Source organism: Coregonus clupeaformis, chromosome 8 (genome assembly GCF_020615455.1).
Source record: "Coregonus clupeaformis isolate EN_2021a chromosome 8, ASM2061545v1, whole genome shotgun sequence".
Classification (NCBI taxonomy): Eukaryota; Metazoa; Chordata; class Actinopteri; order Salmoniformes; family Salmonidae; genus Coregonus; species Coregonus clupeaformis.
The window spans coordinates 29,973,217-30,031,679 of NC_059199.1; the positions used below are offsets into that span (position 1 = coordinate 29,973,217).

At 46.5% G+C, this 58,463-nt stretch overlaps 1 protein-coding gene across 1 annotated transcript; it reads left to right on the forward strand.

Moving 5' to 3' along the window:
• Positions 1-17,778: 17,778 nt before the first annotated feature.
• LOC121572496 (protein capicua homolog) lies at positions 17,779-56,935 on the forward strand. The gene is made up of 20 exons (XM_045221912.1): positions 17,779-17,937; positions 21,149-25,062; positions 34,565-34,696; positions 35,261-35,429; positions 36,030-36,132; positions 36,534-36,716; positions 38,993-39,125; positions 39,906-40,081; positions 40,356-40,494; positions 41,587-41,669; positions 41,975-42,866; positions 43,199-43,338; positions 43,607-43,767; positions 45,087-45,649; positions 47,221-47,444; positions 47,607-47,752; positions 51,979-52,130; positions 53,414-53,557; positions 54,016-54,141; positions 54,329-56,935. Exons 2-20 carry the CDS (start codon positions 21,306-21,308, stop codon positions 54,607-54,609), a joined length of 7,704 nt encoding a protein of 2,567 aa, XP_045077847.1. The 5' UTR covers positions 17,779-17,937; positions 21,149-21,305; the 3' UTR covers positions 54,610-56,935.
• Positions 56,936-58,463: the final 1,528 nt, after the last annotated feature.

Consider the following 58,463-nt stretch of genomic DNA (forward strand, 5'->3'; position numbering starts at 1 on the left):
CCCCCGAACCCCAACTTTACGACCAGGATCACCCCCTCTCAGCAACCCAAACTCCTGGAAACACAAGGACAAGGAGCCTTTGAGGTCTATTGAACCCACCTTTTGGTTGTACTTAGCCTTTGTCTTGGACCATGAACTATACTAGGAGAATGCATCAGCAACACTCCACCACCTGTATATGTACATGTGTGAGGTAGACTTGGTCTGCTGAGAGGGCTGTAATGTGGGCTAACCTAGAGTAAAAGGAAGGTGACATCACTAGTGAAATGATCCCCCACCCCCGTATTAGTCTCTCTGGCTTGGAAGACTCTTAACCAGAGAAACCACCCTCGCCCATGCAGGATATGACATCACACAACCTCGTAGAGGGGCTTCCCGTAATCTGAGAAGACTCTCTGCATTTGCCGTCTAGATCCCTCCAGCCTTGTAACTCAACAAGATCCTGGCCAAAAAAAATGACTTGCACAGAGTTTGTTCATAGCGCTAGTATGGTGTGAGTGGGTGTCTGTAAGCAGGTGTTGGTGTTGCCTTAGCCACCCAGCTAGTCTTTTGTCCTGCCTTGCATTGTAACTGACAGCTGCCTTGTTGCTTAAAAAAAAGAAAGAAAATCAAAAAATGTTCCTACTTTTCCCTCAATATCATCATTGCTGTTTTATAATTTTTCTAAAATTATTATTACTGTCATTATTATTATTAACATTATTTACTATTTGATTGTTGTACCCCTCCTCTGGGCCTACCTCTTTTCCATGGCTATTTGAATCTCTCACGTTTTGTATTTTATATTTTCAGTATGTATTTTCCAGACAATGACAACTCCTCCATCTTACTATAAGCTGAACTAAATTAGTAGTTGTAACTTCAACTGAGCTAGTTGTATTTGTAATTATGGACACATGGAAAAGAGGAGCTCACATAATCCTATCACATTACCTTTTGTTTTGAAATATTATCTTTTTGGGTCTTCGTGTGTATATATTTTTTTATGTTTTTTTTTATTTTGAGGGGACTCTGTAAGAAAAATACATTCTATTGTTTTGACATTGTATTATTTGAATGGTGTCGATCTCCCTCTATCCTCCCCCTCTCTCTTCTTTCACTCCTTTCAGTGGTTACTTAACACTCAAACGAAGAGATGAGACTCCATACTATGAGGAAACATTTATACCTTCTGTTTCTCTTGTATTTTTCCCCCTTATTTGTAATTAAATTGTAATCAGGGTTAATTAAAACAGGTAAAAATGGACAAGTGTCTGTTTCTTTTATATAAGCGTTACACATGAGTTTATTACATTCATTACAGTCGCTTCAGGGCAATGCCTTTCGACCTCATCCTCCTTAGCTGTACTATATGTGTGAGCAAGTTTCCTGTCACCTTGACACGTTTACTGCCGCACTGTTGTGAATGTGTTAGTCATAGAGATACACTACCAGTCAAAAGTTTGGACACACCTACTCATTCAAGGGTTTTTCTTTATTTTTACTATTTTTTACATTGTAGAATAATAGTGAAGACATCAAAACTATGACATAACACATGGAATCATGTAGTAACCAAAAAAAGTGTTAAACAAACCCAAATATATTTTATATTTGAGATTCTTCAAATAGCCACCCTTTGTCTTGATGACAGCTTTGCACACTCTTGGCATTCTCTCAACCAGCTTCATGCGGTAGTCACCTGGAATGCATTTCAATTAACAGGTGTGGCATCTTAAAAGTTCATTTGTGGAATTTCTTTCCTTCTTAATGCGTTTGAGCCAATAAGTTGTGTTGTGACAAGGTAGGGGTGGTATACAGAAGATAGCCCTATTTGGTAAAAGACCAAGTCCATATTATGGCAAGAACAGCTCAAATAAGCAAAGAGAAACGACAGTCCATCATTACTTTAAGACATGAAGGTCAGTCAATACGGAAAATGTCAAGAACTTTGAACGTTTCTTCAAGTGCATTCGCAAAAACCATCAAGTGCTATGATGAAACTGGCTTTCATGAGGACCGCCACAGAAATGGAAGACCCAGAGTTATGTCTGCTGCAGAGGATACGTTTGTTTTACCAAAAAGGAGAGTGATGGAGTGCTGCATCAGATGACCTGGCCTCCACAATCCCCCGACCTCAACCCAGTTGAGATGGTTTGGGATGAGTCGGACGGCAGAGTGAAGGAAAAGCAGCCAACAAGTGCTCAGCATATGTGGGAACTCCAAGACATTTGGAAAAGCATTCCAGGTGAAGCTGGTTGAGAGAATGCCAAGATTGTGCAAAGGGTGGCTATTTGAAGAATCTCAAATATATAAAATATATTTTGATTTGTTTAACACTTTTTTGGTTACTACATGATTCCGTATGTGTTATTTCATAGTTCTGATGTTTTCACTATTATTCTACAATGTAAAAATAAAAACCCCTGAATGAGTAGGTGTGTCTACACATTTGACTGGTACTCAATATAAACCTTTCATTCAAAATTGTATTCTAAGGTGTTTGCTAGTTACACAGCTTGGATAACAACAACTCTGTGTCCTCTTGTTGAGGTCTGTGCAGATGTAACTTTTATGAATGTGTTGTCTAGGAACCTGTAGTGTAGGAGACATTCTCCAAGTTCAACAATGACAATGTTTACACTTTTCTCCTGAACAGCTCACAAAATGCCATCTAGCAAATGACTCTTGACCGCCAATGCCAAGTGTCCTTGAACACGGAATTTAGCTATTGTAATAGAAATGCTCATGCAGTAGGAATTGTGTGTTTCTAACGGGTTTGTTTAAATCCCTTAGAATAACACCATACAATCTGTCTTGGGTGTCATTGAACATCCTCCTCCATTCAGATTCCACCCCCTAGATTGTGACATTGTCAAACCCATCCATAACTAAAATAGGTCTCATACTTGAAAGCTAGTAAATATCACGGCCAACTAGCTCTTGTTGTTGAAGGCTGTGAACATCACGACCAACCAAACGTTCATAACGGAGAAGTAAGCTGCACTAATAGATGCAGTAACTGACCTAGCATTTTCCCATGGCCTTAAATTGGAGACTGCCCCCCTCTGCTGGTCAATTAAGGTTCTGCTTTGAGATTAGTTAAATTCGTGTATTATGGTTGTGTTTAACCAGTAATGTCCACGGGAGACCGATACGATAGGAAATACACCACAAGACCAAAAGTATGTGGACACCTGCTCGTCGAACATCTCATTCCAAGATCATGGGCATTAATATGGAGTTGGTCCCCCCTTTGCTGCTATAACAGCCTCTACTCTTCTGGGAAGGCTTTCCACTAGATGTTGGAACATAGCTGCTGGGACTTGCTTCCATTCAGCCACGAGTATTAGTGAGGTCGGGCACTGATGTTGGGTAATTAGGCCTGGCCCGCAGTCGGCGTTCCAATTCATCCCAAAGGTGTTTGATGGGGTTGAGGTCAGGGCTCAGTGCAGGCCAGTTAAGTTCTTCAACACCGATCTCGACAAACAATTTCTATATGGACCTTGCTTTGTGCCCCGGGGCATTGTAATGCTGAAACTGGAAAGGGCCTTCCCCAAACTGTTGCCACAAAGTTGGAAGCGCAGAATCATCTGTAGAATGTCATTCTATGCTGTAGCGTTAAGATTTCCCTTCACTCGAACTAAGGGGCCTAGCCTGAACCATGAAAACAGAGCATTATTCCTCCTCCACCAAACTTTACAGTTGGCACTATGCATTTGGGCAGGTAGCGTTCTCCTGGCACCCGCCATACCCAGATTCGTCCTGTCGGACTGCCAGATGGTTAAGCAACACTCCAGAGAACGAGTTTCCACAAGCCGACACTTGGCATTGCGTATGGTGATCTTAAGCTTGTGTGTGGCTGCTCGGCCTTGGAAACCCATTTCATGACGCTCCCGACGAACAGTTATTGTGCTGACGTTGCTTCCAGAGGCAGTTTGGAACTCGGTAGTGAGTGTTGCAACCAAGGACAGACGATTTCTACGCGCTACGCGCTTCAGCCCTCGGCGGTCCTGTTCTGTGAGCTTGTGTGGCCTACCACTTTGCGGCTGAGCCGTTGTTGCTTCTAGATGTTTCCACATCACAATAACCGCACTAACAGTCGACCGGGGCAGCTCTAGCAGGGCAGACATTTGAGAAACTGACTTGGGAAGGTGGCATCCTATGACGGTGCCACGTTGAAAGTCACTGAGCTCTTCAGTAAGGCCATTCTACTGCCAATGTTTGTCTATGGAGATTGCATGGCCGTGTGACCGATTTTATACACCTGTCAGAACGGGTGTGGCTGAAATAGCTGAATCCACTAATTTGAAGGGCTGTCCACATACTTTCGTATATACAGTACAAGTCAAAAGTTTGGACACACCTACTCATTCAAGAGTTTTTCTTTATTTTTGGTATTTTCTACATTGTAGAATTATAGTGAAGACATCAAAACTATGAAATAACACATATGGAATCATGTAGTAACCCAAAAAGTGTTAAACAAATCGAAACATTTTTTTATTTTAGATTCTTCAAAGTAGCCACCGTTTGCATTGATGACAGCTTTGCACACTCTTGGCATTCTCTCATCCAGCTTCAACTGGAATGCTTTTCCAACAGTCTTGAAGGAGTTCCTACATGCTGATCCCTTGTTGGCTGCTTTTCCTTCACTCAACTGTTCAACTCATCCCAAACCATCTCAATTGGGTTGAGGTCGGGTGATTGTGGAGGCCAGGTCATCTGATGCAGCACTCCATCACTTTCCTTCTTGGTCAAATAGCCCTTACACAGCCTGGAGGTGTGTTTTGGGTCATTGTCCTGTTGAAAAACAAATGATAGTCCCACTAAGCGCAAACCAGATGGGATGGCATATCGCTGCAGAATGCTGTGGTAGCCATGCTGGTTAAGTGTGCCTTGAATTCTAAATAAATCACAGACAGTGTCACCAGCAAAGCACCATCACACCACCTCCTCCATGCTTCACGGTGGGAACCACACATGCGGAGAACATCCGCTCACCTACGTCTCACAAAGAAAGGGCTGTTGGAACCAAAAATGTCAAATTTGGACCAAAGGACAGATTTCCACCGGTCTAATGTCCATTGCTCGTGGTTTTTGTTTTTGTTTTCCTTTTAAGGGGGTAGATCAGCTTAATATTGCAGATAGATGTAACTTCCATCAATGTAATTGTCTGCATCACTTCCAATCCCCCGTGTTTATATATATATATACAGTGAGGGAAAAAAGTATTTGATCCCCTGCTGATTTTGAACGTTGCCCACTGACAAAGAAATGATCAGTCTATAATTTTAATGGTAGGTTTATTTGAACAGTGAGAGACAGAATAACAACAAAAAAATCCAGAAAAAAGCATGTCAAAAATGTTATAAATTGATTTGCATTATAATGAGGGAAATAAGTATTTGACCCCCTCTCAATCAGAAAGATTTCTGACTCCCATGTGTCTTTTATACAGGTAACGAGCTGAGATTAGGAGCACACTCTTAAAGGGAGTGCTCCTAATCTCAGCTTGTTACCTGTATAAAAGACACCGGTCCACAGAAGCAATCAATCAATCAGATTCCAAACTCTGCACCATGGCCAAGACCAAAGAGCTCTCCAAGGATGTCAGGGACAAGATTGTAGACCTACACAAGGCTGGAATGGGCTACAATACCATCGGCAAGCAGCTTGGTGAGAAGGTGACAACAGTTGGTGCGATTATTCGCAAATGGAAGAAACACAAAAGAACTGTCAATCTTACTTGGCCTGGGGCTCCATGCAAGATCTCACCTCGTGGAGTTGCAATGATCATGAGAACGGTGAGGAATCAGCCCAGAACTACACGGGAGGATCTTGTCAATGATCTCAAGGCAGCTGGGACCATAGTCACCAAGAAAACAATTGGTAACACACTACGCTGTGAAGGACTGAAATCCTGCAGCGCCCGCAAGGTCCCCCTGCTCAAGAAAGCACATATACAGGCCCGTCTGAAGTTTGCCAATGAACATCTGAATGATTCAGAGGAGAACTGGGTGAAAGTGTTGTGGTCAGATGAGACCAAAATCGAGATCTTTGGAATCAACTCAACTCACCGTGTTTGGAGGAGGAGGAATGCTGCCTATGACCCCAAGAACACCATCCCCACCGTCAAACATGGAGGTGAAAACATTATGCTTTGGGGGTGTTTTTCTACTAAGGGGACAGGACAACTTCACCACATCAAAGGCACGATGGACGGGGCCATGTACCGTCAAATCTTGGGTGAGAACCTCTTTCCCTCAGCCAGGGCATTGAAAATGGGTCATGGATGGGTATTCCAGCATGACAATGACCCAAAACACACAGCCAAGGCAACAAAGGAGTGGCTCAAGAAGAAGCACATTAAGGTCCTGGAGTGGCCTAGCCAGTCTCCAGACCTTAATCCCATAGAAAATCTGTGGAGGGAGCTGAAGGTTTGAGTTGCCAAACGTCAGGCTCGAAATGTTAATGACTTGGAGAAGATCTGCAAAGAGGAGTGGGACAAAATCCCTCCTGAGATGTTTGCAAACCTGGTGGCCAACTACAAGAAACGTCTGACCTCTGTGATTGCCAACAAGTACAGTGGGGAAAAAAAGTATTTAGTCAGCCACCAATTGTGCAAGTTCTCCCACTTAAAAAGATGAGAGAGGCCTGTAATTTTCATCATAGGTACACGTCAACTATGACAGACAAAATGAGGAAAAAAAATCCAGAAAATCACATTGTAGGATTTCTAATGAATTTATTTGCAAATTATGGTGGAAAATAAGTATTTGGTCAATAACAAAAGTTTCTCAATACTTTGTTATATACCCTTTGTTGGCAATGACACAGGTCAAACGTTTTCTGTAAGTCTTCACAAGGTTTTCACACACTGTTGCTGGTATTTTGGCCCATTCCTCCATGCAGATCTCCTCTAGAGCAGTGATGTTTTGGCCACTCCAGGACTTTGAAATGCTTCTTACGAAGCCACTCCTTCGTTGCCCGGGCGGTGTGTTTGGGATCTTTGTCATGCTGAAAGACCCAGCCACGTTTCATCTTCAATGCCCTTGCTGATGGAAGGAGGTTTTCACTCAAAATCTCACGATACATGGCCCCATTCATTCTTTCCTTTACACGGATCAGTCGTCCTGGTCCATTTGCAGAAAAACAGCCCCAAAGCATGATGTTTCCACCCCCATGCTTCACAGTAGGTATGGTGTTCTATGGATGCAACTCAGCATTCTTTGTCCTCCAAACACGACGAGTTGATTTTTACCCAAAAAGTTCTATTTTGGTTTCATCTGACCATATGACATTCTCCCAATCCTCTTCTGGATCATCCAAATGCACTCTAGCAAACTTCAGACGGGCCTGGACATGTACTGGCTTAAGCAGGGGGACACGTCTGGCACTGCAGGATTTGAGTCCCTGGCGGCGTAGTGTGTTACTGATGGTAGGCTTTGTTACTTTGGTCCCAGCTCTCTGCAGGTCATTCACTAGGTCCCCCCGTGTGGTTCTGGGATTTTTGCTCACCGTTCTTGTGATCATTTTGACCCCACGGGGTGAGCTCTTGCGTGGAGCCCCAGATCGAGGGAGATTATCAGTGGTCTTGTATGTCTTCCATTTCCTAATAATTGCTCCCACAGTTGATTTCTTCAAACCAAGCTGCTTACCTATTGCAGATTCAGTCTTCCCAGCCTGGTGCAGGTCTACAATTTTGTTTCTGGTGTCCTTTGACAGCTCTTTGGTCTTGGCCATAGTGGAGTTTGGAGTTTGAGGTTGTGGACAGGTGTCTTTTATACTGATAAGTTCAAACAGGTGCCATTAATACAGGTAACGAGTGGAGGACAGAGGAGCCTCTTAAAGAAGAAGTTACAGGTCTGTGAGAGCCAGAAATCTTGCTTGTTTGTAGGTGACCAAATACTTATTTTCCACCATAATTTGCAAATAAATTCATAAAAAATCCTACAATGTGATTTTCTGGATTTTTTTCTCTCAATTTGTCTGTCATAGTTGACATGTACCTATGATGAAAATTACAGGCCTCTCTCAATTGGTGGCTGACTAAATACTTTTTTTCCCCACTACTAAGTCATGTTTTGCAGAGGGGTCAAATACTTATTTCCCTCATTAAAATGCAAGTCAATTTATAACATTTTTGACATGTGTTTTTCTGGATTTTTTTGTTGTTATTCTGTCTCTCACTGTTCAAATAAACCTACCATTAAAATTATAGACTGATCATGTCTTTGTCAGTGGGAAAACGTACAAAATCAGCAGGGGATCAAATACTTTTTTCCCTCACTGTATATATATATATATATACAGTGGGGAGAACAAGTATTTGATACACTGCCGATTTTGCAGGTTTTCCTACTTACAAAGCATGTAGAGGTCTGTAATTTTTTATCATAGGTACACTTCAACTGTGAGAGACGGAATCTAAAACAAAAATCCAGAAAATCACATTGTATGATTTTTAAGTAATTAATTTGCATTTTATTGCATGACATAAGTATTTGATACATCAGAAAAGCAGAACCTAATATTTGGTACAGAAACCTTTGTTTGCAATTACAGAGATCATACATTTCCTGTAGGTCTTGACCAGGTTTGCACACACTGCAGCAGGGATTTTGGCCCACTCCTCCATACAGACCTTCTCCAGATCCTTCAGGTTTCGGGGCTGTCGCTGGGCAATACAGACTTTCAGCTCCCTCCAAAGATGTTCTATTGGGTTCAGGTCTGGAGACTGGCTAGGCCACTCCAGGACCTTGAGATGCTTCTTACGGAGCCACTCCTTAGTTGCCCTGGCTGTGTGTTTCGGGTCGTTGTCATGCTGGAAGACCCAGCCACAACCCATCTTCAATGCTCTTACTGAGGGAAGGAGGTTGTTGGCCAAGATCTCTCTCGCGATACATGGCCCCATCCATCCTCCCCTCAATACGGTGCAGTCGTCCTGTCCCCTTTGCAGAAAAATGTGGACTCATCACACCAAAGGACAGATTTCCACCGGTCTAATGTCCATTGCTCGTGTTTCTTGGCCCAAGCAAGTCTCTTCTTATTATTGGTGTCCTTTAGTAGTGGTTTCTTTGCAGCAATTTGACCATGAATGCCTGATTCACGCAGTCTCCACTGAACAGTTGATGTTGAGATGTGTCAGTGACTTGAACTCTGTGAAGCATTTATTTGGGCTGCAATTTCTGAGGCTGGTAACTCTAATTAACTTATCCTCTGCAGCAGAGGTAACTCTAGGTTTTCCTTTCCTGTGACGGTCCACATGAGAACCAGTTTCATCATAGCGCTAGATGGTTTTTGCGACTGCACTTGAAGAAACTTTAAAAGTTCTTGAAATTTTCCGGATTGACTGACCTTCATGTCTTAAAGTAATGATGGACTGTTGTTTCTCTTTGTTTATTTGAGCTGTTCTTGCCATAATATGGACTTGGTATTTTACCAAATAGGGCTATCTTTTGTATACCCCCCCTACCTTGTCACAACACAACTGATTGGCTCAAACACATTAAGAAGGAAAGAAATTCAACAAATTAACTTTTAACAAGGCACACCTGTTAAATGAAATCCATTCCAGGTCACTACCTCATGAAGCTGGTTGAGAGAATTCCATGAGTGTGCAAAGCTGTCATCAAGGCATTATAAAATATATTTAGATTTGTTTAACACTTTTTTGGTTACTACATGATTCCATATGTGTTATTTCATAATTTTGATGTCTTCACTATTATTCTACTATGTAGAAAATTGACAAAATAAAGAAAACCCTGGAATGAGTAGGTGTGTCATCTTTTGACGTGCTGTATATATTTGTAAAGAATATATTTTCCTTCATTATTTTCGCCTAACCGTACCATCCCTCCCCTAATTGGAGTAGACTAATGGACAACAACACTTAGGCTTCTACTTCCAGTTTATACATCCTATATACATTCTATTTGCCAAATATTTTTCAACTGTGCTGTGATGTTTCACAAAAGTTATGAACCTTTCTATTCTCATAGATTCTACATATTGTAAATGCAACATTTTTTGTTGTTGTTGCTAAGAGTATTATTATATCATTGATTGATTGACTATGACATTTTAAATCACCCAGCAGTGCTATTTGCAGAGGGGGACATAACTTGGCAGGGGGTCTGGAGATCCTCCCATTTTGGGGGGCATCTAAAGCTCATTTCCTGCATTTCTACACAATCTAAAATGGCCCTTCTAGCCGTCTCTATTTAGAACAACAGAAAGTCAGCAAAAATACACACAGTCATCAAGCTAGGTAAGAGATGATTAAATATGTTTAAGTGATTTAACTAGATCCATGATAATTCAATAATCAATATTGTGTTGCACCTTTAACCAATAGCCTAAGAAATTAACAACTCTTACAAAGACCGCCCAGCCAACCCGAGCGGCCTACACACCCGACCTCCACCAGTCTAGTCAATAACTGACCTCTCTCACCAACACAACTTCCTTCCCATCTTTTTTTTTATGTCTCAAGGGAAAGGTTTGGAAAACAAATTGAATGAAAACACACATAAACCTACACATTAACGCACAAAAACAGTACACCCTCCATATAATTCATGTCATAGGCCTAATAGTACTGTAGAGCGTATTTTTACTTGCACACAATATAGCTGGATCACCCCGTCCTGTCCCTAGGGATCCACAGCCCTGCAGCGCCCCAACCCAACACATTCCACTCAGCTTTAGGATCTTAGTGAAACATTATTGGTTTCAGGTGTGTTAGGCCAAGGCCAGAGTGACAAACAACTGTACGGCAGACCCCAGGGCCAGGACTGACCAGTCCAGCAGCTAGGGATTGCCTAAATAGGTATCTCCCCTGAAGTGGGCAGGTTTTCAATACAGACTCCTTTTGTCGTACAGTATTCCATATAAGGCATCCAGACCTTATGAAAGTTGCACAGTATACCCTTAATCTTTTTTTTATTTAATATAGTGATACTATACATAACTTGACATTTCTTCCATACACTGTGGGAGGATAACCATCTTTCCAATTAATGGCAATGCATTTATTAGCCACTATAAATTCTAGGTTACACAGTTTCTTCTGATAACAGTCTCCATATCAACATTTACAAGCAAACAAAAACAGGGAAAAGGGAGAATCTGTAGACATGCTGAGATAAAAGAACATACTCTTTGCCAGCGTTCAGCCAGACTTCACAAGACCATAACATATGCAAATGTGTCCCCTTTTGTGTTTTACACCTCTAGCAGAATAATACAATTTCTGAGTGCATGATATTCAGTTTCACTGGCATATAGTACGTTCTATGGATGGTCTTAAACTGCAGTAATTTATGTCTGAGATTATATGAACATGACTGGGCATTCTAACATATCTGTATCCATTCATCATCATCAATAGCGTCTCCCAGGTCTTCCTCACATTTTTGTTTGACATGTTTTGTGTCATCGGGAAAAGCCACTATCAACCCTTGATACAGTTTGGAATCAACTTTGGAGGTTTGTCAGACTGCCTTAAAATAGCATCTGGTTTGTCCAGTGTTTGCTGGACAGAGAAAATAAAGTGTTGTATATTCAGAAATTCACTTCACCTCTGTTACAGACTGGTCTTCCCTGTCTGCCTGACCCTTCTGAGACGCCTGTCACCATCTGATCCTCCTAAAATGAGGCATGACGAATTACCTTGGTATACATTATATTATCCAAGAATATAATGGTTCAATAATTGAAAATATTATTATTATTCCTAGATCCCAGACTGTAGCTTTAAGCTTAAGTGCTGTCATGTAGCTACTGTAGGTCTACCCATCAATTCAAGATGGGACTTTGTATCATTCACTGAATTTAATGCAAAATTCACCTGAGCTCCGTAGACTGGTCTTCCCTGGCTTCCCTGGAATCTTCCCACTCCTAAAAAGTAGGCTATAAAAATAGCTCAAGAGAAAGTGCAAGTCTCTCCAACTCTGCTCTCTTCAAACTACATCTAGCATATTGGCTGATATAGCCCAGTAATACAATGTAAGGGCCATGTGAGAATCTCTGGTAATTTAACCTATTTCTTAAGTTATTTGACATTGCCTATAGGGCGCATAATTGCTGGGACCATGGCTGGCAAGTGAGCTGCGTCGCATACGCCTAAAATAACAGTGCGGGACTACGGTTGGGTTTGGGACCAGTTCTTGCGGTAGCGGGTGGAAGTCGGACAGAAAGCCTGCGGGCGGGAGCGGGATGAAGAAATCGATCCCGCGCAGACCTCTACTGTGCACCATGACAGTGAAGCCTGTAATGTTACAGCTGTTTATTACTGACTGTGTTAGTGTGAAAAGTAGGGAATTAGCTAGGGAAACTGACAGATCAATAAAGTTCCATTGCCATACTGACTAATACAACTCACGTTGCACTGAAAAAACATCAGAATATCAATCTTCAATCGTTTGGCCAATGGTTTCATCGTTTGATTCAGGTCTAGTTTGATTGAGGCAAAAGGAATAGCTAATGTAAGACAACTTTTGACCAGCTCTCTCTCTAACGGTACATCACCTAGCGAAAGCTTGCCAAATTCATTTACTTATGAAACGGGACAAAACAAAGGCTACAAAACAATTCCATACAAACAACTGCTGTCCCCCCCCGTCCCCCCCGTCCCCAGTGAAAGTTGCGCCCCTGCATAAACATATCTCTTCTTTCCTCTCACTGTCACCTCTCATTGGAGCGAATATCATCAGGTGATCTCTCCCTGCTCTACATTTGCCAATCTGCCTTTCAGCCAATCGTATACAGAGCAGCTCACCGGGGGGATTGCTTCCCACAAAGGTTGATTGACAGGGCGCTTTAAGCCACCCGCTGGGAGGGTTTGTTGCCTGGCCCTGGGGCGAGGGCTGAGGTCAACGTCTTGAGAAGAGATGGAGGCCAGGCCCCGAAGAACAAGATCACAAAGATGGCTAATTATCCTTCATTGTGTGTGTCGCCGTAGTACCGACTCTTTTATACTCTCACTAACTCAACACAGACAGAGAATGTTGTGTGTCAGCTAGTTGGGATAGCAAATACATTTAATGTTGCTTTTGTGCAAACAAATATTTGAATTGTGAAAATGTTTGATTTATTTGACAGAACTTCTCTGTGATTGAGGAAATTACACTGAACAAAAATATAAACGCAACATGTAAAGTGTTGGTCCCATGTCTCATGAGTTGAAATTAAAGATCCCAGAAATGTTCCACGCACAAAAAGCTTTTTTCTTTCAAATGTTTTGCACAAATTTGTTTACATCCCTGTTTAGTGAGTATTTCTCCTTTGCCAAGATAATCCATCCACCTGACAAATGTGGCATATCAAGAAGCTGATTAAACAGCATGATCATTACACAGGTGCACCTTGTGCTGGGGACAATAAAAGGCCATTCTAAAATGTGCAGTTTTGTCACACAACACAATGCCACAGATGTCTCAAGTTTTGAGGGTGCATGCAATTGACATGCTGACTGCAGGAATGTCCACCAGAGCTGTTGCCAGAGAATTTAATGTTTGTTTCTCATCCATAAGCCGCCTCCAATGTTGTTTTAGAGAATTTGGCAGTACGTCCAACCTGCCTCACAACCGCAGACCACGTGTAACCACGCCAGCCCAGGACCTTCACATCCGGGTTTTTCACCTGCGGGGTCGTCTGAGACCAGCCACCCGGACAGCTGATGAAACTGGGTTTGCACAACCAAAGAATTTCTCCACAAACTGTCAGAAACCGTCTCAGGGAAAGCTCAACTGCGTGTTCATCATCCTCACCAGGGTCCTGACCTGACTGCAGTTCGGCGTCGTAACCGACTTCAGTGAGCAAATGCTCACCTTCATTGGCCACTGGTACGCTGGGGAAGTGTGCTCTTCACGGATTAATCCCAGTTTCAACTGTACTGGGCAGCGGTTTGCTGATGTCAATGTTGTGAACAGAGTGCCCCATGGTGGCGGTGGGGTTATGGTATGGGCAGGCATAAGCTACGGACAACGAACGCAATTTCATGCACAGAGATACCGTGACTAGATCCTAAGGCCCATTGTCGTGGCATTCATCCGCCGCCATCCCCTCATGTTTCAGCATTATAATGCACTGCCCCATGTTACAAGGATCTGTACACAATTCCTGGAAGCTGAAAATGTCCCAGTTCTTCCATGTCCTGCATACTCACCAGACATGTCACCCATTGAGCATGTTTGGGATGCTCTGGATCGACGTGTACGACAGCGTGTTCCAGTTCCCGCCAATAACCAGCAACTTTGCACAGCCATTGAAGAGGAGTGGGACAACATTCCAAAGGCAACAATCCACATCCTGATCAACTCTATGCGAAGGAGATGTGTCTCGCTGCATGAGGCAAATGATGGTCACACCAGATACTGACTGGTTTTCTGATCAATGCCCCTAGCTTTTTTTAAAGGTAACTGTGACCAACAGATGCATATCTGCATTCCCAGTCATGTGAAATCCATAGATTAGGGCCTAATGAATTGATTTCAATTTTTACTGTAACTCAGTAAAATCTTTGAAAGTGTTGCAAGTTGCATTAATATTTTTGTTCAGTGTAGTTTTATTTCAAAACATTTATAAAACAAGTTTTATTTCAAAAACTTCTACACAATTAGTAACTACATAATGTAAACTACATAATGTATTGATTGATAAGTAGTAAAACAAGCAAGTTATTCATAGGTTATTACAGTGTAATTAACATTTTGTAGTACATCTGCAACTTTATGTGCTGTAAAATAAAGTGCTATCAATAGAACTTTGGGCATTGTCTGCTTCATGTAGGTCTATAGGCTTCAGATGGTATTGCATTATGTGTTACATAGTTTACATGGGTTTAAATCACATATGGTTCTCTGCTATTTTCGAAGCTACTTTTTGAACATAAGGGGCTCATTACATGGACCAAAGGTAAACCTACTCTTGGAGTACAAAGCATGTTCAATGTACAGTTTCCAGTGAAAGTAATTTTAATCCAGGGTCCTTGCAACCAATTGAAGACAGACTGCATCAGGCCCCTTTTGTAAACAGGAACTCAGCAGAAACTCAAAGCCCAAGAGCTACTTTATGTGTGTGTGTTTGTGTGTATGTATGTTTGTGTGTGTTTGTGCGAGAATATGCTTGTGTGTGTGTGTGTGTTTGTGTGTGTGTGTGTGTATTTAGTAGCAGTAGCAGCATGTTAGTGCATGATTACTGTATGCTATCTCTCTTCCGTGTCCGTGCAGATATCCTCAGTGTGTCAGGGTCACCGAGGGATTAAGCTTTCCCACAAAGCAATGCGTCTATGTAATGTGGATATAGGATTTCTGCTATCCTACATGTAGTATTTGTCATGCTCCTAAAAGGGCTCTGAGATTAGAACAGGATTGCAGGATAAGGTGTAATGGGGTATGATGCATTATAATGCATTGTAAGACTTGTCATGAGCATGTATAGCCGCCTTGTAATGTCTTATAATCATACCATAATGATTTTGACTAAATACTTATCATTTTGAATTAGTTTAAATGTTGACAGACATATGAAATAATATAAGCCTTATTGTAAGACATTATAAAGTCTTTATACCGAGTTATAAACCATTATGTCACCATTATGTCACAGGAAGGCCATAAAAGATCATCAAGGACATCAACCACCCAAGCCACGACCTGTTCACCCCGCTATCATCCAGAAGGCGAGGTCAGTACAGGTGCATCAAAGCTGGGACCGAAAGACTGAAAAACAGCTTCTATCGCAAGGCTTCAGACTGTTAAATAGCCATCACTAGCCGGCTACCACCCCTGCACCTTAGAGGCTGTTGCCCTATGTACATAGACATGGAATCACTGGTCACTTTTATAATGTTTACATACTGCTTTACTCATTTCATATGTATATACTGTATTCTACTGTATTTTAGACAATGCCACTCCGACATTGCTCGTCCTAGTATTTATATATTTCTTAATTCCATTCTTTTACTTTTAGATTTGTGTGTATTGTTGTGAATTGTTAGATACTACTGCACTGTTGGAGCTAGGAACACAAGCATTTCGCTACACCCGCTATAACATCTGCTAAATATGTGTATGTGACCAATAAAATTGTATTTCATTATACCTGCAGGCTTTAAGTAAAATGTTACCGGATTACTCAACAAGCCCATTCAAAAACAAGAGATTCTGTATGGTGTTTGCATCCCTCAAACGTTCTATGTCTATATCATTGGTTTACGAAATCATTTCTCGAAGTTACTTCTCTCATATTCTGTTGTCCTACATTTCTGATGATGCGTCGACGCGGTGAATGAACGCAGACTGCTGAGAGACTGCAGTGCTCTACCCATCAGGGTGTGGAACATTTACATTTTAGCCGTTTAGCAGACGCTCTTATCCAGAGCGACTTACAGTTAGTGAGTGCATACATTTTTCATACTGGCCCCCCGTGGGAATCGAACCCACAACCCTGGCATTGCAAAAGCCATGCTCTACCAAATGAGCTACACGGGGCTACAGGCTTGCATATCCCTGTATGTGTATGTGTGTGTGTCTGCATACATGTGTGTATATGTCTGTGTATGCATGTGTGCATACATGTGTGTATATGTCTGTGTATGCATGTGTGTGTGTTTGTGTGTTTACGTGTGTGTTTACTTCCAAGCGCAAAGGTTCCGTAACGCCCAAGCATGTTATAACTACATGGTACATGCGTGACAAACACACCGCAGAAAGCAGAACTATAGTGTTGACCAAGACCAGTCCGCTCACCATCTGTACATCCAGGCTAACAATGCAGTGTGTTGCACTGCTACAAAACAATCCATACCAACAGTATACATCTCAACATTATGAAATGTTTAACTGAGGACTGCCTATAGAGGAATATATATGGGTAATTCCTTTAGGAACAGTAATCCTAGATTTAGACATTTACTCTGGACCCTTCCTTTTTGGCTCAGCTGATGGCAACAAGCATGATGACCTCATCACAGCACTTGGTCATTGGCCTAGAGACCCTCTATCATTTGGCCAATCGTAGATTGATTTGGTGACGTTAGCTTTAAAGTCTATCAGGTTTGATGGGAAGGCGGGACAAAGCACGCGCTGACGTCAACGATAGTCTATAGAGCACAGTGGTTGGCTAGACTGGCTAAAGTAAATATCAAAAGGATACAATAGAAAAAAACAATAGATTGAAGAACTTAGATTCGAAATAAATAACAGAAATGCACATTCATAATGTCTAGGTTTTCTATGTCACTTGCTTGAGCGCACTTATCAGCGCAAATAAACAGCTCTAAACTTTTTATATCCCATTCCCTCCCCATTTACTTGCTGGTTGAACTTCATTTGCCTCCTTTTTTATACTCGCCATGTAAACTACAGGTTAACTGTAGTTTTTGCAGACAATGTCCTTACATTACCACAACTGCAAAACCGAGCGTTAAAGAACATCAAGTCCCAAATTACCATTTTTATAGGACAATTATAACCGCTGTCAGTGCCGCTGTATGCGTCTGCAGATTGGTGAGGATAGTTATTTTTCTTCCATTCACCCGCCTACTCCCTGTCAGCAGACCTCCCCTAAAGCGCTATTGGATGCCGCAGCCCTGTCCTAAACAGCTGTTTGGTGTTTTCCAACAGCACGATTCGACTAAACACGGTGTCAATCAAATTTAGACACTGCCATGTAGCTCCTTGGATTCATGAAATCTACTGGCTACTGTACTCAATTGTGTCCTCTGATTGGCTACATGGACTAGTTGTCAAGGCTTTGGTCTTCATTCACCATTTTGCGACTGTAGTGTAGAATGTACAGAGCAGTAGTTTTTCCTCTAAGTTGCTTTACAGACGAAAGATAATATGACACTCCGTTAATTGTCAACCCTGGATTTCCGACTTTAGGCCTACTATCAATTGTGTTACTGACTCGATACATTTCTGCATTGAAAATAATTTGGTGGTGAGTAAAACCTACAAATCTTTCTTCTGCAGCACTGCAGTAGCCTGTTTTGCTTTGTCGAGATGCTACGTTGTAGACGTTGTCTATAATAAGCACCCTTTGTAACTACTAATTAAATAATATTTTCCTAGTTTATAATACTCTGCGGAGAGAAGTAAAGAGAGGATTGGATGCCACACTTCATTGAAAAGGGAGCGGTGCGGGGGGATTGTCAGCCTAAAACTTTTCTCCAAGAAAATATTCAACGCCATAACTACCATTATAAGAGTGAGACTTCCTAGAAGTGTTTTTCTTCCGTTGCGATTGAAGGCGAAACCTTGAAACCATCTGAATCATCCACATAGAGTTTTTAGCATTATTATCTCTCCATGGGCTACTTACTAGTCGTTATACAAAATGTCTATTTGCATCTGTCCTTCGCCTGGGCTTGTGGGCCTCGTTTCTACGTAGTGTCCACAATTGTTACTTTTTAATGTAACTTAATTTACAATGTTGCAGTTTGCACTCGCCGGGAAATGTGTTTCTAAGTTGCATCCAGTAATGTCAACATTTTACAACAATTGTCACACGAATGAATTTGCAACATAATTACTTTGGCTGCTGTCGCGCGATGTAATTACATATTGTTAGATTTAAGTAAGCATACTTACTCTCTGTTTTTAATACCCTTTTATGAGTTGTTCCACAGCACCATATATCGTAATAATAGGCCTTTAAAATGTTGCACGAAGAAGATTTTTCTAAGCGGCCTTGTGTTGTTTGGCCTGCGTCACTGGACTTCACCGCCCTGTTGTGTAGTAAACTGATAGTAATCGCAAAGCCCTATGACCAATAAGAGTGCTTCACACATATACAGTACGGTACTATTCAGCAAAACTAACAGTGACCACATTCTTGCAATCGTTTGCATTTTACAGTACGTCAGTTTAGGGTTGAAGTTTGTTTTATAGTCTACTTTAAGTACGTGACATTTGTGCATTAGCCAGTAGTTGCACAATAGGACCATATTCTCCACCAGTTATCATAGTTTTATAGTTATATATTGATGCATCGAAACTGTCGATGTATCATTTCTTCACACTGGGCACACACTTGTTAAATTAACGTTGCTTTCTCGTAATTTCAATGAAATGATGTTGAACCAACGTGGAATAGACGTTGAATTGACGTCTGTGCCCAGTGGGACGTTATGCTAATATTGATTTTCATTATGCTCTAATAGGACATTACAACAAGTTCTCCAATGGTGACAAATGGCAATGCTAGGTTTATACAGCGTTGATATGGCAACATTTATTGAACATTGAATCAACACAAGATTGAACATTGATGCAATATTGACAAATGGATAAGGCTCATACAGATGAATGGAAATGCGTTGTGCCTTCTTCTCTCGAAATTGTTATCATTATGACACTCATCCATATACTTGCTGGTGTGCACTATTGAGTAAACAATGTGCACACATCCAACTTGAAAAAAGTGAGGCAACAAATTATTTTATGATGACAGTTCTTTGAATGCAATCTCAAGTCTCCTGAATATAATTTGCATAATACTGGGTTGTAACTGTGTGTGTTTTCGAACAGCAGTTTACATGTAGTGTGGTCACAACAATACAGGTCTGTAGTTTCTCATTACAAGTAGATACCTTGGAGTTCTGTAGAGCTAAATGTATTAAATTAGTGGACGTACATGACATTGTAACAACCTAATATCATAATTTGGCCCAGACATGTTGTAATGTCTCAAACATGCTTAGGATAGGCTTTTTGTTGAATCACGGTGTGGTGTTGTCTGAAACACTGAGGCCGATGGGAAGTGTGTACTGGAAAAAACAACCCATAATGTAAGCAAGATAGGCCTACAACACTTGACACTGCCTGTTTCAATGGAAAACCCAAACCAAACCTGTTGGTTTTCAGTTAGTTTCTTTCATCCACATAGGTCAGCATTCAACAACATGGATGTTTTCCCTGGCAGTGAAAAAGGCCTCTAAATGAGTGGTTGGTATGAAATCTAAGGCGAAAGAGAGGGCTAAAGAGAGAGGGTAATAAAGTAGCAGGAAGTTAGGTAATGGTCCATGACAGGAAGTGTGGATTGTAGGGGCGGATTGGTTCAGCTACGAATAGATAAAGGTCACCACCGAGTGAGAGAGAGGGGAAAAGAACCCCTGAGTAAGAGAGAGAGAGAATGAGAAAAATGCGAGTGAACAAGAAGGAATTCCCCCACCTCCACTGCCCTAGCCAAGAAACCAGCGTGTGTGTGTGTGGGTGCAGACTTGTCTGGACAAGCACTTCCAAATGTGCCTGCCACTATTCTGCTATGCTATATTGTTATATTACTTTACATGCTATACAAGATTGCTTCATTATGGTTAAATTTTTTATTCACACAGTGTTAGGTGTATAATTATATGTAATATAGGTTACATTATGTAATGTATGTATTATATACTGAGTGTACAAAATATTAAGAACACCCCTTTTGCCCTCAGAACAGCCTCAATTCGTTGGGGCATGGACTCTACAAGGTGTCGAAAGCGTTCCACAGGGATGCTGGCGCATGTTGACTCCATGTTGACTCCAACGCTTCCCACAGTGGTATCAAGTTGACTGTTGAGTGTGAAAAACCCAGCAGCGTTGCAGTTCTTGACACACTCAAATCGGTGCGCCTGGCACCTACTACCATACCACGTTCAAAGGCACTTATATATTTTGTATTGCCTATTCACCCTCTGAATGGCACACATACACATCATTGTCTCAATTGTCTCAAGGTTTTAAAATCCTTCTTTAACCTGTCTCCTCACCGTCATCTACACTGATTGAAGTTTATTTAACAAGTGACATCCATAAGGGATCATAGGTTTCACCTGGATTCACCTGGTCAGTCTATGTCATGGAAAGAGCAGGTTTTCCTAATGTTTTGTACACTCATGTGAACTGAATTTGTAATACAATAGTAATACCCATTATTTATTGTGTTGGGTGATATATCATTCAATAATGAATGTATTACCAAGGACACAAAATACATGGTTTATAGAATAGGCCTATATTTGAGATTATTTTGAAAAAATGTGCCCAGTTTTGGTCTGACAACCACTCCACCCCACCGCTACCTTGTCCGGTGAATGTGCTTTTTATAATGTCACAATGCATTTACCACATGAATAATCCAGTCCTTGTTATGTTCTGCTCTGTTTCAGGGTCTGGAATAAGGTGGAAAGAGCTGGAGAAACAGAAAGAGGGAAGGGCGTGATGAGAAAGAGAGGGGCTGGAAGAGCAGGGAAGTAGCGGGAGAGAGGAACAGAGAATCTGAACTCTGCAAAAATAAGCCACTGTAAAGAAAAAGCCAATGCAGAGATGAAGACGATTAAAAAGCAAGGAAGGCGCTCGCCCCCGTCGACCCGGGCCAAAGGGGGGAAGAGACGGGGGGCGGGGGACAGTGGGGAGAAAAGAGACTCAGACGAGAACAGAGACAGATCCCCCAAAAGTCAGACCTCACCCCAAACCTCATCTCACGCAGAGTCTTCTCAGGAAGAGTCTGTGACACTCACGGCGAGGGTTACGCCAGAGAGGGAGGGCCACAGAGAGGGGCCCCGGCTCCCAGAGACAGCGGCCGCAGCAGCAGGGACCCTCCCTGGGAAGTCAGAGGACTCCCGCCCGGGGAGCGTCAAGTCGCTGAATGCCCACAGCACAGACAGCAGCAGCAGCGCCGCCAGTGCTGCCAACAGCCCCAACCCCTCGTCCAACCGCAAGACGGCCACATTCAAGGCCCGCGTCCCCAAGAAGAAGTACACTTCTGAGCACTGTGCTGCCGCCGCTGCTGCCGCCAGCAACCACGGAAACCATGGCAACCCCAGCACGCCCCCACTGAACAGCAGTAGTGCTCACTGTGGCAGTAACGCCGGTAGTCAGTCGTCAGGCTTATCTTCGGGGCCCGGGTCGACAGCGAGTGAAGGCGGTTCGCTTACTGACATCAACAGTCAGACCAGGAGACCAGCGGAGGACTACACTACCACTATAGCTCCATCACAGGACAGGGACAGCACACCTGGACCCCCTCCCACAGGGGACAGAGACAGGAGAGGCCCAGAGGGAGGCAGAGACATCTCCCCCAGCCCTGTCCGCTGCTCCTCTACAGACACAGCCAGCGAACACGACCTGGACGTGAGCGAGCCACGCCGCCCCAACCTTCACCACACCAACCCCACCACCGAAGCACACACCCTGACCCTGGTGCAACGTAGCACCCAACACACTCCGACCCCACAGAGCCTGTCTGACGCGCTAGCCGACGCCCTGGCCAAAGGTCTAAAGAACCAGCGGGTGCTAGCCAGGCAGGCTAGGAGGAGGAGCGGAAAGGGGGAAGAGGAGAACGGAAGAGGAGGGGGGAGGGAGAGCATGGACTCAGTGTTCAGAGCGGGCGTGGTGCGGCAGGTGAGCGGCGAGCACGGCAGCCTGGAGGTGCAGCTGAATGGCGAGAAGGAGCTGTACTGCTACCCATTCCGTGAGGGCGCCCAGGGGCCCGTGGACATCATCATGGACGCCCCGCCGCCCGGCTCCCAGGCCGTGCCCATCGGCACCCCTGTGTGCGTGCCCTTCGGAGGCAACGAGGACGGCGGCACCACAGAGGCCCAGCGCCAGTGGTACCGAGAGGGCCTGGTCACCCAGGTGGACTCCCACCCAGCTGTGTCCTACCCCTATAGAGTGTTGTTAGAGGACAGAGCGCCCCCAGGGGATGAGGAGGGGGATGGCAGGGTGGGCACTCCGACGGCTGTGTGGGTGTCCCGTCAGAGCCTCCGCCTACTGGTGCCCCCCTGGGACCTGGACCTGGGACCCTCCGGAGGGGGGCGAGAGGAGGGCAATGCTGCCGCTGAGAGAGGGAGAGAGAGGGAGAGAGAGAGAGAGGACAGGGACAGGGACGAAATAGAGGTGGAGCAGGAGCTGTGTCGCCTCAGCCAGGGGATGGGGCTCAGCGCAGCTGTGCCTGGGTCCGTGTTGGGGAGGCTTTCATACCCTGGAACGGCCCCCGCCTCCTCGTCTTCCTCCACTGTCAGCTCCCCCGTCACTCCCGCCACGGTGCTGAGTCTGGTGCCCGGAAGAGAATGGGAGCGAGAGAAGGACCTGGTGGAGAGAGAGAGGGAGCTCCAGAGGAAACAAGAGAGAGATAACCGAGAGAGGGCCAAGCAGCACCACCATTTCATGCCCCTGACCCCCGAGGAGGACATAGAGGTGTCCCACTTCAGCATGGTGCCCATGGGGGCAACGGGGGGGGCAGCCAAGGCCCTGGCGGTGTCCCAGCACAGGCACATACTCTCTAAGCCGGGCTACCTCAGCCCCCACCTGTCCGTGGGTCGGGGCCTCGGAGGCACCCCGCTGGTGGGCCCCCACCTGGCCCTCAACCCCCACCCCCCTCCCTCCCCCACAGTGCTACTGGGCCTGGAGTCGGGAGCTCTGGGGGGAGCCGTCATCGCCACCCCTCTGCGCCCCCCTCTGCCCTCCTCGTCCTCCCGCGGCTCCCTGGATAAGCCACCCTCGTCAAACGCCAACTCCCACGGTGCATCTGGAGGGGGTGGAGGTTCGGGTTCGGCGTTCTCGTCGCGCTCCCGCACCCCGCTCACGGCAGCCCAGCAGAAGTACAAGAAGGGCGACGTGGTGTGTACCCCCACGGGCATCCGCAAGAAGTTCAACGGCAAGCAGTGGAGGAGGCTGTGCTCCAGAGAGGGCTGCTCTAAGGAGTCCCAGAGAAGAGGCTACTGCTCACGTCATCTTTCCATGAGAACTAAAGAGATGGAGGCCAGCGGAGGGGGCAGAGACCGTGGCGGTGCCAGCAGTACGGGCACCCTAACCCCGTCAGACCTGAGGATGGGCGGCGGCCGGACCAGTTCGGAGTTCGACTGGGACAACACGTCGCGAGACAGCAGCGAAGCGAGCAGTAGGGGAGGGGATTCACGCCCCCGCCTGGTCCTGCCCTCGCTCCTGCCCCAGGACCTATCACGCTTCGACTTTGATGAGTGCGAGGCGGCCACCATGCTGGTGTCTCTGAGCAGCTCCCGCTCGGGCACTCCCTCTTTCTCTCCCATCTCCAACCAGTCGCCCTTCTCGCCCACGCCGTCGCCCTCGCCATCCCCGCTCCTCAGCTTCCGCCCGGCCACCTTCAGCCCCATCACGGCCCCGTCTTCTCTCACCCCTCGCCGCCACCGCCACCTGAGCGGCACTAAGATGGGCACGCCGGGCTCGGACCGCGAGCGCCACCTGTCGGGCATCCTGCCCACCTTCCAGACCAACCTCACCTTCACCGTGCCCATGAGCCCCAGCAAGCGGAAACTGGATGCCCATCCTCCGCCCCTGCCCCTCTCTGCCCAGGATTACGCCAAGCCCGGCCAGCAGTTAGGGGAGACTATAGGCCTTAGGCCAGCCGCCTTCAGGGTGCTCTCCCCTCAGAGCCAGCCCACCACCCCCTCCTCCCTCTCCTTCCCCCGGCCCCGGAGCGCTACCAGCCGCCCCCCGTCCTCCGCCGCCTCCACCCCCCCGCCCATGCTGGTGTCCGCCACCCCTCCCTCCCCACTGCCCCAGGACCCCAGCCCCCGCCGCATCGTGCCCCTGCGAGACTCCCCCGTCATCGTGCGGAACCCTGACGTCCCCCTGGCCAAGTTTACCGAGGGACCCCTAGGGAGGAGGGGAGGAGGGGGCCACTCCTCCAGAGAGCACAGCCAGCCCCTGCACCTTGCCACCGGCCTCCAAGCACCCGTGCCCATCAACGGCGCCGCCACCAATGGAGCGGTCCTCCTGCGAAACCACGCCTCCACCCTGGTCCTTGTAACCTCCTCCCAGTCCCTGACCCCAGCCGTCGCCGGACGCCCTGTCCACTGCAGCCCAGCCCCCAGTGGTGGCTCCGCCTCCATCTCCTCTACTGGCTCCGCCCTCTCCAGCTCTGGATCAGGCGGTAGGGAGTGGGAGAGGAAGCCCGGTGGGCATCAGGACACCATTGAAGGGACACTGCCCCAGCCGGTAGCCTGCCACCCTTCGCCCACTGCCCTGCTGCCCCTCATCCTACCAGCTGAGTCCCCTCAACCTGCACCCCGCAAGGACATCATCATGGGACGGCCTGGGACAGGTAAGACATCAATCATTATAGGGGTATATAGGGGTTAGTATAAAGGGGTGTATAGGGCTTAGTATATAGGGGTTAGTATAGAGGGGTGTATAAGGGTTAGTATATAGGGGTTAGTATAAAGGGGTGTATAAGGGTTAGTATATAGGGGTTAGTATAAAGGGGTGTATAGGGGTTAGTATATAGGGGTTAGTATAGAGGGGTGTATAAGGGTTAGTATATAGGGGTTAGTATAAAGGGGTGTATAGGGCTTAGTATATAGGGGTTAGTATAAAGGGGTGTATAGGGCTTAGTATATAGGGGTTAGTATATGGGGTTAGTATATACTGTAGGGGTTAGTATATATGGGTTAATAGGGGTTAGTATATAGGGGTGTATAGGGGATAGTATATAGGGGTTAGTATAAAGGGGTGTATAGGGGTTAGTATATAGGGGTTAGTATATGGGGTTAGTATATACTGTAGGGGTTAGTATATATGGGTTTATAGGGGTTAGTATATAGGGGTGTATAGGGGTTAGTATAAAAGTGTTAGTATATAGGAGTTAGTATATAGGGGTGTATAGCGGTTAGGGGTATATAGTCATCATGGTAACATACGTCAGTGATAAGGGAAATGGGGAGAGTGTCACGAACAGAAGAGGACCCAAGAGCGCAAGTTCAAATTCAGAGTTCTTTATTCAAGGTTACAGGCGGGAAGAGGAGTCCCAGGGGTGTCAGGGGTCTTTCAGGGTCCTCCTGTGGGTACCTGTGCTCCGGGGGTCACCAAATGTCCGGGGGTGTCCAGTCCAAGTGCTTAGTGTGTGTGTTCCCCAGTGATGGAGCGGCGTATCGGGCTGAGGGTGGTGAAACGTCTGGGCACGCTCATCTGGTGGTCGGAGACCTGGGGGAACACACACACAACAGCAATATGAATGGCAGGCAGAAGTACAGATCAGGGCTGGGCAAATATCGTGGTGAGAGACAGAAGGCAGAAACGAGTTACCGGAGGGGCTGAAGATCGGAGAGTAGTCGAGGTCCAGAAGGCAGGTTGGGATAGACGGGGCAGTAGAACAAGGAGGCAGTCAAGAAAGGATCGGTATCACAAACAGGAGTCAGAGCGCAGACAGGCAGGATACTGGTCCGGGTTTGAAGACGATCTGACAGGGCTTGGCTGAAAAACAGGGCTTGATATACTGGGAGAGGTAGTGGGGAAATGCAGTTCAGCTGGCAGAGTAATTAGAACAGAGTGAGGCAAGGTGAGGATGGTGAGTGGGAAATGCAGTGCAGCTGGCCAGGTAACAAGAGCAGAGCAGGGCAGGTGGAGCTAGTTAGGCTGAGTAGAGAGAGGAAGGTGAGCAGAGTGGAAGATAATTGAATGCAATTAATGTTGCTACCAGGGAGAGAGAGTGCTCATGACAGGACCCCCCTCCAAGGGACGGCCCCAGAAGTCCCAAGAACAACATCATGCCGGGAGGGTGGAGGGGAGCAGGCGGCGGGTCAGAACTCCTCCGAGCGGTCCGAGTGAATCTCCTCATCCTCAGAAGGAGCTGGAGGGTCACGGTCGGGGAGACAGGACAGGCACTGAGACAGGAGCAGGGCGGGCCGGACGGCTAGGAACCCTCTTGGACGGCCCCTACGGATTGCAGGCTGATCAGGATGTAGTCGGTGGAAGTCAGTGATAAGGGGTCCGGTCCACTATCCTCCTGGCCGGGATCCAGGTCCTCTCCTCTGGACCATATCCCTCCCAATCAACGAGGTACTGAGACCCCTACCCCTTCGCCTAGAGCGGAGCAGCCGCCGGACGGTGAAGACAGGACCGCCATCTACGAGGCGCGGAGGAGGTGGCGCCGGAGCTGCAGGGACCAGGGGACTTTCATGGACCGGCTTGACCTTGGAGACGTGGAAGGTGGGGTGGACCCGCATGGAAGCGGGCAACTGAAGTCGGACCGCCGTTGGACTGATGACTTTCTGCACAGGAAAAGGACCAATGAAGCGAGGGGCCAGCTTTCGTGATACAACCCGCAGCGGCAGATCCCGGGCAGACAGCCAGACCTTCTGACCAACCCGGTAAGTAGGTGCTGGGGTCCTCCGTCGGTTGGCACCGACGGCGTAGCTGGTTCCAGACTTCAGGAGCACAGTGCGAGCCTGGGCCCAAGTGCGGCGGCAGCGGCGGGCATACGCAAGAGCAGACGGACAGGTGGCATCCGCCTCCTGGCTGGCAAACAGTGGAGGTTGATACCCGTAGACACACTGAAAGGGGGAGAGCCCGGTGGAGGAACTGGTGAGTGAATTATGGGCATATTCCACCCAGAGCAGGTGTTGAGCCCAGGCCCGGGGATTTTGGGAAGCCACACACCTCAGTGCCTTCTCCAGCTCCTGGTTCATGCGTTCAGTCTGGCCGTTTGACTGCGGGTGGAATCCAGACGATAGGCTGGCGGTGGCCCCAAGGAGATGACAGAACTCCTTCCAAAAGGTTGCTGAGAATTGCGGGCCCCGGTCTGACACTATATCCTGGGGTAGGCCATGGATACGAAACACATGTTCCAGGACCACCTGGGAGGTCTCTTTAGCAGAGGGTAGTTTGGGAAGGGGGCACGAAGTGGGTCATCTTACTAAAGCGGTCAACAATGGTAAGGATGACTGTGTGTCCGTCAGAGGGCGGAAGGCCCGTAACAAAGTCCAGTGAAACGTGGGACCAGGGCCTCTTGGGTATGAGTAGGGGTTGCAGCAACCCAGCAGGAGGCTGGTTGGGAGTCTTGTTTCGGTTACAAGTGGGACAAGCTCGGATGAATTCTCGGACATCCCGTCTCATCCCCCGCCACCAGAACCGCTGGCGGACCAGATGAAGGGTGCGAGTGATGCCGGGATGACAGGCCAGACGGGATTCGTGCCCCCCACTGAATCACAGGTGACCTGAGATTTGCTGGAACAAACAGACGGTTGGGGGCGCTGGTGCTTGGACCTGGCTGGTCCCGAAGAGCCTCCATGACCTGCTTCTCGATCTCCCAGGTGAGGGCCGCTACGACCAAGTGGCTGGGAAGAATGGGAGCTGTCATGGCGGTGGTCTCGTCCTTCTGAAACATCCGGGAAAGAGCATCAGGTTTGATGTTGCGAGATCCCGGGCGGTAGGAGAGCGTGAAATTGAAGCGCGTAAAGAACAGAGACCACCGCTGTTGACGGGAGTTCAGCCTCCTGGCTGTTTGGATATACTCCAGGTTCTTGTGGTCTGTCCACACTACGAATGGTTCCTTTGACCCCTCTAACCAGTGCCGCCATTCTTCAAGGGCGAGCTTGACAGCCAACAGCTCGCGGTTCCCAATGTCGTAGTTGCATTCGGCAGGGGTTAGCCGACGGGAGTAGAAGGCACAGGGGTGCATCTTGCCATCCTCAGCTGCTCTTTGAGAAAGCACTGCACCCACTCCCACGTCCGAAGCATCTACCTCCACCACAAACTGCCTTGCTGCATCTGGCATCTGGAGGATGGGAGCAGAAGTGAAACATGTCTTGAGGATATTGAAGGCCTTATCAGCAGCTGATGTCCATTGGTACGGTTGTTTAGTGCTGGTTAGCGCCGTGAGGGGTGCAGCCACTGTGCTATAGTTTCTGATGAATCTCCTATAAAAGTTGGCAAAGCCCAGGAACTGTTGCAACTTCTTCCGAGACTCAGGAACTGGCCAGGAAGTGACAGCCGACACCTTCGTGAGATCCATCTGAATGCTGCCCTCGGTCACCACATACCCCAGGAATGAAACGGTCTTGGCATGGAACTCGCACTTCTCTGCCTTCACGAAAAGAGAGTTCTCCAGCAGGCGGCGCAGGACCAACCGGACGTGGTGCGTGTGTTCTGACAGAGTCTTTGAGAATATTAAAATATCGTCAAGGTACACAAATACGAACGTATTTAGCATGTCCCTGAGGATATCATTCACTAGGGCTTGAAAAACTGCTGGGGCATTGGTGAGGCCGAAGGGCATGACGAGATATTCATAGTGGCCGGTTGGTGTGTTGAACGCTGTCTTCCATTCGTCTCCCTCCCTCATCCGCACCAGATGGTAGGCATTGCGAAGGTCCAGCTTAGTGAATACAGTGGCTCCCTGCAGCAGTTCGAAGGCAGACGAAAGTAAGGGCAGTGGGTAGCGATTCTTAACCGTGATGTCGTTCAGACCCCGGTAATCTATGCATGGACGAAGAGAACCGTCCTTCTTGCCGACAAAGAAGAATCCCGCTCCTGCGAGGGAAGACGACGGTCTAATTATCCCGGAGGCAAGAGAGTCATTAATGTAGTCCTCCATGGCCTTTCTTTCCGGGGCTGACAGTGAATACAGACGACCCTTGGGAGGTGCTGTGCCAGGCAGGAGATCAATCGCGCAGTCATAGGGTCTGTGTGGGGGTAGAGATGTCGCCTTGGATTTGTTGAACACCTCTTTCAGGCTGTGGTAACAGGCCGGAACATTGGATATGTCGGAGGTAGCGCTAGATCCTTCCCGGTGAACGGGCAGGGTGGCCCCCCTTAAACAGGTCTGGTGACAACTCCTTCCCCACTCACGGACTGTTCCTGTCTCCCAGTCGATGTGGGGGTTGTGCTGACGGAGCCACGGGTATCCAAGAATGAGTGGTTGGCCAGGTGAGTGTAGGAGGTGAAACTGGATGGACTCCTGGTGGTTTCCTGACAGCAGGATTGTCACAGGGGCGGAGATATGAGTGACAGTGCCAAGATGATGCCCATCCAGGGCTCGTGCAGGAATGGGTTGTGTCAGTTGATGATGGTTCACGCCCAGTTGCTGTGCAAGCTCAGGGTCCATGATGTTTGCTTCGGCTCCGGAATCCACAAGGGCGGCCAATGTATGAGTCTTGTCAGAAAGCTGAAGGCGGAGATGAAGCAGGGTCTTTCGGATGGAGGGAGACTGAAGGCTTGTTGAGCTCACCCGGATCTCCCCTACACCTGGTGAGCTGCGGCTTTTGCCGGACAAGTAGCGACACGGTGATTCTCGCCACCACAGTAGAGGCAAAGGTTGGAGCTTAGACGGCGCCCGACGCTCCTCGGGAGTCAGAGAGGCACGGCCAATCTCCATGGCCTCAGGCTGATTGAGTTGGCTATGGGACTTGACAGGCAGGGGCTGGACAGAAGCGGTATCGACCCGAGTACGGATGGCAGGTTGACTGAGACGGCCCTTCTCCCTCCTCCGGGTCTGTATACGGCGGTCAATGCGAACGGCAAGGTCAATGGCGGCATCAAGCGTTGAGGGCGGGTCATGGGAAACAAGCTCGTCCCTTGATATAGTCCGCCAGGCTATGGAGGAAGGCTTGCACCAGTGCCTCTGGGTTAAACGAGCTTTGACTGGCCAGGGTACGAAAGTCAATGGAGAAGTCTGCCACTGTCCGATTGCCCTGACGGATGGTGAGCAGAGCTTGTGATGCTTCGGCTGTTGGCGAGCCTAGGTCAAAGACCTTTAACATCTCCTCCTCAAAGGCACTGAAGGAGGCACAGGCTGGGGTTTGCCGGTCGAATTCCGCCGTTCCCCACAACCGAGCTCGACCGGTGAGATGTGTGATGACATACCCCACCTTGGCTCCCTCTGTTGAGAAAGTCCTGGGCTGTAGTGCAAACTGGATTCGGCAGCTGCTCAAGAATGGTCTTACTTGCTTCTGGTTGCCATCAAAACGTTCCGGGTTCCCAATCCTTGGTTCAGGAGCGTGGGGATCTGGTGGCAGCACTGCCGGGCCTGCAGCATTGGGACCTCCAGCGGAGGGATGAAGGAGTATCGGTGGTACAGGAACAAAAGGACCAGGGGGGGGTGCAGGTGGAGTAGCCGGGCTTGAGAGTAATTGCAGGGCTTGGGCTAGCTGTTGTTGCTGCAGTTGGAACTGTTGTTGCTGCTGGTTGAATAGCTGGAGAAGGGAAGCGATGTCGCCAGCCATCCGATTTATGTCTCCCTCAGAGCGTTCCAGTCGCTGTAGGGCAGTCCTCTCTGGCTCTTCCTCCATCGTGGTCAGGGAGTGCGCTGGGTCCATGATGGTCAGATCGTTCTGTCACGAACAGAAGAGGACCCAAGAGCGCAAGTTCAAATTCAGAGTTCTTTATTCAAGGTTACAGGCGGGAAGAGGAGTCCCAGGGGTGTCAGGGGTCTTTCAGGGTCCTCCTGTGGGTACCTGTGCTCCGGGGGGTCACCAAATGTCCGGGGGTGTCCAGTCCAAGTGCTTAGTGTGTGTGTTCCCCAGTGATGGAGCGGCGTATCGGGCTGAGGGTGGTGAAACGTCTGGGCACGCTCATCTGGTGGTCGGAGACCTGGGGGAACACACACACACAACAGCAATATGAATGGCAGGCAGAAGTACAGATCAGGGCTGGGCAAATATCGTGGTGAGAGACAGAAGGCAGAAACGAGTTACCGGAGGGGCTGAAGATCGGAGAGTAGTCGAGGTCCAGAAGGCAGGTTGGGATAGACGGGGCAGTAGAACAAGGAGGCAGTCAAGAAAGGATCGGTATCACAAACAGGAGTCAGAGCGCAGACAGGCAGGATACTGGTCCGGGTTTGAAGACGATCTGACAGGGCTTGGCTGAAAAACAGGGCTTGATATACTGGGAGAGGTAGTGGGGAAATGCAGTTCAGCTGGCAGAGTAATTAGAACAGAGTGAGGCAAGGTGAGGATGGTGAGTGGGAAATGCAGTGCAGCTGGCCAGGTAACAAGAGCAGAGCAGGGCAGGTGGAGCTAGTTAGGCTGAGTAGAGAGAGGAAGGTGAGCAGAGTGGAAGATAATTGAATGCAATTAATGTTGCTACCAGGGAGAGAGAGTGCTCATGACAGAGAGTTATTATTAGAGGTATGCGACACCATTCTTCCACGAGACATTCCATCATTTGGTGTTTTGTGGATGATGGTCTCAGGCGCCGCTCCAGAATCTCCCATAAGTGTTCAATTGGGTTGAGATCTGGTGACTGAGACGGCCATGGCATATGGTTTACATCGTTTTCATGCACATCAAACCATTCAGTGACCACTCGTGCCCTGTGGATGGGGGCATTGTCATTCTGGAAGAGACCACTTCCATCAGGAAAGAAATGATTCACCATAGGTTGAAGGTGATCACTCAGAATGTGTTTATTGGCGTTTACCTTGTCCTCTAAGGGGTTGAGTGGATCTAAACCATGCCAGGAAAATGGACGCCCACACCATAACAGAGCCGCCAGAACCCTCATTTACTCAAGTGTTTCCTTTATTTTGGCAGTTACCTGTGTGTAAAAATGAGTGACTTCAGTGACAAGAAATGTACATTTGAAATTTTGCAACATGGCCGCAAGAATGATGTGTCAGACATAACGTAGTAGGTAGCTAAATATAATGTTTGTGGTTCAGTTGGTCTGGTATGTCTTTCAGAATGTGTGGCTCAGTGTGTGTGTGTGTGTGTGTGTGTGTGGTATGTGGTTTGGTGTAGGGTGGGGTGGGGTAGGGAGTGGTCAATGAGTGTGTGATACGGGGTGTTGGTCTGTGTGCTTCAATTTCAGTTAAACTCTTAAAATGACGTGTCTAGACATGCAAGGCTGCTGACAAATGCACACACACACGTAGTCACTCGCACACACACAGTCACACACACACACAGTCACACACAGCGCTCAATATAGCAGACAATACACAACCTCAGGCAGAGCACCAAGGGCAAGTCCAGTGTTTTTTTTTTTATCCCACTGAACTGAAAAGGAGTAATCATATTGCAGTGTTGTCATGGATACTTTGTCTCTCGATAGAATTAGTGCAGTTAAGCTTAGAGCTCTCTCTGCTTCTTGGATCGTGCTTCCCTCCGCTTTTCTATCAGTTATTCTCTATGGGGGCAAATCCTAACTCCCACTTCAAATCTTCACTTAGTCCCATTGAAGTCAAAGGGAGATTATGTGAAAATGTAAATTCAATGGAAGTTAGGATTCACTACTATGCTTTCACTCCTAACTTTCTTTTAGAATCTAAAAACCCATAGACACCAGTTACGTAACAGTAGTATTTTCAATGTAACACTCTCTCATTGAACAGACCCCAGTTCAAAGCTAGCCCATCTAGACCAGTAGTCTCAACTTGTGTGTATGAAATAACATGCTCCCCTATGACCCTTCTGCATGTCATGAGATTATCGGAGGAGGATTTGCAAGTTTAACACTTCAAACACTTCTGAGAAGAAACCCCTAATTCCTGTAAACACAACTCATTCACCCTTCCTCATGTACAGTATCTCACCTGACCAACATCAAATCAAATCTAATTTTATTCATCACATGCTTCATAAACAACAGGTGCAGACTAACAGTGAAATGCTTATTTACGGGCCCTTCCCAACAATGCAGAGAGAGAGAAAATAGAGAAATAATAGAAAAGTAAAACACGTAATAATAAAAGTAATAATAAATACACCATGAGTAACGATAACTAGGCTATATACACGGGGTACCAGTACTGAGTTGATGTGCTGGGGTACGAGGTAATTGAGGTACATATAACTAGGAATAAAGTCACAGATAATAAACACTAGCAGCAGCATATGTGATGAGTCAGAAAAGTTAGTTGGGTAACTATTTAACTAACTATTTAGCAGTCTTATGGCTTGGGTCCAGACTTGGTGCATTGGTACCGCTTGCCATGCAGTAGCAGAGAGAACAGTCAATGACTTGGGTGGCTGGTGTCTTTGACAATTTTCAGGGCCTTCCTCTGACACCGCCTGGTATAGAGGTCCTTGATGGCAGGGAGCTCGGCCCCAGTGATGTACTGGGAGGTACACACTACCCTCTGTAGGGCCTTGCGGTTGGATGCCAACCGTAAAGCGCGGTTGCCATACCAAGCGGTGATGCAGCCAGTCAAAATGCTCTCTATGGTGCAGCTGTAGAACTTTTTGAGGATCTGATGGCCCCATGCCAAATCTTTTCAGCCTCCTGAGGGGGAAGAGGCGTTGTCGTGCCCTATTCAGGACCGTGTTGGTGTGTGTGAACCATGATAGATCCTTAGTGATGTGGACACTCAGGGGTCACTTGAAAATGTCAGGGGATCAATCTCCATGTGACTCAAAAATCGTAAGACGCTGCAATGTGTAAAACCCCATATACTGTAAGTACAGTATATGTTGTTCTTGATCAACTATGTTGTCATTGTGAAAGAGAATTTGTTCTCAATTATGTACTTGGCGGAATATCTGAATCAACTGAAGCATATTATATACTAAGCAAGACCTATGTTCCTTTTCCAATAAGACACTATATATTAGTATTCCCTTTGACTGTATGACTGTGAACCAGTGTGGTTTCCAAAATGGTGGGTCAATTCCCAATGGGGCTGAGAGGGTCATGACTAAAGACTGGGCTCAGACAGGAAATATTTTGTTTTTCTTAAGGGCCACAAGAGAATTCAAATGGTGGGGAATTCAGTATGGTCACACCATCATGGCACAAAGGCAATTTGGGAACCACTGCAGTTAACCCTCACTGCAGTTAACCCCCAACTATTCATAATATTTTCCTTCCGAATCTGCCTTTTCTTCCCACAGTATGGACCAATGTGGAGCCACGGTCAGTGCCAGTGTTTCCTTGGCATTCATTGGTCCCTTTCCTGGAGCCCAGCCAATCGAGTGCGGCTGCCCAGCCCGCTGATGGCCAACAGCTTGTCAATCAGAGCAAAGGTGAGGATTTGTTCAACACTTATGTGTTGAAATAAATAGGCCTATTCTAATCAGGTTTCATACACAATTCATATGTGTTGTACTTACTTCTATTGTAAAGATATTTATGGAGAAAATTGTACAGTATACAGTATTGCATCTTTCACTATTTACTGCATCACTTCATAAATAAATAACTGTTAAATAACTGAACTAAAATAAATAACTCTCAGTACAAATAAAAAACACTTTTATGTTGGTGACATTCAACCTGCTTGTTTTTGCAATTACATTGAGATTTAATTACATGGATTACATTGAGTTTATTATAATAATAATAATAATATGCCATTTAGCAGACGCTTTTATCCACGTATGTCCAATAATCATAATTTCTCTATGAAACCATGTTAGCTACTTAATGTAAGGGATAATCAACAAGGGGTTATGCGTTGTCTGGAAATAATGCACGGCGCGGAAGGTGGGTGCCACGACACGGAGCAGAGAGATGAAAACCAACCAGTTATAGATGAGGCATAAAAACCAATCAGCATCCACCAACTAACTCCCCTCTCTCTTGGTCAGAGCCTCGTTGTGGGGTGGCCCTAGTGAGTGACGGACGGGTGGGCCCACCAGACGCAGGACGTGGGTCTCCATCCCGCCCACCACCCTCCTCCAATGACAACAACCCCCCAGCTGAAAGAGCAGAAAGAGGCGGAGCCGACAGTGAGACGGAGAGCGATGCAGATGACCCGTACGTTTTTTATAGGTTGTTTAATGGTCGTTCGGAAGTGTGTCATCTGTTGTATTGCAGGTGACACACTACAAGTGTGATGTAAAAGGAAATAATGTTGTCTGTAATCTTTGAAAGCCCCCCTAGGGATTTCTAGAACAGTCCTTCACAAAGGCTTGCATTGCAGCAGGAACCAGGAAGGACCGGTTCTCTTTCAATTGCCCTAGCTTCATTGATTGTTGAATCAATTTAATTTGATGGAGAGACATACATAGAGAAAATGTCATAGCTGTGTTTGTATACAGTAGAATCTACCACTTTAAACCCCAAAATGGGCTTGGAAATTAAGTGATGAAGAAGGATAAAGCTTTTTGCCCCCCTCAACATTTCTTTATCCAGGTATGTTACTAAAGGCATATTCTCTTGAAGAAATAGCTATTAGCACATAATTGAAGAAGATGGGAAAATCTGCCCTTTTTGCTGGGTCTCCTACACATTCACACATGATTATGTTTTTCTGATTGGCAGGCCATATTCACATTACGTTTCTGATTGGCAGGCCATATTCACATTGACTTTCTTATTGGCAGGCTATATTCACATTGAGTTTCTGATTGGCAGGTTCTTTCCGGATGTAGTCAATGATCCTGCCCTGTCTACAGGCCCCCTTATCAAGAGGCGCACTCAGTCCCTCAGCGCTCTTCCAAAAGATGGAGACAGAAAGGTGAGCTCTCTGCTTGACTGTTTCTGGTTTTTATTTTCTTATCTGTGTCTCTCAGTCCAATATCTCCCACTCACATACAGTATGTGTCCCTCTCTCTGTGTGCCATTAGCTCAAACTAGAAATTGGCATTATCTACAGATGGAGGATCAGATTACATGACCCCCAATCTCAATTTTACCATTAGGGGGATAAAAAATATCTGACCCTGTATCAGTGGTTAGGGTCAAATTCAACCTACTCCTTGTGGCTCATCCCTTCCATGCACCCTCTTACTCCATTTCTCTCTCTCTCTCTCTCTCTCTCTCTCTCTCTCTCTCTCTCTCTCTCTCTCTCTCTCTCTCTCTCTCTCTCTCTCTCTCTCTCTCTCTCTCTCTCTCTCTCTCTCTCTCTCTCTCTCTTAGAGGGAAAAGGACCACATTCGGCGGCCAATGAACGCGTTCATGATCTTCAGCAAGCGTCACCGGACGCTGGTGCACCAGAGGCACCCCAACCAGGACAACCGCACGGTCAGCAAGATCCTGGGCGAGTGGTGGTACGCCCTGGGGCCCAAAGAGAAGCAGAAGTACCACGACCTCGCCTTCCAGGTACAGTGCCTTGCAAAAGTATTCATCCCCCTTGGCGTTATTCCTTTTTTGTTGCATTACAACCTGTAATTTAAATTGATTTTTATTTGGATTTCATGGAATGGACATACACAAAATAGTCCAAATTGGTGAAGTGAAATGAAAAAAATAACTTGTCCACCTGTGTGCAATCTAAGTTTCACATGATCTGTCACATGATCTCAGTATATATACACCTGTTCTGAAAGGCCCCAGAGTCTGCAACACCCCTAAGCAAGGGGCACCACCAAGCAAGCGGCACCATGAAGACCAAGGAGCTCTCCAAACAGGTCAGGGACAAAGTTGTGGAGAAGTACAGATCAGGGTTGGGTTATAAAAAAATATCAGAAACTTTGAACATCCCACTGAGCACCATTAAATCCATTATTAAAAAATTGAAAGAATATGGCACCACAGCAAACCTGCCAAGAGAGGGCCACCCACCAAAACTCACGGACCAGGCAAGAGAGGCAACAAAGAGACCAAAGATAACCCTGAAGGAGCTGCAAAGCTCCACAGCGGAGATTGAAGTATCTGTCCATAGGACCACTTTAAGCCGTACACTCCACAGAGCTGGGCTTTACGGAAGAGTGGCCAGAAAAAAGCCATTGCTTAAAGAAAAAAATAAGCAAACACGTTTGGTGTTCGCCAAAAGGCATGTGGGAGACTCCCCAAACATATGGAAGAAGGTACTCTGGTCAGATGAGACTAAAATTGAGCTTTTTGGCCATTAAGGAAAACGCTATGTCTGGCGCAAACCCAACACCTCTCATCCCCCCGAGAACACCATCCCCACAGTGAAGCATGGTGGTGGCAGCGTCATGCTGTGGGGATGTTTTTCATCGGCAGGGACTGGGAAACTGGTCAGGATTGAAGGAATTATGGATGGCGCTAAATACAGGGAAATTCTTGAGGGAAACCTGTTTCAGTCTTCCCGAGATTTGAGACTGGGACGGAGGTTCACCTTCCAGCAGGACAATGACCCTAAGCATACTGCTAAAGCAACACTCAAGTGGTTTAAGGGGAAACATTTAAATGTCTTGGAATGGCCTAGTCAAAGGCCAGACCTAAATCCAATTGAGAATATGTGGTATGACTTAAAGATTGCTGTACACCAGCGGAACCCATCCAACTTGAAGGAGCTGGAGCAGTTTTGCCTTGAAGAATGGGCAAAAATCCCAGTGGCTAGATGTGCCAAGCTTATAGAGACATACCCCAAGAGACTTGCAGCTGTAATTGCTGCAAAAGGTGGCTCTACAAAGTATTGACTTTGGGAGGGTGAATAGTTATGCACGCTCAATTTTTCAGTTTTTTTGTCTTATTTCTTGTTTGTCTCACAATAAAAAATAAAAAAAATCTTCAAAGTGGTAGGCATGTTGTGTAAATCAAATGATACAAACCCCCAAAAAATCAATTTTAATTCCAGGTTGTAAGGCAACAAAATAGGAAAAATGCAGAGGGGGGTGAATACTTTTGCAAGCCACTGTACATACCAATTATGTATATAAACCCTGGATGACTGACGGGGCGCTGTATTGAAGCCACCGCGCGGTCGTCTTGGTACTCCTCCAGTGTAAAAAAGATTTTGGAAGCTATAGAAATGTATTTATTAATGTCTATATTCATTTTTTGCAAGTTGATTATATTACAGACACCCTAATGCATACTTTTACATTATATTATGTTAGCTAAACATAAACATTTTAATTTAAAAAATATATAAAGAAACATTTTCCTTAAAGTATTTTTTTAAAGAGAGTTCTAATGTTACTGTCCCGACTACAACAACAAAAACACATAAATACATGCAATTTTGTTCTTTAAACATGTAATTGAAATACTGTATATTTCCATTAATTCCTATGGAGGACTGTTCTTACTGGGGAGTGCCAATATGGCCAACCGGTGTCTTCAAAGCCTCTCAATGGCCAATACATAGCATCAGCAATCCAGGGTTTATACACATCATTGGTACATACACCATACAGCACAAACAGATCTGGGACCAGGCTGTAATAATGATGTTAATATCAATAGATTGTATTGTTTATTGTGCCTTTCAATACACCCAAGGACTCTGAACCGGAGAATAGGATATTCTGTTTTCTTTCCGTCCTTCCTTCTATCCTTTTCATGTTATGACTCCTTGTGACTGACTCCATTTTCCCTCCCTCCCTCCCTCCCTCCCTCCCTCCCTCCCTCCCTCCCTCCCTCCATCCCATTCTCCCTCCTTCCCTCCCTCCCACCCTCTCCCCCAGGTGAAGGAGGCTCACTTCAGGGCCCACCCAGACTGGAAGTGGTGCAACAAGGACAGGAGGAAGTCTATCTCTGAGGGCCGAGGGACCCCAGGGGCCAAAGAGGCACGCGAGAGGAGCATGTCGGAGAGCACAGGTCAGAGTGTGTGTGTGTGTCTGTGTGTTTTTCACTATAGGTGTGTTTGCATTTGTGTGTGTTTATTTATCATCTTAAGGTCTTACACTTTACTTACAAGAAAACGTACATAGTAATGAGAGGACTGTAATGAAAAGTGTTTCGTACTTATTTGTATGTGTCTGTGCTCCACTCCTCTGAGGCTGCATGTGTGTGGGTGGGTTTGTTTTTCCCTGTGCTTGTACAAGCTATTTTTAATCTTCTTCGTTGTGTGTAATTGTATGATCGTGTGCTTGTATGAGTGCATTTACTATTTTGATATGTCTTGTATGCAATGTACTCTATTGGCCTGTTTCCCAGATACTTACAAGGCACTGCATCGCAGTGCTAGGTGTGCCACTAGAGATCCTGGTTCGAATCCAGACTCTGTCGTAGCCGGCCGCGACCGGGAGACCCATGGGGCGGCGCACAATTAGCCAGCGCCGTCCAGGGTAGGGGAGGGAATGGCCGGCAGGGATGTAGCTCAGTTGGTAGAGCGTGGCGTTTGCTACGCCAGGGTTGTGGGTTCGATTCCCACGGGGGTCCAGTATGAAAATGTATGCACTCACTTAACTGTAAGTCGCTCTGGATAAGAGCGTCTGCTAAATATGTAAAATTGACTAAATGGCAAGCTCAATTGAGAATCTCCATTGAAAGTACTTTTTAGTCCAGCAGTACGTTTAATGTGTGTCCAGGAAACCTGCCCTGTTTAATGTGTATGTGATTTTACTAAGACTCTTTCTCCCCCCTCCTCCTCCATAGAGCCTGAGTCAGTGTCTCAGGGCATGGAGGTGAAGGGTGCGGCAGGCCTGGGCTGGCCTGCGGGCTCTGAGCGTCATTTGGGGGCCTACAGTGGTCAGCTCCCTCGCCCCCGGGCCTTCTCCCAGAGTGCAGTGCACAGCCTGGAGAGGAGGGAGCGGGCCAGAGATCTGGAGAAGGTACAGGACTGATATAGTTAGTGGCATCCCTTTTTCTTCTGTTCTACCTGTTTTGTACACCATTTTCCACTGCTTATCCTTTTATTTTATTCTCTCTCTGTTTAGTAATAGTTCTACAGTAACAGACTGCATTACAGTATATCTCAAAGCACTTAGTATAGTACGAAGGAAACTCATGCACCTTCACTACCAATGTATAGCGCCCACACCCAGGTGATGCACGGCGGCCATTGGAACCGTGGAGCTAACTTCTAGCTCTGCATTTCTCTATCAGTTGTGTCGAGACGGGGCAGGCTCGTTCCACAGCCGCCCCCCTACTCTCTCCCTGGCACAATGTGGGGCCAGCGAGGACGGGACCAGCGACGAGGAGCGCATGGTTATCTGTGAGGAAGAGGGGGACGATGATGTCATGGGTGAGGTCACAGTCATATTTAGGGTGTGTTCGTAAATTCACTCTGGAGGGCCAGAGGGCACTCAGAGTGCGCTCTGGGCGTTCGTAAATTCAGAGCGTTTTACTCTCAGAGCGCACACTGGACGCTCTGTCCGAGGAGTAGGGTTGATATGAGTGTTCTGACCGGCAGTCAAGCACCCAAGCTAACTGGCTAAAGTTGGTTAGCTTGCTAGATACTTCCAGACACAAATGAGGGGAGACCTCCCTCTGACCATTTTACTAGCCCTAGCAGACCTGGTTAGGCTGTTTTCAGGTTATTTTTTATTTTTTTTAAATGTTTAGTCATTTAGCAGACGCTCTTATCCAGAGCGACTTACAGTTAGTGAGTGTATACATGTTTCATACTGGCCCCCCGTGGGAATCGAACACACAACCCTGGCGTTGCAAGCTGGTGCTGGCAACAATTTAATTACGTTTTTTTGCCGAAGTTTACTGACACCGGTCATATTCAACGGGTGTTGAGCGTTCGTAAATTCATCAGTTATTCTGCGCTCTGGCACACTCAGACGAGAGTGCTCTGATATCAGAGTAGATAGCCAGAGTGAATTTACGAACGAACTCACCCTTAGTGTGGCCTAATTAGGAAATAGAATGTAAAAAATAAAAGCAGGAAATGCATCACCTATACCTCTACTGCCATTCATTCCAATTAGACTGGTTTGGATTTCTCCCTGACCAAAATGGCTGCCATTATCATCCCATTCTGGAACTTTGAGGGTTAATGACATAGCTCCTCTAGTAATTTAATAGGATATCTATGGTGGCTACTCTGTATGTCCACTGTGGCATCCATAGAAATAGAATAGATTCCCTATTCAGTTTCTATGGTCTTAATACTGCTCCTGTTCAATGGCTCCTCAATGTCTTGCACATGTAGTCTGTAGATGTTTTACGACAGGCATTATCTTATAGATAACTCATTTCCCCCTAGCTGTGATATTGATTGTCTGTCTCATATTCGTCCGTTTTTAATGGCACATTCCCTATTGTTTCGTTACTGTCTTTACTGTCCTATCATGTCTGATTGTACCTATTTCGTCCTCTTTATTTCCAGATGACTCATGCCCTGAGGGATCCATAGACCTCAAGTGTAAAGAGAGAGTGACTGACAGTGACGAGGATGAGCCGGATGGACAGGTACCCTACCCGTTTAGCCATATAGCTTCTTTAACCTTTTTGGACTGTAGGTGCTATTAACATGGTACAATTTAGATTTCATGGGTAATGGAACTGCCAAATGAAGTGGCATTGTCCTACTGAATTTTAACAGATATCTAAAAGATAGATATTCGATTCCCACTGTTTCTTCTCGCCCATGCAAAAATGGTGTGAGTCTGATCCGTTTCATTCCCCCACCAGTTTAAATTCTACGTTGGTGCACTAAGAAACTTAATTCAGGAGGAACCTTAGTTAACGTTTCTCTTTGATCTCTCCCCCTCCAGCGAGCCTTCCAGCCAGTGGCCCGTTCCTCTCTCCCCTCCTCCACCAGCACCTCCCACTCCGACTCTTACTCCGACTCTACCAAGGGGAACACAGGGGGGAGCTCTGGAGAGAGCTCTGAGAGGAAGAGAAAACGAGGGATGGAGGGAGGAGAAGAGGGAAGTGGAGAATCCAAAAGAGGAAGGGGTGGAGGGGGGCAGGTTTCCTCTAATTCCATCCCTGGATCGGCGCCCAACACCTCGACCCCTGCTCTGGGTTATGGACTCACCCAGGTGCTCAGTGCAGTCCGGATGGCCCCCACCATGGTGACCAACATGGTATGCCCCATCACCAGCACGCCCATCCCCATCGCCAGCAAGCCAATGGCCCTCAGTGCCCTCCCTGGGGAGAAGAAAGCCACGCTTCTGATTGGAGGACCGGGAGCAGGAGGCGGGCCTTTCAAAGCAGGGGGTGGGTACTTGTCTTCGTCCTCTCCCAATCCCGTGAGTGTGGGGCCGGGGGGGCTGCAGGTCACCAGTCTAGTGCTGGGAGGAGCTTTCCCCAACCAGTCTATACAGCTCATAGCCCCGCCTCAGCCTCTCTTAAGCTCCACCCACAGCACCCTGCCACTCCCCCTCCCCCTGCTGCAGCCCCAGTTCCTTCCTGCCGCCTCTCTCACCCCCCCTGGCGCTGCCAAGCCTGGCCTCACCCAGGTGCAGTACATCCTGCCCACCCTGTCTTCTGTCAGCGCCAACCCCAAGAGCCCCTCCCCCCAGCTAACCCAGCAGCCAACCGGCGTCCGCACGCTGCCCTCCACTCCGCCCACACATGTCTCCCTGGCCAATGGAATACATTCGGGGTCAGGAGTGGGAATAAGATATGCCGCAGTGGGAGGGGTCAGCCCTGGAGAAAGAGGTGAGAGAGAGAAGTGATTGGGTGACAGGAATGGAAAAGGGGAGGACCTATGGAAAAGGTTAGGGTTGTTATATAAAAGGGGATATGTTTACGACAATCCAAAATTCATAGGTGTAAGTTTTATTTTTTGGGGGGAAATTAGTTGAATGCCCCTTCAAGTCCAGAATAATTGTAACCTTCTATTTAGTCTAGCACTTTAATGTTACCTGTCAGTGAGAGATTAATCACCTTATGGTTGTCATTAGTTCTCATGTCAACACAGTCTTACGTAAACCAACATCTCTCTCTCTCTCTCTCTCTCTCTCTCTCTCTCTCTCTCACACACACACCAGTCCAAGCCCAGTCTCCAGTCTTGCAGAGCAAGATGTTGGTTCCCATGGCAACAGTGAGAACCAGCTCTACTCCTCCTCAGCCCAGCTCCCTGGTGGCTCCTCCCCTTCCTATGCAAAATGGTGCTCTACCAGGAAACAAGGTAGCGATTATTACACACAAGCGTTACATACAACATAACAGCAACTTCTAGATCTCTTTCCGATAAAAGGCTTGAACATAGGTCAAATACATAGGCATACACTGTAATGATAATAGTATAGGTTTTAAAGAAACACGACCTAAAGTTATATTCACAAATGTGTTGTTACTGCGGGAATAATGACCCACAACTCATGCTCCAAGCAGCTGATGTATGGGGACCACTAGCCTCTTGGCTGACCTGTTTATGTGTGTGTTTTCCTGCACAGATTATCCAGATTGCCCCCATGCCGATGGTCCAGACAAATGTCCACTCTGCTGGAGCAGTGCATCCTGGGAGTCCCTTCCCTGTATCCATGGCAACAGCCACTGTGATGACTCCGGGCATCACACCCACTCAGACCGTGTTGCTGACCTCGCCTCCAACTAGGTACTCACTTTAACCTACAAGAAACGTCTGATTATACAGTATATACACTAAACAAAAATATAAACGCAACATGTAAAGTGTTGGTCCCATGTTTCATGAACTGAAATAAAAGATCCCCGAAATTTTCTGTATGCACAAAAAGCTTATTTATCTCACATTTTGTGCACAAATTTGTTTACATCCCTGTTAGTGAGCATTTCTCCTTTGCCAAGATAATCCATCCACCTGACAGGTGTGGCATATCAAGAAGCTGATTAAATGGCATGATCATTACACAGGTGCACCTTGTGCTGGGGACAATAAAAGGCCACTCTAAAATATGCAGTTTTGTCACACAACACAATGCCACAGATGTCTCAAGTTTTGAGGGAGTGTGCAATTGGCATGCTGACTGCAGGAATTTCCACCAGCTGTTGCCAGAGAATGTAATGTTCATTTCTCTACCATAAGCCGTTTTAGAGAATTTGGCAGTACGTCGAACCAGCCTCACAACCGCAGACCACGTGTATGGTGTCGTGAGGGCGAGCGGTTTGCTGATGTCAACATTGTGAACAGAGCGCCCCATGGTGGCGGTGGGGTTATGGTATGGGCAGGCATAAGCTATGGACAACAAACACAATTTCATTTTATCGATGGCAATTTGAATGCACAGAGATACCGTGACGAGATGCCGTGGCCCATTGTTGTGCCATTCAGCATGATAATGCACGGCCCCATGTCGCAAGGATCTGTACAGAATTCCTGAAGGCTGAAAATGTCCCAGTTCTTCCATGGCCTACATACTCACCAGACATGTCAACCATTGAGGATGCTCTGGATCGACGTGTACGACAGCGTGTTCCAGTTCCTTCTAATATCCAGCAACTTCTCACAGCCATTGAAGAGGAGTGGGACAACATTCCACAGGCCACAATCAACAGCCTGATCAACTCCATGCGAAGGAGATGTCGCACTGCATGAGGAAAATGGTGGTCACACCAGATACTGACTGGTATTCTGATCCCGCCTCAATCTTTTTTTTAAGGTATCTGTGACCAACATATGCATATCTGTATTCCCAGTCATGTGAAATCCATAGATTAGGGCCTAATGAATTTATTTCAATTGACTGATTTCCTCATATGAACTATAACTTTGAAATTGTTGCATGTTGCGTTTATATTTTTGTTTAGTATATATGTCCCACTATTACTTTCGCATGGCATGTTTTAATGACAAGAGAACCTCCGCAGACTTTTAGTTTATTGTGGCTGTGCCTTGGTCAATTGACCTTCATCAGAACAATGTGTTCATAGCTTTTTGTCTCTTCTTTACTCTAGGATCACTTATGTCCAATCAGGCACCGGAGTGGTCTCCACGGCAACAGTCCAGGCCCCTCCTTCTCCAGGCCCCGCCTACCTGCCATCGTGCCTGACGACCCTGGGCTTCACCGCCATCGCCCCTGCCGGCCAAGCCCTGGTGCACCCTCTCGTAGCGGGCCAACCGCCCTTGCTAGCCCCAGCCCTTTCCGCTGGAGCCCCAGGGACCGGACGTCAACTCCTCACCACCATTTACCCGGCCCAGAGCATCACCCTGGCGCCAGATGTGGTTTCCATGACCTCCGTGCCCCCCAATTTGGCTCAAGAAGTGTCCGGCCAATCATCACCCTTGGCTGTCGGTGTCCAGGGTTCAAAGGACGTGACCCGGTCACATGAAGAGGGAATGCCACACCTGACTGCAGAGATGGAGCACAAGCCACAGGTGGAGGGCCAGGCCCTAAGGAAGACCAAGACTCAGATAAAGAAAGGGAGCATAAAGAAAGAGAAGATGACAGAGGATGTCGAGGTACATAGCGAACCCGGTGCTAACTCAATGGGTACGTCCAGCAGTAATATACCAACAGGTACGTCAAAACTGTAGTCCGCCTCCCCACACTCTCACTCTGTACCTTTTCCCCTCCTCCTCTCTCACCTCCATTTCTCCTTCCATCTCTCCTCACTTCTCTGCTTATGGCCTCTTCTGCTATAGTTGCCTCTTTTATAACTAGTTATGCTACTATATACACTCTATATACAAAAGTATGTGGACACCCCTTCAAAATAGTGGATTTGGCTATTTCAGCCACACCCGTTGCTGACAGGTGTATAAAATCGAGCACACAGCCATGCAATCTCCATAGACAAACATTGGCAGTAGAATGGCCTTACTAAAGAGCTCAGTGACTTTCAACGTGGCACTGTCATAGGATGCCACCTTTCCAACAAGTCAGCTGTCCCGGTCATCTGTAAGTGCAGTTATTGTGAAGTGGAAATTTCTCGGCTCAGCCGCGAAATGGTAGGCCACACAAGCTCACAGAACGGAACCCCCGAGTGCTGAAGCGTGTTGTGCATAAAAATCGTCTGTCCTCGGTTGCAGCACTCACTACCGAGTTCCAAACTGCCTCTGGAAGCAACATAAGCACAATAACTGTTCGTCGGGAGCTTCATGAAATGGGTTTCCATGGCCGAGCAGAGCCTAAGATCACCATGTGCAATGCCAAGCGTCGGCTGGAGTGGTGTAAAGCTCGCCGCCATTGGACTCTGGAGCAGTGGAAACGCGTTCTCTGAAGTGATGAATCACGCTTCACCATCTGGCAGTCCGACGGACGAATCTGGGTTTGGCGGATGCCAGGAGAACGCTACCTGCCCCAATGCATAGTGTCAACTGTAAAGTTTGGTGGAAGAGGAATAATGGTCTGGGGCTGTTTTTCATGGTTCGGGCTAGGCCCCTTAGTTTCAGTGAAGGGAAATCTTAACACTACAGCATACAATGACATTTTAGACATTTCTGTGCTTCCAACTTTGTGGCCTGACCTCAACCCCATCAAACACCTTTTGGATGAATTGGAACACTGTGAGCAAGGCCTAGTCGCACAACAACCTCAGTAATGCTCTTGTGGCTGAATGGAAGCAAGTCCCCACAGCAATTACATTTTTAGTCATTTAGCAGACGCTCTTATCCAGAGCGACTTACAGTTAGTGAGTGCATACATTATTTTTTTTATTTTTTTCATACTTGCCCCCCGTGGGAATCAAACCCACAACCCTGGCGTTGCAAACGCCATGCTCTACCAACTGAGCTACATCCCTGCCGGCCATTCCCTCCCCTGCCCTGGGCCAATTGTGCGCCGCCCCATGGGTCTCCCGGTCGCGGCCGGCTATGACAGAGCCTGGATTCAAACCAGGATCTCTAGTGGCCCAGCTAGCACTGCGATGCAGTGCCTTAGACCACTGCGCCACTCGGGAGATAGCAATGTTCCAACATCTAGTGGAAAGCCTTCCCAGAAGAGTGGCGGCTGTTATAGCAGCAAAGGGGAAACCAACTCCATATTAATGCCCATGATTTTGGAATGAGATGTTTGACGAGCAGGTGCTTTTGGTCATGTAGTGTATTTTTACTAGAAATCATGAGCCACTATCGTGTCTTTTCCTGCAGGGAGTGTAGAAAATGGTGGTCGAGCCAGCCACGTGAAAGAAGAGAACACGGACGATGCCAGAGATTATGCCAAAGAGAAACAGACAGACGTGGATGGAGAGAGGGAGATGGGGATAAAGAAGGAGAGTGGGACGCCTGAACCAGAGGGGTCCAGGGAGACAGATGATTGGCCCCATGAGGGCCACAACAAAGGGGACAGTGGCAACGGGGGCCACAGCAAAGAGGTAAGAGATTACTCTATAGATATTGCAAAAGCAAAGCAAATAATTTGCTAATCACGCTGCAAACGATTATCGTGATGCAAACAATTATCGCAAACACTTATCAAGGACGAGGCTGCTGCTATGGTTACTGATCCCTCCTTCTTTTTCTCACTCTCTCTCCAGGCTGGACCGAGGGAACCTCCCCACCCTCCCACAGGACTGGACACTCTTCCACCTCCCCCACAGACAGACAGGAACGCGCCCCCCTCAGCCAAGAAGACCAAATTCCGCCCCCCGCCACTCAAAAAGACCTCCGACTCCATTGACAAGTGAGTGACAGGGATTGGGAGAGGGGGCAATGGGAGCAAATTAAAACATCACCCGTTGCTTCTCTCTGTGCTCTCTATGCAGTACATTACATAGTTGACAGTAAACGTGTATTGACAGTTGACAGTTATGACCAAGTGGAGAAGAATTTGTAGCCAGGGAATCAGTTGGTTGGAGCTTGGTGCTTACATCACTAACGTTGAGGGTTCGGTCCAGACTCGGCGCCAGGATAAAGTGACTAAAGAGGCGAGAGGTCTACATTTCTGGGGGTTCTTGCATTGGCATACATCACGCTATACCACAATAAACATAAAGTTCAAATGCAGAGCGTCTGAGATCGTTGAGTTCTTTTGAAGTGACAGGTTGAAATATGTACCCAACTCCGCTGCGCTGTATCGGCATAAAATAGGGGCTTTCTAGCAGTCGTAAGGACAAAGATTCAGAAGGAGGCATGCAGGTAGAGGTGCAAATGAGTGTTGGATTTATTTACACAGCGCTGGTGTTTCAAAGATGACGGTGATATTTCAAATATATATACAAAGTTCAAAATAAAAAGCCTCTCATCAGGCAAAACCTGTCTTATACGATAAAGCATTGGTATGTCTATCAGGCTCAGATACAACCTCCCCTTGAGTTACCCAAAAGAGAACTAACTAGAACATCCCCAAACGGGCACTTAAATACATTTGGCCACACCTATTCTTGGCACGCAGGCCAGGTATATCTACAGTGCATTCGGAAAGTATTCAGACCCCTCGACTTTTTCCAAAAAAAATTACGTTACAGCCTTATTCTAAAATGGGTTCAATCGTTTTTTCCCCCTCATCAATCTACACACTGTACCCCATAATGACAAAGCAAAACCAGGTTTTTAGAAATGTTTGCAAATGTATTAAAAATAAATAACTGTAATATCTATTTACATAAGTATTCAGACCCTTTACTCAGTACTTTGTTGAAGCACCGTTGGCACCATTACAGCATGAAGTCTTTTTGGGTATGACGCTACAAGCTTGGCACACCTGTATTTGGGGAGTTTCTCTCATTCTTCTCTGCAGATCCTCTCAAGCTGTCAGGTTGGATGGGGAGCGTCGCTGCACAGCTATTTTCAGGTCTCTCCAGAGATGTTCAATCGGGTTCAAGTCCGAGCTCTGGCTGGGCCACTCAAGGACATTCAGAGACTTGTCCCGAAGCCACTCCTGTGTTGTCTTGGCTGTGTGCTTAGGGTTGTTGTCCTGTTGGAAGGTGAACCTTCGCCCCAGTCTGAGGTCCTGAGCGCTCTGGAGCAGGTTTTCATCAAGGATCTCTCTGTACTTTGCTCCGTTCATCTTTCCCTTGATCCTGACTAGTCTCCCAGTCCCTGCCGCTGAAAAACATCCCCACAGCATGATGCTGCCACCACCATGCTTCACCGTAGGGATGGTGCCAGGTTTCCTCCAGACGTGACGCTTGGCATTCAGACCAAAGAGTTCAATCTTGGTTTCAACAGACCAGAGAATCTTGTTTCTCATGGTCAGTCCTTTAGGTGCCTTTTGGCAAACTCCAAGCGGGCTGTGATATGCCTTCTGGCCACTCTACCATAAAGGCCTGATTGGTGGAGTGCTGCAGAGATGGTTGTCTTTCTGGAAGTTTCTCCCATCTCCACAGAGGAACTCTGGAGATCTTTCAGAGTGACCATCAGGTTCTTGGTCACCTCCCTGACCAAGGCCCTTCTCCCCCAATTGCTCAGTTTGGCTGGGCGGCCAGCTCTAGGAAGTGTCTTGGTGGTTCCAAACTTCTTCCATTTAAGAATGATGGAGGCCACTGTGTTCTTGGGGACCTTCAATGCTGCAGAATTATTTTGGTACCCTTCCCCAGATCTGTGCCTCGACACAACCCTGTCTCGGAGCTCTACGGACAATTTGTTCGACCTCATGGCTTGGTTTTTGCTCTGATATGCACTGTCAACTGTGGGACCTTATATAGACAGGTGTGTGCCTTTCCAAATCATGTCCAATCAGTTGAATGTACCACAGGTGGACTCCAGTCAAGTTGTAGAAACATCTCAAGGATGATCAATGGAAACAGGATGCACCTGAGCTCAATTTCAAGTCTCATAGCAAAGGGTCTGAATACTTATGTAAATAAGGTATTTCTGTTAATTTTTTTATTTTTTTTAAACTGTTTTCGCTTTGTCATTATGGGGTATTATGTGTAGATTGATGAGGAAAAAAAGTAATTTAATCAATTTTAGAGTAAGGCTGTAATGTAACAAAATGTGGAAAAAGTCAAGGTGTCTGAATACTTTCCGAATGCTAAAGCGTGCGCGTTCACACAACATTAAACATGACAGAGAAACTGGACTCATGCTCTCCAAACAAAGACAATGAAGAAATTGACAGTAAACTGGTAAATGCAATTACATAAACCAAATGTTCTTTATCACAAGTGTTACGCAGTTTGTGAGCTCTCCAAACAACGTTTCCACTTGGAGAATGAGAATGGTATGAATATATATTATATTAAAATAATTATAAACATTTCCGTAACCAAACATTCTAAACTAATGGGGTAATATGTTGAGATTAACAGTAACTTCACTGATGAATATACACTGAGTGTACAAAACATTAAGAACACCTGCTCTTTCCATGACATAGACTTACCAGGTGAATCCAGGTGAAAGCTATGATCCCTTATTGATGTCACTTGTTAAATCCGTGTCAATCAGTGTAGATGACGGGGAGGAGACAGGGTAAAGAAGGATTTTTAAGCCTTGAGACAATTGAGACATGGATTGTGTATGTGTGCCATTCAGAGGGTGAATGGGCAAGACAAAAAATGTATGTGCCTTTGAACGGGGTATGGCAGTAGGTGCCAGGTGCACCCGTTTGTGTCAAGATCTGCAACACTGCTGGGTTTTTCACGCTCAACAGTTTCCCATGTGTATCAAGAATGGTCCACCACCCAAAGGACATCCAGCCAACTTGACACAACTATGGGAAGCATTGGAGTCAACATGGGCCAGCATCCCTGTGGAACGCTTTTGACACCTTGTAGAGTCCATACCCCGACGAATTGAGGCTGTTCTGAGAGCTGAAGGGGGGGTGCAACTCAATATCAGGAAGGTCTTCCTAATGTTTGGTACACTCAGTGTATATTTCACCGGGCATTGATAAACATTGACAAACAATTGACACAATGAAACAATAGTGCGCCAGAATTGGCGGGAGTCAGTGTGCAATAGTGGAGAGAGGCGTGGCTATAGCGCCTCTTCGCCACACACCCCTCCCCTTATTCTGGTCTCGCCATTATTTATTTTGCTCCAGACACGTTCCTCACACATAAACAGTAACCTCATAAACATTGTCAGGACGTAGCAGTGTTCATTTTCCCTTCCACTGAAATCATTACGGTTCAGTATTTCTAACGCACACACTACCCAAACTAATGGACACGTGACAGCAAGGCAGAATGGCACATTCCAAACCAACACTGGGTACATGATACATATTGACCAACATGGCATGTCCATTTGGTGAATGTAGATTGGCAGAGCAAATAAAGGAACTTCATAGCATAGGGCCGAGGTAGATGAACACTTGTCTACAGAGCCCCCAGCAGTGATGCAACTTCCATGCCACACCCAGGAACATTTTGCAGAGCAGTAATGTTTTCTCCAAGCCCGGGGAATGGGTCAGAGAACACCCTCTCCTCTCCAGGCTCCAGAGAGAGCTCGTCATAATCAATTCCGTGTCAGTCAATATCGGGATGAGAACCTCACACACCCCCATCATAGGGTAGACACTCCTGCAGAGCGCCCCCCATAGGAACAGCAGAGACAGTTCAGCCTCCAACATGGCGTCCAGGGCCCGACTGGTAAACTTGACCCCGCCCTTATAAATCAAAATCTAATATTACAGGCGGAGGCGTGTTACGTTATTCACTTAGCCTAGCAGAGAGATGAGAAGCGATTTTTCATGCTTTTTATGGAAACCCAAAGAAGTCATACCTAACCGCCCCAGTGGCTTTCCATAGCCCCCCTACACACACTGCGGCGTGCTCTATCTATTGTAATGACACAGCGCAGCGGAGATACCATTACAATTATTTTTTTTATGTTGCTATTTTTTTATATAGGGACAAAAAAACTACAACTGAGGAGGCACTCTTAGCTCCCGCGTGGTGCCGGGTACGGTTCGATTCCAACATGGGCCTCATAAAATCTAACTATATTTCAACTGTACAGGGTCCTGTCGGGGTCCTATTTCGAGGAGCGCTTTGCCGAGCTGCCAGAGTTCAGGCCAGAAGAGGTGCTGCCCTCTCCCACCCTCCAGAGTCTGGCCACCTCCCCCCGAGCCATACTGGGAAGCTACCGCAAGAAGAGGAGGAACTCTACAGGTGAGAGAGAGATAGAGAGGGAAAGGGAGAGAGAGGCAGAGAGAGAGGCAGAGAGAGAGGCAGAGAGAGAATATTACAAATGTAGCCTGTTCGCTAAACAAATTGTATCGCTAACATTAACGATATGATATACTTTATTGTCCTTAAGTGGAAATGTGACTTTGACAATAGAGCCTGCTGCTGCTTCCACATACATACATAAATGCATAGAATCAATTGAGAATAACACCCCATCATACACCCCCCTCCCCACCCACACAAAAAGTTAATAAGTTAATGACAGGCAAGGCTGTGACTAGGTGGCAGTTCCACACAATTAAAGGGATACTTTGGGATTTTGGCAAAGCTAGCAGATACCCATAGACTTCCAGTCATTGTGCTAACGCTAGTTAGCAATGGCTCGCGAAAAAAAAAAAATATATATATATAAATCTGACCGTGGGGAAGTAGATCAAGTATCCCTTTAAGGCCTACAGGCCAGCTCCAGTCCGTCATTGCAGTCTCTCTCATCTGCCTCTGTCTCCCCTGCTGTTAAGCAGTTTTATTGATGGGGAAAAACGAATGTTTATCTGTTCAGCCTGCATATAGGCACCATATAACGCCTCATGGATGGCATCAGCTGGAACTCTGTGTTCAGTGCATGTGTGGGGTCCGATATGACCTTTCTGGCCTGTCTGATGATGGTCTCCTGGAAAATGTCCTGGAGAGAGGAGGGAAGTGTCATGCCAATAATCTTCCCTGCTGTCTTGGTCAGTCTCAAGATTTGGGCTTTGAGCTGCACTGTCAGGTTAAGCCATATCTTGAAACAAGCATGACTAGGGAGAGATTTGTCGAACATATTCAAAAGAAAATGTATTAAGAATCCAGCACAGCCACTAAAATGAATTTGAACTGATTTATTTCCTCCTTTAAGACCAAAGGTACATTATAATATTATTCCACGTTCTATTGAATTCTGTGGTTAAAACGACTTCTCTTCATCCTATATTCCCCCTCTTTCTTCACTCACTCACTCCACCACCACCTCCTTTTCCTCTGTATCTTCTTCCTCTCCTCCTCTTTCTCTATCTTCCTCCTCCTCCTCTCCTTCTTCTGTATCATCCTCTTCCCTTCTCTTCTTCCTCCCCTTCTCTTCCTCTCCCCTTCTCTTCTTCCTCCCCTTCTCTTCCTCTCCCCTTCTCTTCTTCCTCCCCTTCTCTTCCTCTCCCCTTCTCTTCTTCCTCCCCTTCTCTTCCTCTCCTCTTCTCTTCTTCCTCCCCTTCTCTTCTCCTCCTCCCCTTCAGACCTGGACTCGTCTGCAGAGGACCCCAGCTCTCCCAGGAGGAAGACTGCAGCTCGGAGCCGTCTCTCCAGCTGCAGCTCGGAGCCCAACACACCCAAGAGCGACGTCATGTGTGAGGGGGACATCTTCACCTTCGACAGAGCTGGTACGTAGTGTGGAGTGTAGGACAGTCTGTCATGGGTTATGTCTTGTGTCCTAAATGGCACCCTATTCCCTATATAGTGCACTACTTTTGGGTAGACCCCAATAGCTTTTTCCTTAGTTACTTTTCCCTTCCTCCTTGCATTATTTTCTCACTCATCACTTTTGATTCCCCCTCGTTACCTCCTCTTTTCTCTATTCTTCTCTTCCCTCACTTCCTCTTCATATTACTCACTCCTCTCAACTCTGTCTCTTCCCTCACTTCCTCTTCATATTACTCACTCCTCTCAACTCTGTCTCTTCCCTCACTTCCTCTTCATATTACTCACTCCTCTCAACTCTGTCTCTTCCCTCACTTCTCTCAATCACCATCCTCAATCACCATCTTTTCCCCTCACTTCTTCCCCTCTCTTCTCATCTCTCTCTCCTCTCATTTATCCCTCTGTCCTGTCGTTTCTCTAGGTGCTGAGTCTGAGGATGTCTTGGGGGAGATGGACAGAGTGCCGTACTCCTCTCTCCGGAGGACTCTGGACCAGCGCAGGGCTCTCGTCATGCAGCTCTTCCAGGAACACGGGTTCTTCCCTTCAGGTAGCCACCCGGCACCATCTGCTTCTCTCATTGGCTTATGTAGCAGAATTGTTTACTGTCATTGGTCACTTTGTATACTGGTTTAGTGGTTGAGAAAAGACCAGATTACAACCAACTAGTCTCTGATACAACCAGGCTAAGGTTGCACTGCAATTCTTTGAGTCTCCTCCTCTGTCCCCACGTCTAGCCCAGGCCACTGCAGCCTTCCAGGCGCTCTACTCAGACACCTTTCCCACCAAGATGTGTCTGCAGCTGAAGATCAGGGAAGTGAGGCAGAAGATCATGCAGACAGCCACACCTGGAACCCCCGGAATCTCTGAGCCCGGCGGGTCAACAACAGGGGTCCTGGGCTCAACAGACTCCACCTCCACTGGCTCCTCAAATACTAACGCTCGAGATGGTGCAGGGACGGAGCCCGGAGAAAGAGGGCGGAGTCCCGAGGAGCCCAGGAGTTTGGGCAAATTGTAGGAATGGAAAGAAGGAGAAAAACAAGAGAATGGAGACGATGGAAAGAAAGCGACAAAAGAGAGAGAGAGTGTTGTTGTGACCCACTGCATGTCCTTGTACATGTAGTAACAGGACTTCAGTATCTTGTCGGCACAGTTCTGTACTGGCTGTACTCTCAGCACATTTGTAGTTTGTAGTTTGACACAGAAAATTCTGTGGTACACACAATTCTTTCTGTCTCTCTCGCACATACACACACAACCCACCAACTCAGACTGTTACTCTTGGGTGGCAGTCACAAGCACTGTCGCACAAAAGATGACCATACACAACTGCACGTTGTAACAATTTGTGCGGATGCAGTTTGCAGCCCTCTGTTGCATTGACTTGACTTCCCTGCCTCCACTCCTCAGCACAGTGGTTGGGATGTATCCAATGTAACCTCCACTGAAATTCCACAGCCCCTCTATGCTGCAACCACAGACAGCACTGAAATGAACACACACTGCACACACACAGTCTGTCAGTCTACTCAACACTCGCCTGACCAAGCCATTGGCCTGCACAGTTTTAGCGATTGTAGGAAGTGAGTCAAGCATGGATACCATTGGCTCCCGAAAAAGGGAGGCGGGACTCTGTGGGACCATTGACCAATCCCTGGCCCAATCAGTTATCACTGTCACAGACAGACTGAGTTCCTATTGGCTGGAGAGGATGTTGTATATTGGGGCTTCCCCCCTTGTGGACGCCATTATGAGAAATTAAATATGTAAAGATTGAAGGGTGATGCGTGACAAAGCAACAAACTCAACAATGGTTGGCTGTAACCGAGCACAGAGAAAGGCGGAACGAGACGATAGTCCATTCATTGGTCAACTCGAGTGGAGGCTGCGGATTCCACCAAGGACACCAGAAGCAGATGATGTGACATGGCTCACTTGGCTCCCAAGTGACAGTTCACAAGCAAAAGTAGATATTTAACCAACGTCTAGGAGTCACCCAGTGGATATGTTGTTTTATCTTGTATTGTTGCAGTGGAAATAACACGTTTTCTGTGGCCTGTTTTCTCGCTTGTGGCTCTCATTGGTGTTTCTCCAGCATAAACTTATATAAAAGGGGTTTGGAAACAGCCCACGTGACCACTCTTCTAAATTTTACTTTGAGCCATTTCCCCTTTCCCATGACTTCTCAGTAGACACATAAAGGAGGGGGCAGGGAGATTGTTTTTAAACGTTGAAATCAGGTGTTTGCACAATGTGTGGTCTTGTGACTGCAACTTAAATCAGGAAAGTATTGTTTTTAGAGATTGTTTCATAGAAATAACCTTGTTGTTCCATGTTATCAATCCCCCCTCTTCCATTTGGAGCCCCTTTCCCCCTTGCTTTCTCTCCCAGCCCCTCTATCCAAGTGTTGTTAGAAAGTGCTCTTAAGCACTGGTCCAGGGTCAGTTCTGTTATGTAGCTCAGGATGGCTCTGGTTAGGGTTTAGTTCAGGGAAAGCAGATCCTAGATCAGGCATGTAGGGCATTCTCTGGAGCCCTCTCTCTTCCCTCTCTGCCACTTTATTTTTTCCTTTTTAAATGGTGCAATAGGATATTTGGAATGGGTGGGTTATGTGGGTCGGTGCCATAGATATTTACAGTACAGTCAGAAGACCCATTCTAATAACTATGTATAAGAATAATTATCTGAGATTGCTATATTTGAAGAGATAGAGCATAGCTAACTAACTAAAGTCAAAGAAATTCAAATAGCACTTTTTGCCTCTTCACTTGTTTTGGGAAGAGTTGGGGTAGTTATGGGTATACCTTTATTTCTCTGTATACAGTTGGATGTGTGAAAAAAATAAATATATATATATATTTCCATATGTGCATATAGATGATGTGTGTGTTTGCGCACATGCATGTATGGAATCGGCCACACCCGGATTCCTTCACATACCATACAATAAGACATTATCAATCATATGTTCTTCACGTATTCTAGAGGCAGTATTTTTACAGTCACCAGAACTATTATATGCCATCTTGACTGTTAAATAATGAGATAGTCCAAGATCAAACACATAGAATTGATCAAAGATTTGTTGAATCTTACAAAGGTGCGGCCTGAAATGGTTCCATGAACATGCATGTGCGCACGCAAACACACAGACATACATACACACACATGTATGCGTGTACACGGTATGATTGTGCTTAAAATAAACTGTCCTTACTTTGGAGAAGGAATTTTAGAATGAGAGAGATGAGTGTTAGCTCATAAACAGGCATGTTGACCATGTGCAATATTTCTAAACAAAAGAAAAATGAAATATTGAAAATATTAAAGACCTAACAAAATAACTTTTGTCTTTGTTTTGAGTCAGATTAGTGAATGTGAGTGTGCTGGTATGATTGATTCCATCTGTACAACTGACCCAAGATTCCAACGGAAGTACCCCTGTAAGGTCTGTAATAACAAATAACTACTTTATGCGATGTGGGTGTAAACGCCCCCATATTTTTCCTAAAGGTGTGAGCGCGTACTGATACTTGAAATTATGACTAGAAGACAATCTGAATTCAGTGAACGTCAACCAGTGACTCCCCAACACAGTCAACTATGGTTGCTTCCACAAAGTGAAATCACCAGTATATTGAGATTCTCTTTGTTGATTGATTTTCCATACATAAGTAGACATCTCATACCTGTCCCATCAGTCATGTTAAAGTGGGATTACCTGGAATTACCTGCAATTACAATGTCAAGATCCTTCCTGCCAAGGCAGGTGGAGATATGAACTCATAATCTCACGCTCGTTAATTCAAAACTTCAGTTGGTGTACCAGACCATTCAGAGATCTTGGACACTGTTGAGGAGAGCATCAATACCTGGGTGACTTTTTGCATCATCCATTAGTTGACATCAGGCACTACATTTGAGTCACTTGCCACCACTGACAACATTGTTGTGAATTGTGTGCATGCCTCGGAACCAGACACCTGGGTTCGAGGCCCGGTCAGGAACCCCCCCGTATTTGCTACAATGGTGTCAGAAGTGGGAGGGCACTGCTGTGAGGCCACCAGAGGCATGTGAAGGGGCTTGAAAGAAAGATGAAGGATTATTTTTAGGTGTGTGTTATACCGTACCTTTGGCATGTCTCTACCCAATTGAAACCCTAACCTTAACCCCATTGAAATTTAAAATGGTTAAGGTTAGGGTTAGGTAAGGGTTATGGTTAAGGTTAGGATAGGATAGGATAGGGGTTAAGGTTTGGGTCAGGGTTTAGGGTGTGGACGTCCCAAGGAATTCCAAATTGCACTGACCATTATTTTTATGTGGAATTCTTGCTCTTTCTCTCCTCTAATATAAAACATCATGGGATTTGTAGTTTTCATGTCTGTTCAAGAAATCCCAGATGGAGCGCCACCTCTAATGGCATCCCTTCAGAAGGCAAGAACAAGATGTATGTCAGGAGAAGTGCAGTATTATCATAAGGAGATGTATACTTGGAATACGGAGGAGGAATGGAGGGAAAAAGAGAGGCAGAGGAGGTCTAAGAGAGGGGGAGGAAAAGGGTGAGATTGAGTCTGTAAAAAATGGCGGAAAAAGGGAGATGGTTTGTTAAAGAAGAATGGTAGAAAGTATAAGCAGAGTGAGCTGAAGACAGGAGGAGAAATGGAAGTGAATGAGGGCGAAGTATCGGAGGTGGTAGGTGTGGTGAAGTTCTTGGAGCCTGAGGATTGCACAGAGGGTCAGGATAAAGATGAGTCTTGTCTTTTGTCTGATCCATTTGTGGTTTCAGGGTGGGTGAAAACAGAGTTGGGTGCTGTGGAATCGGTGAGGGTAACCAGAAGTGGTCTTGTGATAATTGTTTGTTTTTCTGCTTGT

Bases quoted from the DNA above. Each gene is read 5' to 3' on its own strand.
- LOC121572496 (XM_045221912.1), top strand. From the start codon at position 21,306: ATGAAGACGATTAAAAAGCAAGGAAGGCGCTCGCCCCCGTCGACCCGG. The intron at 34,697-35,260 runs GTGAGGATTTGT...TCTCTTGGTCAG, and splicing joins GCTTGTCAATCAGAGCAAAG to AGCCTCGTTGTGGGGTGGCC. The intron at 54,142-54,328 runs GTAGCCACCCGG...CCCCACGTCTAG, and splicing joins ACACGGGTTCTTCCCTTCAG to CCCAGGCCACTGCAGCCTTC.